The 72,089-nt window shown below is 33.2% G+C and overlaps 4 protein-coding genes, 1 long non-coding RNA gene and 1 pseudogene across 5 annotated transcripts in view; all 6 read right to left on the bottom strand.

Annotated features, from left to right (window-relative positions):
• Window positions 1-38,576: 38,576 nt before the first annotated feature.
• Window positions 38,577-40,301, bottom strand: LOC145565372 (uncharacterized). The gene is made up of 2 exons (XM_081625403.1): window positions 40,046-40,301; window positions 38,577-39,661 (listed from the first exon to the last, which is right to left on the bottom strand). The coding sequence occupies exons 1-2, from the start codon at window positions 40,299-40,301 to the stop codon at window positions 38,577-38,579; spliced, it is 1,341 nt and encodes a 446-aa protein (XP_081481529.1).
• Window positions 40,302-40,693: 392 nt separating this feature from the next.
• Window positions 40,694-42,891, bottom strand: LOC145565371 (uncharacterized). Its single transcript, XM_081625402.1, has 4 exons — window positions 42,585-42,891; window positions 41,998-42,435; window positions 41,419-41,737; window positions 40,694-41,339 (listed from the first exon to the last, which is right to left on the bottom strand). The coding sequence occupies exons 1-4, from the start codon at window positions 42,889-42,891 to the stop codon at window positions 40,694-40,696; spliced, it is 1,710 nt and encodes a 569-aa protein (XP_081481528.1).
• An 819-nt stretch (window positions 42,892-43,710) lies between these two features.
• On the bottom strand, window positions 43,711-47,981 carry LOC145565370 (replication protein A 70 kDa DNA-binding subunit D-like). Its single transcript, XM_081625401.1, has 11 exons — window positions 47,974-47,981; window positions 47,769-47,878; window positions 47,211-47,268; window positions 46,993-47,123; window positions 46,817-46,904; window positions 46,481-46,610; window positions 46,225-46,382; window positions 46,013-46,139; window positions 45,721-45,894; window positions 45,509-45,634; window positions 43,711-43,740 (listed from the first exon to the last, which is right to left on the bottom strand). The coding sequence occupies exons 1-11, from the start codon at window positions 47,979-47,981 to the stop codon at window positions 43,711-43,713; spliced, it is 1,140 nt and encodes a 379-aa protein (XP_081481527.1).
• A 3,173-nt stretch (window positions 47,982-51,154) lies between these two features.
• On the bottom strand, window positions 51,155-53,745 carry LOC145565368 (protein FAR1-RELATED SEQUENCE 11 pseudogene; annotated as a pseudogene).
• Window positions 53,746-64,830: 11,085 nt separating this feature from the next.
• On the bottom strand, window positions 64,831-67,082 carry LOC145562517 (uncharacterized). Its single transcript, XR_014094395.1, has 4 exons — window positions 65,841-67,082; window positions 65,633-65,735; window positions 65,471-65,545; window positions 64,831-65,385 (listed from the first exon to the last, which is right to left on the bottom strand). It is a non-coding gene; the product is annotated as an uncharacterized LOC145562517 (long non-coding RNA).
• A 3,840-nt stretch (window positions 67,083-70,922) lies between these two features.
• LOC145565367 (zinc finger BED domain-containing protein RICESLEEPER 2-like) overlaps window positions 70,923-72,089 on the bottom strand; it is a 1,404-nt gene continuing 237 nt past the window's right edge. The window contains exons 1-3 of the mRNA XM_081625400.1: window positions 71,436-72,089; window positions 71,120-71,354; window positions 70,923-71,002 (exon numbers count right to left, since the gene is read on the bottom strand). The exon at window positions 71,436-72,089 is cut by the window's right edge and continues 237 nt beyond it. Of these exons, the coding sequence (XP_081481526.1) occupies window positions 70,923-71,002; window positions 71,120-71,354; window positions 71,436-72,089 (969 nt within the window). The remainder of the gene's footprint in view (window positions 71,003-71,119; window positions 71,355-71,435) is intronic.

Genomic DNA, 72,089 nt, shown 5'->3' with positions numbered 1-72,089 from the left:
TAATTCTTTAGTTATAATGAACTTATCTAAAATTATTTTTTGAAAATTGTGAAAATTAGGTGAACATTACAAGGCGACAAGGCATTGGTTAAAATCATGAGAGAAAAAAAATTATGAACTTTACATTGTAACTTTAGGTTGCCATGACACTATTTTAAAACTCTATTATTTAAGCTACAACCTCCGCAATGACAAGCTACAACCTTATTTATTCAATAAGAAAAAAATAAAAATAAATATTCAATAAAAAAGAAAAAATAAAGACATAAAATTAAAAACAAATCAATACATTCAATCAAAGTGGCTTTGGGTGTAGTGAAACTATATAGCTTTGTAGAGATATGTAGTTTCATCAAAGCTACAACTCTTGTAGCTCCACATTGGCTAGCTAGTAGCTCTAACTATTTAGAAAATGTAAGGAAAGGACCTCTTATCGACCATTATGGATGCTCTAAATAATAATCTAACAATCTTACATTGATAAAACCTTACATCTTATATCTTAGTTTACTCTATCCATAAAACCTTATAACTTTATCTTGTTATATACGTACTTCGACCCTGTTCTTTTGAGTTGTTCTGCTTTGCTCTGCCCTCTCCTGCTCTTGCCAGCTTAAATATGCTCTTTAATCTATTATGCTCTACTCTGCTCTGCTAAAATCTGCTATGCTAATCCCTACTCTTCTCTGCCCAGAAGCTTAAAAGAACATGGCCGGATCCATTCCCCTAATATTGCAACAATTATCATTTTAAAAAGTTTACAAATTCTCGATTTGTAATCTTGAGTCAGTTGGAATCTAGCTTCTTTTTTAGATTGTTGTAAAAAAAAAAAAATCTCTTTATTCCTTTTCTCATCACATCAATCACATAAGTTCTTCTTATCTTTATTTCTCTCTATCTCTCTCTTCATTTTAAATTTCGTGTCTTCCCTCCTTGTTGCAATTTTACAAAAACAGAGAAAGCCCCTGTTCGATCTTTTGAGCTTCTGGCAGAGCAGGAGTTAGCAGAGTAGAGCATATTTCAGTTAAGTAGAGCAGAGCAGGGCTTCTAACACACTACAAAGCAGAGAAGCACAGATTTAAGTAGAGTAGAGCGGAATAGTGCAGAGAAGAGTAGATTTCAGCAGAGCAGAGCAAATTTCAGCAAAGCAGAACAACTCATCAAAAGAACAGGGCTGAAGTAGTATATATATTGCACAACTCAAATTAAACAACCTTCTTATTTACTGTGCATTTTCAAAATATCCACCACGCATGCATGGTACATATATGTAGTGTTAGAAGTTTGACTTACCAATATAAACATCGTTGTAAGCCACTTTTTACATGTTATTGTTCTACCAAAAGCTTTTGTATATATTTGATGTACAGTAATATTACTGTATATCGAGATAGGGGTGAGCATGGGACGGACACCCGTATAGTTAGTATTAAATGTTCGGTACCCAATTACCAATATCACTAAAAGTGATATCCATAAACCAAACCGATACTTCAATTATGCAAGTGGAAGCAATTAGCCTAAGAGAAGGCTTAGAGGGAGCTAAATTCCTAGGCATTTATGATCTGATTATAGAAGGCGATAATATGGCAATCATAAATGCCATCAAGAGGACGTGGCAAATTCCATGGGAGATATCTACATCATCATATGTGACATGGAGGTAGCTTTGAACATACTTGATTCTCACTCCATTCACCATTGTAGAAGGGAGATAAATATGGCGGCGGAATACATGGCAAAGAAGGGGCACCACCATGAAAATTTATTTTGGTCCTTTAATAATTTTGCGCCTTCCGTCCCTATCCCTTATCATCCAAAAGGATGCTTTAGGTATCCATAATCAAAGGGGCTAACTTAGATTTTCTCAATCAATCTAATAAATAAATAAAATAAAATAAACCAAACCGATAAGTTCTATTTCCGGATTTCGGGTATACGGATTGCTTATCGGGTACTCAATAAGGTATCCAATAATGATAATTAACTTAATAATGTAGTTATTATGATATCATTTAACACTAATTAACAACAAAACCACATGATCTTGATCAAATTATTAATAATATTACTAATCATTGATATTATAAAAAGAGCTTAGATTTTGGAAAAATAGATTTAAGTAGGAAAAAAACAAAAAATTGCTTATCGGATCTGATTGGGTAACCATTAATATAAAAATGATACCCAATAACCATACCCGATAACAAATTATCGGAACGGGTACCGAATTGTTATGGTTATTCGGATCGGGTGCCTAATTTCGGAATAGTTACGGATCAGATTTTTGGTTTTTCGGGTAATTTTGCTCAGCCCTATATTGAGGTAATTTTTGTTGAATTTGGGGTAACTTTTGTTAATTTTAGGGTAACCATTATCCATAAAGCTTAAATAATTTTTATTTATATCAGGATAACTTATATATACTGGGTGTAGACGCGTATTTTCATCTTGTGGACAAAACTGCTGAAAGAGTTGCCGATTTTCTCCTCTCTCACTGGATTTGGATATATGCCTCCAGTCTTGAGACATGTATTTCTATCTTGTGGACCCCGAATACTTCGTTTTGGAAAGCGAGTGTCAAAACCTCTATTCACGTGTTAAGCTCCGAATGCCGAAACACCTCTCTTTATCATCTTTTACTTTGTTAAAATCATGGACTAAAGTTTCAATGACATATCGAGGGACTTTAAATCAGTGATGCCATATTGGGAGGATATCATCCTCTTTACTCTTTTTAAACCGATATCTTCTCATAGCATGACATCACCCAGGACAGCCTTTACTTGTAAAAGAGTTCTACACTTACAAAGGGTCAATCTAGATTCTTTAGCGCACTTAATCTAGAAAGTACTTTTTCTAGTCTTAGCAGCTATTTATCTTGAACATTTAGCGAATTGAGGATAGTTTCGACATTCTCAACACTACTGAAAGATTCCTTATTTTTATGGAACTTCGCAGAATGAGTCTCGGATTTATTTCCTTGGATACTTTGATCATCGTCTATTCTAGACTCGATTAAAGTGGGGGCTAACTGTAGACATCTACTTTTGGCCTCCTGTCCCGATACGAAGTGCGATAAAAACCCGTTCTTCATGCTAGATCAAAGTTGAAATATTTATGGACTACGAAATGCATTATGAAGTAAGTTAAAACCTATATTTGAGACCAAGTAATCTTAGAGCCTTGTCCGATTACTAATAAGGCCTAAAACAAGCTCATACATATTTAAACTTGATTAAGAACAGACCCAAATGCGTTAAAAGCAATGATTGGATCCAATAGATCCTACATTGTTGAAAACCGAGACAATCAGAAAAACAACCACCAAATTTCCATGAAAGTCCTAAACAGTTGGATATCCCTTTCAAAGAGCTTTCCAACGGTATATTATAATCCCAATTCCGAGTTAAAACGAAGAAGTTATGATCAAAACACTAAACCGGGCCCTAAAACCGACACCCTTGCACTCCAACGGCCATATCTTTTGATCTATAACAGATTTTAACCTTTGTCCAACGGAATTGGAAAGTAGACATTCAGATATTTCCAATGATATTTAACACACCTTAATCCAACTTTGCAATCAAAAGTTATGGAAATTTTAAAAACACGTTTTCATACAAGGCAAACCGCACCGAGCGCAACTCATTGAAATGCGCGCGGCACCCAGCGCGACTCCTAGAGTTGCGGCGCAACTTGACGCCGCGAATTTAATTCCCTAAGCCTAGATTCCTTTTCCTATAAATAGGGGTATTCGTTCAACCCTAAACACGACATTCTAAATCAGAATTCTAAACCCTAGCATTCTAAATCCCTAATCTCTCAATTACTCTTGCTATCATACTAATTTTCCCCTTTCTTCCCAAACACTTTACAACCCTAATTGAACCCATTAAAATCCTTGGAGGTACAAAGAAGAAAAAAAGTCCATAAACGCATAAAATGAAGATTTAGCATAAAAGAACGATTAGTTTCCTGAGCACTTAGATAAATCACTTTTCTTTTATTGTTTAAATAACTTTAATTGATTAATTAGCGTTGTTTGATCACTTTAAACAAACTTTTAATTAATTTATTTCACATAGTATCTTGTGTAAATTAAAGACTAGAATTGGAATAATTAATTGTTGTTTTATCACTTAAGTCAAGGCGAACCTTGTTTATTTTTGTTCTCTACACGAATTTGAATAACAAAAGAATAACGACTTTCGCAATGTAATTCCTACATGATTAATGCTTGTAAATAAAATCAACTAACTTAGTTTTTAGGAGCCACGTTGCATATATTGTTAGGTGATAAAATTGTGAAAAAAGGAAGAGCTAGTAGAGGCCACACTAGGGCTAGAATAGCGATTTCTCTGTAAAAGGAACGTTATTTTAGTACCCTCGCTCCCGAACTCATTTCTGGTATAAGTAGACCAATTTGGGCATGGGGTAAACTTATGATTCATGCTAAATATCCATTGAACTTGTTAGGTTTTGATGAGTCTAACTCACCGCGGAACAAAACCCGACCCCAAGACCCGCTCATAATTAATATAACTAAAACGACATAAATAACAAAAAGGAGAGAAAACACGATCTTACCCTTGCCGTGTACTTCGCTCTCACTCGGAGCTCTTATGTCAAAGCTAAGTCTTGCAAGCGCAGAGACCTCCTACGGTATCCACCCGCAACTCAACCCCGACCGGTCTTTTACTTGGTGTTTAGCCAAGTCGGACCAAAACACTACTCGAGTATTATATGAACTTAAAGGTTTTCCCTCAAGTAGAGATGCCTTATTGAGTTCCTAATCTAGTGACTTTCTCTAAATCTCAAGGTGGGTATTTATAGAGAACGTCATGAGAGAATTCCACTCTCCAATCAATGTGGGAGAGTTGGTAAAATAAATTTTTCCTTTTTATTTTTAAATCAAAAATAAAAGAAAATAGCAAATAACTAATTAATCAACAAGTGGCAATTACCCAAGGAGAGGTTAGGTGAGGACCACAGGGGGGGACCAAAATCCTTGTTCCCCAAGGATCCCAAATACCGCCTCCCACAAGGCAAACTGAGCCAACCTGCCCGCGCCAGCTGGCGTTGCCAGCCTTGGGCACCAAGGCTGCCCAGCTAGCTGCCTGGCCCCTTGGCTGGGCCTTTCAGCTAGTCGCACGGCCCAGCAAGCCTCGCAATGATGCGGGCTGCTGGGCGCTGATGCCAGCATCAATGCACGCCATAGCTTCTGATGCTATGCACGCTTTGCTAGCAGTGCTAGCACGCTAGCGCGCTGCTAGTTAGTTGGCACGGCTAGCTATGTTGCTGCTGTGCGCATACTAGAATTGGTGCGCCAGCATGCCGCACCACGCACCAGCCAGCCTAGGCATGGTGTGGTGCGCATGCTAGCCACCATGCTATCCCAAGTGCCCCTAGCACTCGGTTTGCTTGGGGCATTCCGATGCTAGGGGTATTTTGGTAAGTTGTTGATTAATTATTAATTTTACCGTCTCGTCTTTTATCAATTCGACTCGACTTGCGACGCTTGGTTTCGACGCTCCTAGCTCGATTTTCGACGTCTAAATATTTAATACTCGAGCGACTCATTAATTCGTTCCGAATTAATTCGTCATGACGGATCGTTAGTTGCTTTGATGTGACCTAAAGGGTTCAGTCAAGATTAAGCTGTAATATTAATTATGTATTAATATTAATGATCGGAAGCGGCCTCCAACTAGGCATTCCGATCACTTAACCTTACTGAATAGTTAGCTTTCTAATAATTCCGAATCCTCTATCGAAATAATACACTTGCTCAAAGGACAACATTCCTATCAATCTCCCAATTTTCCTTCCGGACAAGTGCGGTTTTGTGTATAGCCTATTTCCTATGTCACTTAATATCTCTTCATGAACTATAAGGTAAGATTATTCGTCATCCTTATTACGTCCAGAATTGTTTCTCGAACTTTGAGTTTGATTATCAATAAACAGATGATTTCTAAAATCCATCCGAGCACGCCCATGCATTTTACAGTCTCAGTCTTCGAGAGGCCTTGTAAACAACAAAGACATGTTCCCTATCGATGATAGGGGGACATTTCCAGTCTTGTATTGTCAGCTTCTCTTACTAAAAAGACCTAGCCGCTGAGTGTTGCCGTTATAATCTCCATGTACGACAAACGTTTGACTAACATCAAAATGGACTAGTACTCAAACAAGAGAACTCACAATACTCATGGTCGAGGAAAGAGGTTCTGATAGCCATAATGAGAAGTATACTAATGAGGATTTTTAAATCTCTTAAAGTATTCTCATAGGCCGATCCAGTATGGTTCTAAACCAATACATGTGCAAATGATTTATGACAATTATGTCCTTGTAGCACAAGAAATGGTGCTATAAATAAAACTACACACTAATCTCAAGTGGTCATTAATCGTCCATCATTTAAATGACATCGATTAGGGATAATTTTTTATTATAATATTCAATGTTCACTCAATAGGTGTTTCTTTATCCAAGATTGGTCTTGATACCCTATTTTGAATATTCTCATAATCGAATGGACTCAATATTTAATTCTAAACCACAATTAAATAGAAACAGAGTGATAAAATTGCATGTAATTAAACTACTCCAAAACTTGAATGGTTCATCTTAGTGTCTTACATTAAAATGTTCAAAATTATTAAAATACTAAACAGGGAAATCAAAGCCAATCTCCAACGTGCCTGATTCCCATTGCCTCAACGTGCATGTTGTGCTTCACTTGAGGCAGAGGTTTAGTAAGTGGATCGGCTACATTGTCGTCTGTTCCAAATTTACAAATTCTTATTTCACCTTCTGATTTCCATTCTCTTATCATGTGAAATTGTCGCTTGACATGTTTGACCTTCTAATGTTCCCCTGGTTCTCTGGCCTGAGCAATAGCTCCATTGTTGTCTAAATAGAGGGCTATTGGACCCTTGATAGAGGGTACAACATCAAGTTCACCAACGAACTTACGAATCTAAACTGCCTCCTTAGCCGCTTCAACAGCTACCAAGTATTTGGCTTCAGTTGTAAAATCTGCAGTTGTGCTCTGCTTGGCACTCTTCCAACTAAACGCTCCTCCATTTAGATAGAACTCATATCCAGACTGTGATTTGAAATCGTCTATGTCTGTTTGGAAGCTTGCATCGGTGTAGACACCTAATTGTGTCTCCCCAAAACCAAACCCGATGATGAGTACCTTTCACGTTATTTGATTATTCGAACGAGGTGAAAGTGTGAAAAGTCTTGTGATGCGGTAGTTTTAATAAAATAACTCTTCTTTCTGTTTTTCAAAAATGAACTCTATTTATGAAAATGTCCAGTCCAATTTGTTTTTGTCCATAATAAGGGTTCAATAATATTGTAGTGGGATTGGGCTCGAAAAGAGCTTTCCAACGATATATTACAAGCTCAATTCCGATGAATAATGAGGAAGTTATGGCCAAAACACTAAATTGGGCCTGAAATGGTTTTGTGGCCCAATGATCTAGTGGAGGGCCCATTAATTAATATTCTTAAATTTATTAGAATTGATTTTAATCTTCTAGAATAATCTAGAAGGTTGTTTTGAGTTCTAATGAGGTTAGGATTAATAATTATATTTTTTATGAAAATAAGAATTCTATTTGGATTAAAACAAGTGTTTTTAAAAAAGATTAAATCTGGTTTTCAAAGATAAGTACAGACGTTGTTAATCGAATTTGATTAGATTTAGGATTCCGTACAGTTTTTAGAAAACGTGTGAATCAGCGCGGAACGACAAAACCGGCGTTGAACGACAAGCCTGTCGCACGCGCTGGACCCCGTTGTTCTGCGACAGAGGCAGTTTTACTCCTAATAAGATTCGGTCTCTTTCTGATCGTTTCCGGACTATTTTCTTATAAATAGGGTCGTATTTCCCCGTCAACAATCATCTAATTTTATTCTCTTTTCTCTCTTAAGCTAATAGCTTTTCTTTCTCCCTCTTTCTAGCCTTCCCTTTTCAAATACAAAATTCCGCATTCACAAGTTCTAGACACATCTAGCCAAGCTCGAAGTTGCCTTCGCCCTAGACGTGGAAGGTTGATAATTTCCGAGGATACGAGGTAACAAATTAAGTAATTTTATTGTTATATTTCTATAGAAAAACATGCTTAGATTATTTTAATTCCTAGTATCATGTTAGGATGTCTTTATGATTCCTAATATCATGTTTAAGGTATTAACTAATATTTCTAATATAATGTATGTTTTTAGTATCATGCTTAGGTTGCTTCCTATTTCTTCTATCATGTTAGTATCATGTTAGGGATGAAGTTTTGATCTTTATTGTTTAGTGACATGCTAGGATTTGTTATTAATCATGTTAGTATCATGCCTAGGATCTTGCTAATATTATTATGCTTTATTGAGATTATTATTATGATGATTGTTGTTATTATGTTGCTTGATATATTATTATTGTTATTGCTTGATCACGCCCTCTCTTGCAGGATTAAAGGGAATTTGTACTTGTAATCATGCTTAATAAGATAATTAATAATTTTATTTAGGCTAATATGATTATAATTCAAGTGATCACCAATAATAGTTTTGTTTGTGCATTAATATTCAACCAACATAGATTAAACAGGTTTTAGGATTAATATATTGATTGTATGTTAGTCAGAAAGCGCACATGAATATGAGAAGGATAAAGTAGAGACCTATTATTAAGGCAGGTTCAATCTCTTTTAGGTTGGATTTGTACCTTCATCCCCGAATATCTAGTCATGGTTCCAGACCACTATGGAGTTAGCGATCTCATAGATCGTGAAGGGGTGTAACCTTTACCCTGTGAACGGTGTACAAGTTCCTAAAACTTGTTGGCGACTCTTTTGCTCTAGCTTCCTTCCCTTTGGACGCCACCATACTTAAGTGCATGATCACAGCGGGGCTCAAGTGTGGGATGCTTGAAATATTCCCTATAGTCGGTATAACCTTCAAAAACTAATTCTTCTGAGCCAACATATACAAGGAATTTATACTTGTTCCTTTTCACGTACTTTAGGATATTTTTTGCCGCAGTCCAATGCGCCTCTCTTGGGTCTGATTGGTATCGACTCGTAGCTCTCAAGGCATACGATACATCTACCCTAGTACATATCATGACATACATGATCGATCCTATAAGCGAAGCATATGAAATCTGATTCATCCTTTCCCGCTCATCAGGTGTCTTCGGACACTGCTTCTTGCTTAGTATTATGCCATGTGACATGGTTAGGTGACCTCTCTTGTCCTCCTGCATGTTGAATCAAGCCGGTACCTTATAAATGTAAGTACTCTGGCTCAATCCAATCATCCTCTTAGATCTATCCCTATAGATCTTGATGCCTAATATGTACTGAGCTTCTCCCAAGTATTTCATTGAAAAACATTTTCCAAGCCAGCCCTTTACAAACTCTAGCATCGGAATATTGTTTCCAATGAGCAATATGTCATCGACATGTAAGACTAGGAAGGTGATGTCACTCCCACTGACCTTCTTATAAACACAAGATTCATCTAGATTCTTGATAAAACCAAACTTACTGATGGCTTTATCGAACCGCGGATTCCAACTTCTGCTAGCTTGCTTTAGCCCATAAATGGACTTTTTTAAGCTTACACACTTTTCCAGCATTGTTTTGGTCGACAAAACCTTCAGGCTGTGTCATATACACAGTTTCTTTCAAAATTCCATTGAGGAAGGTGGTTTTGACGTCCATCTGCCATATTTCATAGTTGTAATATGCAGCATTTGCTAGGATGATCTGAATGGATTTAAGCATTACGAGCGGAGAAAAGGTTTCGTCGTAATTAATACCATGAATTTGCCTGTAACCTTTTGCTACTAGTCTAGCTTTGTAAATGAATACATTTCCATCTTTGTCGGTTTTCCATTTGAAAATCCACTTACATCCGATAGGTGTATAACCTTCGGGTAAGTCAACCAAGTCCCATACTTGATTGTCAACCATCGAATCCATTTCAGATCTCATGGCCTCTTGCCATTTAGCAGAGTCGGTGCTCGCCATCGCTTGCTTGTAGGTTGTCGGTTCGTCTTCATCCACTACCAGGATGTCTTGATTCTCGGTTAATACAACACCAAGATACCTATCAGGTTGAGACCTTGGACTCTACGACCTACGTAGGGTAACGGACCGAGCATTTGCATTGTCGGTTTGACTTTTCACATTTTGACCAGCGTCAACAGATGCTGTTTGAGCACTTTGACTTTCAATTTGATTTTGTTTCTCGTCCTCTCGAATTTCATCGAGTTCGATTTTCCTCCCACTTGTCATTTTGGAAAGGTGTTCCTTCTCCAAAAAGACACTATCGCGAGTAACAAACACTTTGTTCTTGAATTTGTTGTAGAAGTAATACCCTTTGGTTTCTTTTGGGTAGCCCACAAAGAAAACCTTGTCAGATTTGGGGTAAAGTTTGTCAAAAACTAATTTCTTGACATATGCTTCGCATCTCCATATCTTGAGAAAAGACAACCTTGGAGGTTTCTTCGTCCATAGCTTGTATGTAGTCTTTTCCACAGCTTTTGATAGAGCACGGTTCAGTGTTAGTGCCGTAGTTAGAAGTGCGTGTCCCTAGAAAGAGATAGGAAGATCACTAAGACCCATTGTTGATTGTACCATGTCCAGTAAGGTTCTATTTCTCCTTTCGAATACTCTAATCCATTGTGGAGTTCCTGGAGGTGTCAATTATGAGAGTATACCCTTTTCTTTCAGATGGTCATTGAATTCTTGGCTCAAGTATTCACCACCTCGATCCGATCGAAGGGCTTTGATTTTCTTGCCAAGCCGATTTTCAACTTCACTCTAAAATTCTTTGAACTTTTCAATCGATTTAGATTTGTGCGACATGAGGTAGACATAACCATATCTACTATAGTCGTCTGTGAAGGTGATAAAATATCGATGTCCGTTCCTTGTGGAGGAGCTCATTGGTCCATATACATCGGTGTGTATCAGACCCAATAAGTCTCCTTCCCTTTCTCCCAGCTTGGAGAATGGCTGCTTAATCATCTTTCCTAATAAACATCTTTCGCAATTCTCAAACAATTGCAAATAGAAAGAGTCAAGAACACCTTCTTGTAGAAGTTTCTTGATGCGTTTGATGTTAATATGGCCAAGATGACAATGCCACAAGTACGTCTCATTTGACTCAATGGTCTTAGCTTTCTTGGCGGTATTATTAACATTATAAACTTGTTTGTGTAACGAAAGCACATAAAGACCATTTTCAGAATGTGCAATACCATATAAAACATTATCGAGATAAAACGAACATTCATTGTCCTTTGCTCGAAATTCAAAACCTTAGGTGTCTAACGCCGAAATTGAAATGATGTTTTTGGTAATGTTAGGGACATAATAACAGTTTTCAAGTTCCAAAACCAGCCCGGAGGGCAAAGACAAACTAAGAGTTCCTACAGATTCGGCCGCAATTCTGGCTCCATTCCGACCCGGAGTTCAACCTGTCCCTTCGCTAGCCTCCTAGTGTTCCTTAGTCCCTGAGAATTGGAACGAAGGTGTGAGCCACATCCGGTATCTAATACCCATGATGCTGAGCTAGTGAAGATTAAGTCTATAACGAATATACTTGATCCAGAAGCAACGGTTCCGTTCTTCTTATTTTCCTTAAATTTGAGGCAATCTCTCTTCCAATGTCCCTTCTTCTTGCAATAGAAGCATTCGGAATCAGATTTAGAAGATGCTACCTTCTTGTCCTTGTTATCTTTGGTAGCTTTTAGCTTAGGCGGAAAGGTCTTCTTACCTTTCCCCTTAAAGCCTTTCTTCTTCTTGCCTGAGCGCTTGAACGGCTTGCCCTTTTTTATCATGAGAATATCATGTTTCCCCTCATCCTTGATCATTTGCTCGGCTTGCTTCAACATACCATGAAGCTCGGTGAGGGTTTTCTCCATGCTGTGCATGTTGTAGTTCATCTTGAACTGATCATAGCTTTTGTGCAACGAGTGGAGAATGATGTCAATTGCCATCTTGGTTGAATACCCTGCATCAATTCTTTCCATGTTCTCAAATAATCCTATCATTTTAAGTACATGTGGGCTGACCGGATCTCCTTTCTTGAGCTTACTCTCAAGGATCTGCCTGTGGGTTTCAAACCTTTCAGTTTGGGCCTGCTCTTGGAACATGTTCAGCAGCTCAGAAATGATCCCAGAAGTTGTCTCATTCTCAAATAAAGTCTTCTGAAGGTCGGGAGACATAGTGGCCAACATGATGCATTTGACATCTCAATTGGCAGTTTGCCATCGGTTAGGACAGCCTGAGTCACTTCCTCATTGGGAGTCTCGGGCATTTCTTTTGCTCTTGCATGAGAACTATACGCAAGTTCCTTTGCCAATCGAGAAAATTTGGCCCACTCAACTTCTCTTTGTCGAGAATTGAGCGTAACGAGAATTGGTTGTTTGAGTTATTTGCAGACATGGTTCTACAATTAAAAGAATTTGAAATGAAAAACCATTCATAATACTTAAATAGGGTTGAATTCATGCATATTTATCAAACTTATTTATACGTCTTATTCACACATTAAATTTGTCCCCATTTAGTGAGAATAAGTCGATTCTAAGATCCAAAGAATCAATGAGTAGTTAAGCATGCTTTGGCTTGTCTTAACACTTAATATTTTAAGGTAAGCAACTCTTTGCTAATGGCTACAAGCCACTCTTGGTTTGATAAATCGTCGTATCTAATGCTCTCTCAACAACTTATCCACTTTGCCACGACATGTTAGGACTCCATCACTCATATCGTTGAGTATAACCAAAACCAACATGCATATCTGGTATGCCTTACGTTTCCTAGGAATAATAGTAATCCCTCGCTTTGGCGTAGCCCATCACTACTCTCAATAGGTCGATAAGTGTTGTTTTGGAATGGCAAATTTTACTCAATATTTTAGGGATCTAGGGTTTCTATGTTGGTTGATTTAAGTGAACTTAATTAATCATCACAACATTCGAAATCCTAAACATGCATCTAACATATTATTCATATATATAAGCATAAATATATACCGAAAATATAAGTAAATGATGCATTTGGAAACTAGCATGACCCCTTGAGTCTTCAAGTCTTCAAGGGTCTTCTTTTGCAACTTCATGGCTTCGTCTTCCAAGAACCTCCGTCTTCAAGACATAACCAAAATAACACAAATACTAGTATCTACGATTAGGACTAATCTAAATAATAAGGTACAAAAATACTCAACGGTTCGCAGACCGTATTTAGATTTACAAAAATACATGACGGAACGCAATCTGTATTTTTTTATCCTAATCGGGCCCCACTAGTTGCCATTTAATAAAACCCTGTGAGAGAATACACATTCCATTCATCCATTCACTATTTGTGAATCGCCCATGCATTTTACAACGATAAACAAGTAACAATGCACAAACACGCGTAAACTAGTAACTAATTTAGGTTGTTAATTCGATTAACACGCCTAATTAAAACTAGTCAAAGTTGTTTAACCAATTATGTGATTAAGCGCAATTAAAATTGAAGCTCCCACCAAATTCTGCATCCAACTTAATCAATCCAATTAATTAAGCCGGTAAACCCAAAATTTTGCCTAAATAAAATTTTTCAAGTGCCGCTCAAAACTGAGGCCTAGCCTCTAAAATTTAATTAAAATAATTTAAACATAATTGAAATAATTAGCATTGGCAAAACGCAAAATTAACATAATCCTAAAACCCCAAAGTGCCTAACATCGAGCCTTTCGGCTTGGTGTGCTAGGCACCGGGGCATGGGTGCCTAGTGAGGGGTCGCGCGCAGAGTCGTGGCCCGTACCAAGCGTCACACCCATAGCCTAAAGCATCGCATACGTGTTATGCTCCCTACGGGGCGTGCTTACGACACGTGGCCACGAAGTCCACTCGAGCTTGCTACTGTGCGCGCACCATGCCGCAAGCAAGCAGCAAACCCGTGCATACGCAGCCACCTACACGCAACAAGTAACGCAAACACATACACAGCCGTAGTAAGCAGTGCACGAACACACGCACAGCCGTGGCACGCAAGGCGCGCACAGCCACGCGTATTGCTGCACCATGCTGCGCATCAGCCACGCACTTGAGTGGCGCACGCACCAAGCCCAGCCAACCCTTGGCAGCCACATGCAGGCTGGCCGAGGGTGGTTTTGCCTTAGTTTGCGTGCTATACTCTCGGAATTAATTTTGAATTTTTTGCGTGACTTATGTAATTAATTCCAAATTGATTTTATAACTAATTTAAAGAGCAAAAATGAAAAATATAACAAGTCCAACTTAATAAATTCATTCAAGTGCACAAAACCAAAATTATTTCCATGAACTATTCTTCAATAAAATTGGTTCAACTTGATGCAACAAAATGAGTAGGGCTATTCTTAACATTAATTTAACCAACATAAATTAATTATGAGAATTGACAAAATTAAAAGAGAAAGTTAGAATTACGAACACAAATATTCAAATAAAGATTCCAACTTTAACTTGTGAATCCTTGAAAATTATATCTTCCAATATGAAGATAAATTAAAATTCTATCACAAGATTCAAACTTTATGATTCCAATCAACTTAATAAATGATTAAATCAAAAAGTTCAATTAACATACATGGAATTTAGTAACACAAAGTTTCAATCACTTAAAATAATTAAATATTGAATCTTTTGTACTTATGAGCCTCAAGAAACAAACTTTTCATACTTAAAGCAATGTATTTGCAATTATGTGAAAATTTGAGTCAACTATTAAGCACCAATTACTACCAAGTAATTATGCTCAAAAGTGGTCTAAAATTGCAAAATCATAAAGGAAAGAACCAAATGCATAATCACAATTAATACACCATTAAGATTCAGGGTTTAAAAGATTTAAAAAATTTCGTTAAAATGAAAAATCCCTCGAAACAAGCATTTCTGGGCAAAATTTGGCTTTTTCGCATCCCTAAAAGAATCAAAATGCTTCTAGAATATCGATTCCACCCAAAATTCACTAGTCTTGGGCGAAAACCTGGATTCTGGAGCCAAAGTTCTTAATAAAACGAGATTAAAATTAATAAAATCGAGCTACTAATCTAATTAGCAACAAAACCAGAAATTAAATCATATTTAAACCCTTGAAAATTTTTAGTTACAAAAATGAATGAGCAAGGCTTCGATACCGCTGTTGGGTTTCGTTGAGTCCAACTCACCGCGGAACAAAACCCGACCCCAAGACCCACTTACAATTAATATAACTAAAACGACATAAATAACAAAAAGGAGAAAAAAGACGATCTTACCCTTGCCGCGTGCTTCGCTCTCACTCAAAGCTCTTATTTCAAAACCAAGTCTTGCAAGCGCAGAAACCTCCTACGGTATCCACCCGTAACTCGACCCCGACCGGTCTCTTACTTGGAGTTTAGCCAAGTCGGACCAAAACACTACTCGAGTATTATATGAACTTAAAAGTTTTCCCTCAAGTAGAGATGCCTTATTGAGTTCATACTCAAGTGACTTTCTCCAAATCCCAAGGTGGGTATTTGTAGAGAATGTCATGAGAGAATTCCACTCTCCCATCAATGTGGGAGAGTTGGTAAAATCAATTTTTCCTTTTTATTTTTAAATAAAAAATAAAATGAAATAACAAACAACTAATTAATCAACAAGTGGCAATTACACAAGGAGAGGTTAGGTGAGGACCACAAGGGGGGGACCAAAATCCTTGCTCCCCAAGGATCCCCAAAACCGCCTCCCACAAGGCAAACCGAGCCAACCAGCCCGCGCTAGCTGGCGCTGCCAGCCTTGGGCGCCAAGGCTGCCCAGTTAGCTTCCTGACCCCTTGGCTGGGCCTTCCAACTGGTCGCACGGCCCAGCAGCGAGCCCTAGCAAGCCTCAAATTGATGCGGACTGTTGGGCGCTGCTTCCAGCATCATTGCGCGCCATAGCTGCTGATGCTATGCGTGCAGTGCTAGCACGCTAGCGCGCTGCTAGCCAGCTGGCACTGCTAGCTATGTTGCTGTTGTGCGCATGCTAACATTGGTGCATCAGTATGCCGCACCACGCACCAGCCAGTCTAGGCATGGTGTGGTGCACATGCTAGCAACCATGCTATCCCAAGTGCCCCTAGCACTCGATTTGCTCGGGCATTCCGACGCTAGGGCTATTTTGGTAACTTGTTGATTAATAATTGATTTTACCGTCTCGTCTTTTATTAATTCGACTCGACTTGCGACGCTCGGTTTTGACGCTCCTAGCTCGATTTCCGACGTCTAAATATTTAATACTCGAGCGACTCATTAATTCCTTCCGAATTAATTCGTCGTGTCGGATCGTTAGTTGCTTGGGTGTGACCCAAAGGGTTCAATCAAAGATTAAGCTGTAATATTAATTATGGATTAATATTACTAATCGGAAGCGGCCTCCAACTAGGCATTCCAATCACTTGACACTTGTTCGAAAGACACCATTTCTATCAGAATTCTACTTGGGAGAAAGGCATGAACGAGGTTTATGAGTTTTTCTGAAACTCATTGGCGACTCCTTACTAGTTTTTTACAAACAAACATAATGATATAATCAACTCTAATTCAAAGGTCTCCCAAACAGTAAGGAATTCAAATTCTAAAACACCTTAAAAAGTGTAAAGTCCTAGGCTTTTAAAAGGCCATGGGCATAAAGGAGAAGAATTCCCTACGATGGGCACACCCTCCTTACACTGGGTAACTTTTATTCATTCTAGGGTAACTTTTGTTCATTTTAAGGTAACTTTGAAGTGGATGTACAATATTTTATTGTACATCCGATTTTATTAAATGTTTGTCTTGTTTAATTACCAAATTAAAGACGTATGAAGTAACATTATTCATTTCAACTAATTTAAGCTACCTAATAAATTCATGGTCAACTGATCATACTTTCTCCATTCTATTAATATTGCAACAATAAGGATGAAATTACGCATCCCAAAGCAAATTTTACACTAAATATCTACAATTGTGTAAGAGTAAAAATTATAGAAAGTTGATATTGTGAAAGTATTTTATGAGACGAATCCAACAAGATTCCAAATGACTATATTTTGCTTAACTTATAAATCATATTATGTGGTCAAACAAAAGTGATGAATAGTGCAAAAAGTCCATTATTGCTATATTAATAGAACAAAGAAAGTATATAAGTACTATAACAATTGCAACAAAAATAATGTTAGTAAGAGTTTGCAGTAAAAAAAAAAAAAAAAAAAAAAAAAAAAAAAAAAAAAAAATTGTTAGTAAGCTCAATTTCCATTCAAAGTTTTCTCAAAATAAAGTTCTCACCTAGATAATTTACATCCATAAAAATGAAACAAAGAAAAATGACAATATATTTATTAACGAGTAATTCTATATGTAGCCCTAAGGGCTATATATAAGCATTAAATATACTTTTGGAAATTGTATAAAATTAGGAATTCATAATAAAAACATGCGTAAATCAGTGTAATTAGTGTTTTTATTTTTATAATTTCTTAACTTTTTACGATTTGCAAGTGTAAATTTAATGATTATATATATCCCTAAGGGCTATGTATAACATTTTCCTTTATTAATAATCATAATATGTAGTGGTAATATATGTACAATCTCGTGACTACTCACTACAACAAATTCTTTAACACAATAACACACGTATCTTAAAAAGAATTTTCCCAAATATGTTCACGAGATTGGTATGTAAACAACGGTGGGTTGAAGTCACAATGTTCGTTCCAACTTGTATCTTGGACGTCTATACAACAAGTGGGGTGATATTAAAATTAACATAAGAATTATGCTGATTATTCAAGCACAGAAATTTAATGCTTGAAGATAGAGAATCTCTTAAACACGAGATGGAAATATGCAAAGTGGTAAATGCCATCAAACAATAAAACATGCTTCTCTAATGGATGACGTCAAACCAGTTGCTAGGCCACTCTTTATTAGCACTGTCAATTCTTAAACTAAACCATGATATTGTTTGCTACCTGTGGAACCGAACAGCTTAGAACCTGATTATTTGAAACTGAAAATTAACCCTACTTATTTTTATTTAATTGAAATTAAATCTAACTAAGTAATACCATTTACTCTATTCAAAAAAAGAAATACCGTTAACTCGTATAAGAATCATACCCGATAATGAACTAACACAAAATCGAGCAGATCTGAATAAGTTTGAAATCGTTATTAACTTGAACCTCTTGTAACTTGAAACCATATAAACTTGAGAAGAAATCAATTAAACATGTCACAGTTGGAAAAACTATTTTCCAACTGTGACCTGTTTAGGCCGATATAATGATCCATATAAACTATGGAGTAGAGTATTGTGATTATCCGATCCACTAATTAGTACTTCCCCCGTTCTTTTTTACTTGACTCACTTTGATTTTTACACTATTCACCACCTATTCTTTGACCGTCTTTTATGAATAATATGTAAGGAAAAACATATTTATGTGAGATCTTTTTAAATTCATCTCAGTAAGTACTACAGTATTATAGTTTATAACTTTATAATTTTTACTTGTGGAGAATTATAGTAATGGATCATTAAAGTTTTGTATTCATAAGCGTGATAAAAGAATCAGATTAAGTAAAAGAGAGAAAAAAAAAAGTATAACCTACCCAACCCGAATAGGCCGAATTGTCAACCAAATGAACTCGTTTCAACCTCAATCGAAATAGAATCTTCCCCCCAATATCTAAATTCATTAGGCATATCAATAAGCTAGTCATCCTAGCATTAAATGCATTGTAGGCTTGTAGCTAGGGTTACCTCACGTAGACACATCAACATAAATAATAAAGATCCCTTTTGGATACTACGTAATACTCCGTAACTTAGAGCCTGTTCACTTCAGCTTAATTTCATTTCAGTTCAATTTCAATCAGTTCAGTTTAGTTAAGTTCAATTCAGTTAGCTCCCAATTTCTTCTCTCATAAAATAATCATTTTAACTCAGTTCAGTTTAGCTCCAATCAGTTCAGTTCAGTTCAGCTCAATTCAGTAAATGTGAACAGGCCCCTAGTAAGATTCTTAATTTCCTTCTAGTAGATAGGCGTGAAAGTTCGGTTTTCAGTTTGGTTTTTTGCCCAAACCGAAACTGAACCACCATATTTCGATTTCTTGATTTTGCAAACCACACCGCACCACTTTAGCTTTGAAACCGAACCAAATCAAACCACCTAAATTTCGGTTTTCTTAAAAAAAAACCAAACCAAACTGAATTTTCCTATCAAGCATCATAAACATCAAATTTTACAAAAAAAACCGAACCAAACAAAACCAAACCAAACCAATCCATACAATCATAATTAAACCATCAGGTTTTACCAAAAACAATGAAATTTACCAAAACAAGCACAAAAATTACCAGAAATCACATCATATAAATGGATTTATTAAAAATTCAAAAAAAAATGACAGAAAATTAAAAACAAGAAAACACACCTTTTATTCCAAAAATGGCCTTTAATTTCATCTCGAATTACGTTTAAAACGGTCAAATTTGACCATAAAAACTCTAGATCTAGAGTTTTCATGGTTGAATTTGACCATTAAAACCTTCGTTTTGGCCAAATTTTGCGAATTTTGTTACGAAAACCCCAACTTGCAACTATCAAGTACGGGTGTGTTCGCAAGGAAGGTCGCGAGGGAGGTCGTGACTGGTGACTGGTGAGGAAGGTCATGACTGGTGAGGGAGGGAGGAAGAATCTAAGGAGGTGGTGATCGGTGATTTGGTGAGGGAGGCATGGAGAATCTCAAATCTATACAACTCAGAAGAAAATAAGAAATGAAAGAGGAAAGGGAAAAGAGGCGAAAGAAAAACAGGGTTTAGGTTATATATGAAGGGAAAATGGGCTGGGGTATTTGGGCTTGTATAATTCGGTTTCAAAATTCGGTGTTCGGTTTTTTGAAGGCACAAATCGAATCCAAACCGAAATATTTCGGTTTTGGATTTTTGAAACCGATCCAAATCGAAAACCGGAAAAAAAAAATAAACAAATCGAATTGTTAATTCGGTTTGATCTGGTTCGGTTTTCGGTTTTAAACCGTATTACTTTCACCCTACTACTAGTAGATGAGTAAGGATTTGATTTTATAAAAAATTGGCCTAACCTTTGTACGGAATATATTTTATATTAGTGAAAACGAACATTGATTGAGTTAGGGTCTCCAAGTCCACTATACACAAAGTCCATCAAGCAGATGTGTGTAATAAATAAAGATTCACCAGTTTTAATTTAAGTAAAGTAATCTTTTAATACTTGTTTAACAAGAAGGATCCCAACATAATCGTTGAGAAATATCAGCATATCACCTCTTGGACTTGTCAAGATATTCTGTTTTGCTACTTATATTTTATTCTTAGAATAAAAATAAATAAAAATAAATAAAAAAAACGAAAACGTAATATACATGCATGTATGTTTTAAGTTTTTAACGCCTTAAAAGTTGAAGTATTAAGAGTAATTTGCATACCACGTACAACAGTACGAATAAAGGATTAATCATAAATTCTTATCTATCTATAAGTAATACTAAAGTAATTACCGCTGACATTACCACTGTACATGTGTCACCTTCTTATAAAAAAATTTCCCTCCTAAACTATTTGTGACATCATTCTCTCTTTTTTTTTTCCTTTTCAAAATAAAGCTAATATTTAAAAATTATTGATTAAATATACATTTTTCTAAAAACTTTTATGACTAAAATGGCTAATTACACAATTTATAAGTGATAGTAGACTTTGGATTATTTTTCCCTCTTTATTAATTCTTCAAATTTTATATAATGAATCAAAAACGAATGCTAACATTTTAAAAAATTTATTATAACTATGAAGTTAATTAGAATATTTTTTAGCTTAATTAATCTAACTAAAGGGATCGATCACGATTTATTATGTTTTGCTTAAAACATTTATATTACACACATACAAGTAAGTTTTTAATTATTTAAATCGTGCATCGCACGGGATTAACCTAGTGCATTATTATTTGAAGAAACGTTGAGGAACAACCGTTGCGCCCGTTTCAATGGGGGACTTGGCGTGGAGGTACATTATTTCATACTACCAGTAGTATTTTAATGTTGAGTTCATGATGAACAAACTTATATATGATTGAAAGTATTGTATTACATTAATCGAGTGTAAAAATAAGAGTGAATATTGCGATGTGTATCCCACATTGAAAAAAAGTGAATATTGTGTGTAATTAGACTATGTTCTTTTGAGCTTTAGGGCAGAGTAGAGAAGAGCAGATTTCAGCAGAGCAGACCAGATTAAAGTAGAGCAGAGCAGAGCAGATTAAAGTAGAGCAGAGCAGAGCCGAGTAGGGCAGAGCATTATTATAATAATAAAAAAATCAATTATTATTATTATAATTATAATAATAATTAACACTATTAATAATAAGTATTATTATTACTATTATTATTAAATATTAATTACTATTACTATTATTATTATTATTAAATATTAATTATTTATTATTATTATTATTAAATATTTATTATTATTATTATTCAATATTAATTATTATTATAATTAACAAATATTAATTATTATATATTATTAAAATTAATTTTTAATAATATTATTATTATTAAATATCAATTATTTATTACTATTATTATTAAATATTAATTTTTAATTATAATATTATTATTAAATATTAATTACTTATTATTATTATTATTATTAAATATTAATTTTTAATAATATTATTATTAAATATTAATTATTTATTATTATTAAATATTAATTTTTAATATTATTATTAAATATTAATTATTTATTATTATTATTAAATATTAATTATTAATATAATAATTCAATATTGAGTATTATTTTTAAGCTGAGCAGAGCAGAGCAGAGCAGATTTCAGTAGAGCAGAGCAGAGCAAAGCAGATTTCAGCAGAGCAGAGCAAAGCAGCTCTAAAGAACGGGGCCTTAATATGGCTAAGGGCCTACTCCGATCCCTTCATTGTCATATGATTTTGAGATGGATTTTCCTTTAACCTGTAAAGTGGATAATCGTAACATATTATATCTATAAATTAAGTGCAGTGGCGGATCCGTGATTTTCAATCAGGTGTAGTGCGTGGTAGTAAAAGAAAAATTAAAATCGGACTTTATTTAAGGGATTGTTCATATTGAAATTTTCCAAAAAATGATTAGCAAAATAATAAACCAAGTGATTTTTTTTTTAAATGCCATGTAATGTGTTAGTACATTGTTGTGCTTCTTTTTAATTGACAATGTGATTTTGAATATGCTTACATTTGACCGAGTACTTATTCAAAAAACATTTACTAAGGTATATAATATATACTAATAAAAAAAATAAAAAAATAAAATAAAAAAACTGCAAAATGGTATGGAGTATCAAATTATTTAATTTTTTAAAAATTAATACTTGTAATTTTGTACCTTTTTCTTAAGAAAAATTGACGGAAATAATCCCAATTTTGCTCGATTCGCCCAAAATAATCCCAACTTTCTTTTTTAATAATCTGAACTTTAATATGAATTTGCTTCTAATGGTCCCAAGTGACCGGTAACCTATTGAGTAGGTAATTTTTTTTAGGTTTAATTTACACGTGTCACCACGTGATTGGTAAAATATAAGATTTAATTTTAATTACTTTAAAAAAATGATTATTTGTTACTAACTAACACTTAATTAACTCTTTTTAAAAAATTAACACTTAATGAACTAATTTAAAACTAAATAATTAAAAAAAAAAAGCAATTTAATGTTGCAAAGTGCAAACCACGCCATCCACCAACAGTCCAACACCAACGAGTCAACAACCCAGCCACCTCCACCACCTACTTCCCCTAAGCCACCAACACCAACCCATCCACCTCCACCACCCTACCTCCCTGGCCCAACATCCATCCTACCTCAACCACCGTAACCAAGGCAGTGTCCAAGATTGGTGGCCAAAGCAAAATCAACGGCGCGGTTAGATGAGCCAAGGCAGAGAATAAGATGCCATGGAAGAAGCCGACGTTGGGCTGCGCGTAGGAGGAAAACGAGGGAGATGAGAAGAACAATGGCGACTGACTTTAGCTTGATGGTGGGCCGTTGGTTTTAAAGGGTTTCATGAGTGAGTAATGTTGGTGGTTCACAGGGTGGGGCAACGCGATGCCGGCACGGGGGGAGAGGGTTTGGGCGTGGCCAGAGTTGGAGGCAAGGGTTTGGTTGGCGGGGTCAGTGGCAGAGCCGGAGAGGGTGTTTGGGGGCTGCTGGGGTGGTTTTTAAATTATTTAATTAATAAGTTTTTATTTTTTTTTTCCTTAAAAAAATTTAACGTCAAATTTTTATTTTTGGACTAATCAGGTGCCAACACGTGTAATCTAACTTGTTATAACAAATTACGTGATCGGTTGAGACCATCAAAGCAAATTCATATCAAAGTTCGGATTATTTAAAAATAGGAAAATTTTGAAAATTGGTACCTTGAAAATGACCCCTATTGATTTTTGGTACCCATCTAAAATTTTATTTTATTTTGGTACTCATCAAAGTTACAAAATATAGGTTTTGGTACCTCCGTCCAACTTCCGTTAAACTTTCCGTTAGTGGGCCTTGTTCCCTTCCAGCCACCCTTTAGCAACCTTTTAGCCACCCCTTAGCCACCTTCAAGCTGGTAGCAACCAAGCACGCAGCTACCTCACCTCACCACCATGACTGCAACAACCGCTAGTCGCCAAATTAAGCACCAGCACCTCCAATTCGCACCATAACACCCACCAATTTGCACCACAACAGCCAAAATTTGAGCACCACCACTTCCAATTCGCACCACCAACACCTCCAATTTGTCGTTCCATCACACCACCACCACCACCAAAATTACCCCCTACAACACGCACTAGCAGTCGTCCCCTCGCAAAACAACCATCATCACCCCTGTTCCTCCGCAAAAACCACGTGAAACAACCCAGAAAACGACTCATTTTTTGGGTTATTTATAAACCTAAACGGGTTTGGTTTTTCGGGTGGGTTTTAGGGTCACTACAAAAATTTGGCCTTTTAGCGACAGGTGAAATCCGTTGCTAATTTCTAAAAATCCGTCGCTGGACAAAACTAGCTATGGATATATCGGCAGAATCACTCCATTGGTAAAGACCTTGTCGCTAAATGGATTTAGAGACAGAAAAAAAAAATCTGTCGCTGGATTTAGCAACGGAAAAAAAAATCCGTCACCAGATTTAGCAACGGAAAAAATAAATCCGTCGCTGGATTTAGCAACGGAAAAAAAAATCTGTCGCTAGCTTTAGCAACAGATAAAAAAATCCGTTGCTAGATTCAGCAACGGAAAATAAAATCCGTCGCTCATATCAGCAACGGGAAAAAAAATTTGACTCTAAAAGGAGAGTTTATTTGGTTCGACCTCACTCAGGTCAACCCGACTCGGCTTTGCATGTAAGGCTCCTTGAATCCCTAATCACAAGAATTGCAATTGGTCGGAGTCGAACCCGTGACCTCAAAGTCACATAGTGAAACTCTTGCCAACTATACCAAATATTATTTGTTTACTTCTACGCACATTAATTGATAAAATCCGTCTCTAACTTAGAAACGGATTTTCAAATCCGTTTCTAAGTTTAGAGACGGATTTATAATTCCGTTTCTAGTTTAGAGACAAATTTAACTTACATAATTCGTTTCTAATGAAATATTTTACATGATTCGTTTCAAAAATTATTTAGAGACGGAATTAAAAATCCGTCGCACATATTAGCAAAGGAAAAAAAAAATCCGTCTCTAATTTAGCAACGGAAAAAAAAAATCCGTTTCTAATTTAGCAACGGAAAAAAAATCTGTCTCTAAATTCAGCAACGGAAAATAAATCCGTTGCTAGATTCAGCAACAGAAAAAAAAATCCGTTTCTAATTTAGCAACGGGGAAAAAATCCGTTCCTAGTTTAGAGACGGATTTTCAATTTCTTTGCTAATTTAGAGACGGATTTTTTTAATTCCGTCTCTAATTTAGTGACGGATTTTTTAATTCCGTCACAAAATTAATTTTGAGATGGATTTTTAATTCCGTCTCTAATTTAGAAACAGATTGAATTCCGTCGCTAGAATTCCGTTTCTATATGGACATTTTTTTATAGTGGGTTTCGGGGGGAGGCGAAAAGGGGAGGGTGGTTGTTTTAGGGAGGGAGGAGGCCGGCGAACAGGGGAAGGGATTGTTTTCGGGGAACGGTGGTTGTTTTGGAGGGCAGCTGCTGCTATGGGGCGGTGTGCAGCTGTTGCAGCTGAGATCGGAGGAAGGAAAGGGAGGAGGTGGGCTCACCGGCGCCGGGGGAATGTTTGGGCACCGGCAGGTGGCACGGGGAGGGGGAAGGTTGGCTGACGGGGAGGGGGATGGGTGGCAGTGGCTGGTAGTTGTTGTTTTTTTTTTTTCTTTCTCAAAAAAAAAAATATTAGAACATTAAATAATTAGATAATGAGCCCCTATTTAACGAAACCCTAACGGATTCTGTTAAGTGGTATCAAAACCTAAATTTTGTAACTTTTATGAGTACCAAAATAAAAAAAAATTTAGATAGGTATCAAAAATCAATAAGGGTCATTTTCGAGGTACCAAAATTCAAAATTTCCTAAAAAATAATCGAAAATTGGGATTATTTTGGGCAATTCGAGCAAAGTTGGAATTATTCCCATCAATTTTTCCCTTTTCTTATAGGATAATTCGTATCTAATTTATCATTGTAGTAAATAAAATACTTCATATATACATTGTAAATAATTTGTGAAAATGAAAAAAAAAATCTTAATTGATAAGAGTATTGGAGAAATTTAAACTACTTTTAATTTTTTTTTTTTTTTTTTTTTTTTTTTTTTTTTTTTTTTTGTGTTTAGAGAGCCACAAAGACAGTTGATGAGAATCGATTCCAAGATCTCTTGAAATCGGAAGGGGAGGTTTAACCACTTGAGGTATCCCTCACTCTCAAATTACTTTTAATCTTATTAATGCTTTTCTTATACTTGTAGATAGTAAAGAAATTAAATTAAGAGGAAAATCGATTTGGAACAAATGTAAGAATAGGAGGTTAAAGTGCTTAGAAAGGAAAAAAGACAATGAAAAAAATAAAGAAGTCAAACCCCTGATTGCCTTGCCGAACTACCAAAATTTTAGCAAATTATACTCTTACCACTGCAACAAAGGTTGACATTTAGTATAAATTTGCAGTTTAAAAACCTTTATACAAATTTCTAGGTTGTTACTATGTAGATCTGCCACTCGAGGGTAGATTGAGGATTTACCAAGCTTTCATTACAACAATTGAAATGAAGGTGAAATACAATGATTAATCTCGAGCGTATTCGTTGAGTAAAGCTCTAGAGAATGTGTCTGTGTTACAATGGGAATCTCGGCCTACCTGTGCAACGGTGGGTGGTGCCGTTGGTGGATGCTTGGAGATAGGAATTAGGGTCCGGGAATCTCGGCCTCCTTCTGCATCGGTGGGTGGACTAAGTCATGGGCATAATTTGTTCTCCTCTCCAGAAATCTGCTCAAAACAACAGGGCCTTAGTGAAGTATGTATATTATATGCTCTCTAGAATGAATAATATTAATTACTGTAATCATCCAGTAGAATATGAGCATTTGGATCACATGGAATCTTGCTGACAAGTTAAAGATCCAATACTGAAGAAATCAATGTCACAATGTGATCAAACACAAATTCTAATCTTGCAACTTAATTAATCAGGTAATGTTCGTTGATAATTTATCTTAGTCGTATTCATGTTTGTTCCTAATCACAATCATCTGAAATTAAAAAATTGTTAAGAGATGTGATATTATCTATATTAGAAATTATATGTGTGATATATTTTTTGTATTGATCTTATTGGGAGAATAATATAATTAGGTTTATTTATGTTAAAGATATTAGTTATAGAATATATCTTTATGTTAATGGTTGTTACTATATCTTTTAGCATAATTGTTTCCTATCATGGTTGTTACTATATCTTTTAGCATAATTGTTTCCTATCTTATGAGAATAGGTTTTGTATAAATACTCTATTTATAGACCAATAATAAACAAGTCATTCTATTATCTTTTCACCCTAATTTGACATGGTATTAGAACCAGATTGGGTTATGTTGTGATATGACAGTATTATGGACAACTCACATGTGAGGGGGGAGTGTTGAGCCCATGAGAAAATTCACATGTGAGTGAAAGTATTGTCCCACACTGAAATAGTTTAAAAGTGAAGCGGAATTATGAGATATGTATCCCATCCTGAAGAAAAGAGATAGTTGTATCCACTTTATAAGGCTAAGGGGTTACTCCCCTTATTGTCATATAATTTTGAGGTGGAACCTCCTTAGTCGTATAAAGTGGACACTCGTGATGGGTGTGGCCCAGACCCGTTTAACTAAAAAAACTTCAGTAATGAATCAGCTTATAAGCTAGATAGATAATTATCTACCATGCATGCATGTACCAATTTAAAGTTGTAATCCTATACAATTTGGAACCCTTCAAAAGCTAAGGTTAATTAGACTTAATTATTACTTTGTTTAAAATTATCAGTAGTTAAATTGTTATAACAACTGCAGTATTTATTAAGTATCAGGAAAAATTGGACTTCAATTTATACGTGGTTGGCGACTTGGCGATTCGATATTACGATCATTAGTGGTATGGGTTTGACTTGTTAACAGCCCACCACAAACAGATACAAAAAGTACTTTTTTATAAAACGAAAAGATATTAGATTAGCTTAATTATTTTAATGAAAAAGTTAAGGGAGAATATCTTTAATGATTTCATGATACTCCGTAATACTTCGTATTACAACTACATAGAATTGAGTTGGAGCTGTACTATGTGTTCAAGTATGTCTGTATGTGTGTGTTGTTTTTTTTTTTTTTTGGGTAGGAATTCAAGTGTGTGTTTGAGTATAGTTTTATGGAAAATTTGTCACAAACTACTTTATAAAATACAAATTTTGTCATATTATCTTATTTTTTTTATATTTTATTTTTGTCAAAAATCACCTTTACCCGTTAACTAGGGGTGAGCGTAGCAAAGTACCCTGTAAAAATCTCAGAACCTGGAACTGAAACCTGTTGCAACAGGTTTCTGAAAATAGGAACCGGAACCTGTTCAACAGGTTCTTCAAAATTGGGAACCGGAACTTGCAGGTTTCGGTTCCGGAACAGGGTACCCTGTCTTTCAAAGTAAAGCTTATTTAATACAAAATTACAAATACTTATATTAATATCATTAATTAAACTTTTAAGAGTAAGATGAAAAATGAATAAGAGGAGGGAGAGAGGTAGGTAATGGCTTTTATACAATTTTGATATAGGGGTTTTATACTTGGGATTAAATGATAGGTTCCGGTTTCATGTATGCTCTAGGAAATATATACTAACAGGGTACCCTACAGGTTCCGGGTCCAAAATTTTATTACCCGAAACCTGTTGCAACAGGTTCCCACTTTTATTACCCGGAACCGGAACCTGATCTACAGGTGTCGGTTCTGGAACCTGCGGTTCCGGTTCCAGGTAGGGTACCCTGAATTTTTGCTCACCCCTACAGTTAACCACCTTAGCTCACACCATCCACACTAGCTTCGCCACCTTATCACCCATCCTATAACCACCCTCCCAACCCTAAACCACCCTCACTAGTCCAAAACCCCACCCTATCCGAAACCAGGTGATAAAAATTTTATTTTAATTGATCAGGTTTGCTTTAATAAAAGAAATTTTATGAGATAGTTTGTGATGAATTTTGTGTTTTATAAGATGGTTTGTGAAATTGTGACCAATTATCTTAGTTTTATCAAAAATTAAAATCAACAATTTAAATTTATGTTTTGCACAACAATAAATCTCGTATAAAGCAGTCTTATGTTAATTTCATTAAAAGACAGTAAATTTAAGGTTAACTTTAACAAGTTTTATGGTAACTTTAATCTCTTTAAGGGTAACTTTTAATTAATAATGGGTTTGATTGTTTTTTAATATGTAATTTTTAATAGATACATGTAGACCTGTCAATTCCTGACCCGACCTGGTAACCTAACTCGACCCGATTCCAAACCCGTTTTATTGAGAGAGAACCCGAACTCGACCCGACTCGATCCAAATGACCTGAAATAGGCCTGATTTAACTCATATATCATAATTTGCAATGATCTAAGCAATCCAAACCACTCGAACCAAATGACCCAAACAATCCGAAATTTGACCCGAATTGACAGGTCTAGATACATGCTATGAAGCTAAGGCTAATATGATTGAAGTGTTTTTTAAGGCCGGGTAAAATTTATGTTAGGAAAATGGTAAATTTTATAGTATATAAGGGCAAGTGGGCAACTTACATACTTTTGGAATAATTTTAATTCGTTTTACAATAACTAAGTTAATTAAAGTTCGCCTTTATCAAGAATTTGTGTTTGCATAATGACTTTACTTTCTAAATACTCGGTATTTTATACTTCATAATCATTAAAGTATTTTCTTTCAAAGAAAAGAAAAGTATAAAGAAAAGAATAGTATTAAAAAAAAAAAAAAAAAAAAAAAAAAAGATTCTATGAATTTGCAAACATAGTACAATACTCCATATAGTAAATTTTTTATTAGCTGAAACGTACTGGTAATCCTTATAATTAGTCAAATAGAATCTTCTCAGCTAATTAAAATTTCTACCATCTACTTTATGTAGGAGATCATGATTTTTAGTTGAAACTAATATAATTACATTATTACAGTAATACACTTTGCTAGGAGTCAAAAAGAGGTCCATTTTACGTGGGTCCTAAACTAAAGATTAACAATGAACAATGCTTGAGCATGCACTGTGTCTCAATCACTTTATTTATCAAAATTCTTTGTCGTCTAAGATTTGTATTATGCCATGGATCCAAAGTTCATCAGTGAATTTTTGAATACTTAAAAAAAAAAAAAAAAAAAAAATCTTTATTGGCTGCATGCTCAACAAACGGAAAATTCCAGAAGTTTTTTTATTTTTATTTTTTCTAATATGACAGGAGGTAATGACTCGGTAGCACATTTGCACATATGATCAAGTTTTTACTGTATTAGGGTAGTCTTCATTAAGTACTCTGAATAAATTATTGCTCGCATGAGTTAACACTACAACGACGTGTGTACGAGTGTATCATTTTACAAATGACGAATCATCACATCTTGTAGACAAAAATCTGTATAAGTTAAGCACAAGCTATTGAAGTCTTCAATTATGGCTTTTGCAACATAATAACTTGTTCGAATTAATAGATCAGAGTAAAAAAAAAAAAAAAAAAAAAAAAACGGAGTATATAAGAATAGAGAGAATTATTTTATTTGTGCTTTAGACTAGTCATGGTCATAGATGGGAGCATGGAGCATTTATATATTTACACTGTACCGTATATACTTGTATTATTCTAGTATGTTCAACGTTGTCCAAATCACAAATCAGCACGCATGACCATAATGCATGAATAATTGAGATTGATACGAGTATTAACTTCGCTCGTTTCCTTGAAATCATCTTGCATTGGGATACTTGTATACTCCGTATATAGCGTAGTAATCCAGCCTATTACTGTTTTATTTATTTAATTATGTACTCTCTATCAATAATTGTCCTAAAATTATAATTACGTCTTTAATGTAAAATGGTGCCTTAATTGTGACTTTGTGAGCTAGGAGTCGGAAACTAGAAAAGTACAACAAGACACTCCAAGGCATGGATGTGCCTCGACGACGGAGAAGCATAGAAGATTGGCCTGATACATCCGTCTCAGGGGTTTTTTGGCCGATTAAGTCGATTTTGCAGGGGGCTTTATTTTCTTAATTAAAACTCATGTTTCCTAGTCTATGGGTTATTATAAATACCCAGTGCTGTCAAATTTCAAACCGAAACCGTTTAATTGCCCGAAACCGACCGACCCAAATGAGAACCTAACCGATTAAAAACCGAGTTTTTTGAAACCGAAAACCGACCCGAACCGTATTTTAGTAAACCCGAAACCGAATCGACCCGAAAAATGTTAAACCGTATAAGAACCGAACCCGTTAACAAACCGAACCGAATATAAACCGAACTGAAAGAAAACCGAACCGAAAAAGAACCGAACCGTATCTAACCTGAAACCGGTTCCAACCCGAAACCGTTTAAACTGGCATAAAAACCGTTTACACCGAACCGTTAGCAAACTGCTACCCGTTTGCACCGAACCATTTAAAAACCGAACTGATTGTAAACCGAACTGGTTATAAACCGAACCGTTTATGAACCAAACCGCTTATAAATCGAACCCTTTACAAACTTATTTATTTTTTTTTATTTTGAATAGTACAAACTTTTTTATATAATTAAATGGATTGAATATTAGAAATCTTAGAATATATTTAGCATATATTCCAAATTTATCAATTTTTCTAAAGAGCCACACACAATATTCCAAACTTATCATTAAACCTGCAGACTACCGGTTTCTCTAGAACAGTCAAAGATGGAAATTTTGGAACTTGGACAGGACAAATTCAAGTGTCTCAAACTGTTAGACATGGATTCAATGGAAAAAAAAGCTTTTCATTAAATCAATAGGAAGATTCTAACTCCATAGGCCATTGAATATCACAGTTAATTGCACATCCTGAATAGTTTGAAAAATCATAAAGGTTAGGATCCCTTAGAGTCAATTCAAAGGCTTGCTATATTTTTCTCAATTGTTTTGAATGAACTTCAAATGTAAGAGGAGAGCTACCTCCAAAATACCAAGGTTTTATACTTCCAACTTCTAAATTCATCAACTTATAATACAATCACAAAGTGCATTGACCAACAATGCCACTCATCACCATCATCATCATCACTATCAACAGAAATAACCAAAAGCAGCCAAACTGCCAGTTTACATAATATTTTTTTAAATGCATTTAGCAAAAATGTTTCTTGAAATTACTCAACAAAAGCCACAGCATTTACCTACACCCTTAAAGGCTTAAAACCCGCGGATGTCAAGTAACTAAAACAGTCAGTAGACACAGCAGACACAGCAGCGTCAGCAGCAACAGCAGAGAAGAGCAGCAGAACAGCAGAGAAGAGCAGCAGAACAGCAGAGACACAGCAGAGAAGACACAGCAGAACATCAGCAGCAGAACAGAAGAGCAGCAGACACAGCAGAACATTCACCCCAATGTAGCATCGCCTAGGCTTGAGGAAAAAGAAAAGCTATCTTGATTCTGAACAGTGTCTTGAAAATCTATAGTGTGCTCATCATAATTTCCAAACTCTTGCTCCATTACTAAAAAAATAGAAACAAAACAACAAATTTCATCATAAGTGGATGTAGTTGAGCAAACCATATTTGAAACAAAATCAATACTAGGCCACATATTCAGCAATCTTAACAAGAATTACAAATTTACAACACATTCAGCAATCTATCTTGATGAAAATGAAGCACATGTTAGAGTTAAAATGCAGCATATATTCAGCAACAATATTATACAGCATATATTCAGCAACAATATTATACAGCATATATTCAGCAACAATAAAATGCAGGCACATAGCAAGATTAAAATGCAGGATATACTCAGCAATCTATCTTAATAAGATTAAAATGCAGGATATACTCAGCAATCTATCTTAATAAGATTAAAATGCAGGATATACTCAGCAATCTATCTTAATAAGATTGAAATGCAGATACAAAAATGCCTAATACCAATTGCATAAATCCTGAAATAAACTCAAGCGAAAAATAGAATAATCAAGCACTAAAGACTGGTCTAAACTTAGAAGAATCAACAATTTAGATGAATAACAAGACATAAAGCAAGGAAACATGCCACAATAACATAGGCACATACAAAAGATACATAGCATAATAACATATTAACATGACTTTCTGAAAAGTGAATGAATAACAGAATATCAAAGAAAACTACCTATAAATCTAAACATGTATAACAATGACAAAACCCAAAATAATCAATTAAAACACTAAAAAAGGCTAAAAACAGGATACCAATTTGATATCTCAGTATAAATTGAGACTTCCACTAAGTAAATGAAACTAAAATGAAACTAAATTGACTGAGGGTACATCAAAAAATATATGCCAAGTAGTGATTATGCCTCTTATCCATGCAAGGAAATAAGGAGAGTACAAAACCAATATATCCTTAAAATAAAAATAAAAACTAAAAGGGGCACTCAAGATTTACCAACACCCACATCTCCCTGCTTAATGAGACTCTTTCCCAAAAGTTTTAACTTGTAAACACTACTATACCATATTTTTTCACTCCAAGTTTAAAACAGCAATGATGAACCGCTTTTGTTCATCTTAATCATCACAACCCCATTCTTCAACACTTTCAGCCAATTCATCCATTCATCCCCAAATTTACATTTTCAATTGCCATGCATTACAAGAAATACATATACAAAATATAAAAAATAAAAAATAAAAAATAAAAAACCAATTCATACCATGATACCAACAAAACATATCAATTAAAATCTAGAGAGAGAGAGAGTGGTTACCTGAATTTGGAGCATTTAGGGCAGCAAACACCAATGACTCAATGAGAGAGAGGCGCCAGGACAGCTTCAGAATCAGGACAGCAAAAACCGTGATTGAATGTATGTGAGAATAAGAGGCACCGTGAGACGGAGAGGCGATGAGACGTGAGAAGGAGAGGCGCCGTGAGGATGAGTGGTAAAGTGAGAGTGTTAAAGTGAGAGTGAGAGTGAAAGGGTTTCAAAAGGGTGAGAGTGGTTTCATGTAAATCTAACCATTGATTTTTTAATCTATGGTTTCGATTGGTGATCCGTGTGTGTTGTGGGAGAAAGAATCTAACCATTGATTTTTTTAATCTATGGTTGAGAATGGTGATCCGTGTGTGTTGTGGGAGAAAGAATCTAACCATTGATTTTTTAATCTATGGTTGAGAGTGGTGATCCGTGTGTGTTTGTGTGTTGTACATTCATCTACAAAAATATTATTCCCTCAATTCTTTAGTATTTTTTTGCCCCATTTGATCGGGATCAGTGCCCAAGACACGTATTAAAACATCTACTAGTATATCTTTATTTTCATACACGTAATAATTATAATAAAAACGTTATATTAATAAAATGTATAAATAGATTAATTTAAAAAGATCACTAATGAGCTATAACTTTGTACTAATACATTATACATACGAATAACGATGATACGAATATTTATCTATGAGATATTGAGATGGTTAGATACCACGCGTTAATAATGTGTACATATGATCGATTGAACTAATCAATATGACCTTGTTAATTAGTCATTAGTGTTTTCTTTCATTATACAAATCAAAGCACTTTGTAATATCTTCATAATTTCATGAAAATATATAATGATAAACGAGTCATAATTATCAGTCTTGTTGACTAATCAAGTATCGAATTACCAAATTGCAAATTTCCATTTCACAAGAAGTCAAGAACTCATCAAGTCATAATTATGATTGTATGCGTAGTATATAAATGATTAAATAAGAAGCATATAATAACCTAATTGTATAACAATAATACATTAATACACTAACTCTTATAATCTACTTCGTAATAAACTAGTAAAATCAGTATGACTAAACTTGAAACAGAACATAATATGTATTTATAAAATAAATGAGAATTTGTTTTATAATATGTTGCCTAAATATGAAATGATTCGCGACTTGCCGACTTTATTTAAAACTTGTGAACGCAAAAGGTTAGCAAGTACTATCAAATTTCAAACCAAAGCCATTTAACTGCCGGAATCCAAACAACTCGATAAACAATTTATTTTTTGAAACCGAAATCCGACCAGAACCGTAATTTAGTAAACTTGAAATGGAATCGATATGAATAACGTTAAAGTGGTTAAACCATCGAAGAACCGAACCAATTATAAATTGAACGAAAAAGAACCGAACCAGTTAAAAACCGAACCGAAAAAGATCCGAACCAGTTATAAACTGAACCAAAAAAGAACCGAACTGTTTCTAACCCGAAACCATTTTCAACCCGAAACTGTTTGAACCGGGATAAAAACCGTTTACACCGCACCGTTAACAATCCGCAACCCGCCTGCACCGAACCGTTTACTACCCGGACTGTTTACAACCCGAACCGAATTAAAACCGCTTAAGAATAAACCGAAACCGAATCGAACCGATAACTATTTAAACCGAACCAAAACCGACCCGCGAGACAATTAAACCGATTCCAAACCGACCCGATTAACTACTGAACCGATTTTAAACCGAACCGAAACCGAACTGTCAAACCGTTTTGACAGTGCTATAAATACCCCTTAGATTATCTCCTAGCAATTATGATAGTATTATTCATAATTTGTAATTTAGAATTCCTCTACATCAATAACGCTTTTCCTCATATCTACACGTGAACATTGTAAATGCGTTGTTGGTAAACCACATAAATTTGTGTGTATGTGTTTATTTATTTTGCAATTTCTATTTGTTGTTTTTTACATCCGTTACAACATTTTTTATTATAAGAAAATATATGTATATTTCCCATTAAATAATGAAGCAAGTTGAGGAGAACACAAAAGATAAGAATGCACAACTTTTAGTGCGGACGAATTTTAAAATCTAAGTAGTTATTCAAGAATATTGTTGTTGACTTGATTCAGGGTGGGAAAAGTATTTATTTTAATTTTTTTTTTTTTTTTTGAGGAAATTTATTTTAATTACTTGATTCGGAAAGAATATTGCAATATGCATGTATATTGTTTGGTCCTTCAGTTACGTGATTATATTTTCACTATACAATAAACTGATAAACTAACCCACTGATTTTGACATTTATGAATTATGAGCTCGCCACTACCCCTACTAGGTCAAATAATCAATTAACATTTATATAGACTATATTTTTTTTGATACTATATACTATATGACTTAATCATCCCAATATATTTTTTAACAATAATACATGCAAAATAAATCAATTGGATTTATCTCTTTTGAATACATTATTTAGGCGGAGAGAAGGAAAGGATGTGGTTTTTCTGTTCTTTTATTGTTTCGATCTTCAAAATATTTGTAACCAGGTGTGAAGCCCGTGCAATGCACGGGTTAGTTTATGTAATTTTTTTTTTATTATTTTTTTAATATTATTATTATTATTATTTTAATTATGAATCTAGGAGTTAGCAATATGTTACCTTTTGAAACCATAGGTGATCGTGTTAGATCAATTATTATTAATCAAATACATAAAAATAACGAATAGATGAATTATTAATGTAATCGATATACTATTGCAATTGTTTTCAAAGAAAAAATATAATTATTACAACTTATTAAATATTATTTTTATTAATAACATAATTAGAAATAAAATTGCTAGTTTCAAACTGATTTTATCTTCATCGCCTCTACGTAGAGTATATTTTGCTTCTGTAGTAGTGGTATATGAATCTTGGTCCTCCCGTGAATGATGCCGGCAAAATTATTCTATTCTCCTTTTCCGTCCCAATAGTGTAATATGTTGTGTCTATTATTTTTCTATAGTTGTGGTACATGTATCTTGTGTCTCCGAAGAATGTTGGTGGCAAGATTTTTCTTTTCCCGTCTTCGGTCCTCGCAGTATCTTTGTTTACCGTAAAGCCATGTACGTTTGATATTAAATTATGAAAAGAAACCAACTATTATTTTTTTTTACGTATTGTGTGGTTAATTGTTAATGCATTATGAAATAAATTAATGTCTATTTATAAGGAAATACAATAAATCTTATCTTGTTTACATAAATTTTATCATTTTTTTAATGTTAATCTTATTTAATATTTTGAATAGTTATCTTTTTTTTTTTTTTGTATTCATAATCATCATTATTAAGCAGACTAATCATTAGCACTTGTATTTTTATTTAAAAATCTATTTAATGGTTATGATATACGTTGGTTTGTATTAATTTGTATGGATTTTTTTTTTGAAGGAAACGCTTGTATTGAGTATTTTAATTACTTTAGATAAAAACATGCTATTACATCCGACGAATTATATATATCATAACGTATTTTAGTTTGATATATTTTACTTCAATTATATGAGCTTTTTTTTCCTGTTAATAAAATATGGGTTTTTTCAGACAAAAAACTTAAATAAAAATTATATGGGTTTATTTTACTCAACTATTTCTTTAGTACCACAAGCATATGTTCCAAGTACTTGCCCCACAAATTAAAGTATAGCTAACCCTACTCCATTCCATATTTCCATGTACATCAATTAAGAATAAGAGGCAAACCTTATGACTTTTTTTTGTGACAACTTACGGTTCAATTATATGGGTTTCAAAATAAATACTTGTAAATGAAAAGGCTACCCTTTTATGTCTTCTTCAATCTTCAACTATTTCAATTTTCACTGTAATAAACCCTAACCAAATTAAATCAAACCCAAAATTCAATCTCTCCATTCTTTATTTCCATAACTTTCAATTAGTAATCCGCGTTCAATAATCACCAGAATCCCATCAAAGTATCTTGTTCCATCCATTTCTTTCTCATTATACTCTCTTTACATCAACTGAATCTAAACCCCAAAAATTAGATCGAATCAATTAAGTTGCTATCACTTCACGATTTTTCTATTTTATTTTGGATGTAGATGAGCCTAATGCCTAGTTTGCTGTAACGTTAGCTGGGGCAAGCTCTTCTGGCCAGCCCTGTCCATTGTAGTGGCCGAGATCAAGGAGAAGACGATGTTCGATGTGAAATTGGAGAAGTTTGATACAGGAGGAAGTTTAAGGTGATTAAAGAAGTGAGAATTTTACTTAATTGGTTGAGAAAAAACATGCATTTGTGAAGAAAGGAGTTACTGAATAAGAAGGTGAAGATATTATATATAAATTTCAACTTGAATGAACTTTTTCCAGTTTATTAGTCCGAATAAATCAGTGTTTTTCTTGTTGTCATCATTAATTGAGTTAAAAAATGTTACATGTTACAGTGCATTACTTAGAAATTAAAGTTGCTTATTTGCTTATCATATTAGAAGAAAAAGTGGGTGGAGGTGGTTTCAAGGCTTTAATCGTTGTGTCAATCATGAGGTTTATTGGCTAGATTTGGAACACTTTAATATTTTTATTTTGTTTTTGAAGAAAATAATTTTTTAATTTGTTATTATTTGTTAGTTTTTATTTTCACAAATAGTATTTTAAAAGAAAAGGTAGGGGAGATAATAGAAACTAATCACCATAGTAGTGGTTGCTTGTTATTCGTAATTGTAACTAACTAACGTATTATAAATTATCTCATTCTTACTGCTCATGTATTCATTGAGCATGTTTTAATTGAGTTGTAAATCTGTAAGTGTAATGAATAATATGGATTATTTAAAAATTAAAATCTTTATATGATTAATGAGGTATGCTTTTAAAAAAATATTGTGTTTTGCTTAAAATAAAAAATATTTGTAAAATTTGGGTCTAAATAAAAGATATGACTATTACACAGAGGGTAAGTTTGAGAAAACTTCTTTGTATACGATGTTCTTTGTGCTCCTTTTGTACTTTTGCAAGGAATCATCAATAAAAAACTTTAGGCCTTCTGGTGAAGTTGTTCTTGAAGCTGCCACATAGAGTTGTCCGTGACTGAAAACAGGATTCGGTAGGTATACTCCCACATATGAAAGTGACTGTCCTTGACTCTTATTTATTGTCATTGCATAGCAAGGCTTTAAAGGGTATTGTCTTCTTTTCAATATAAATGGCAGTTTGTGGTCTGTTGATGTCATTACAATTCTGGGTATTAAAAATTTGTTTCCCTGTTTAGACCCTGTTATGATCTTTCCTTTAATCACAAACTTCCCAAGATACGTAATAATAAGGCGAGTTCCATTGCATAGCCCTTGTGGTGGGTTTATGTTTCTGAGGAGCATGACCGGCATTCCTTCTTTCAACTTTAGCTCATGGTGGGGTAAGCCCGGTAACTTTAGACTGTTCAAATACTCTGTAGGGTATGCATCAAATTGCTGGTCACATTCTGTTGAGTATAAGCATATTTCATCACAACTTTTGTAGGTCTTTTCTTCTATGGGTAAGAGACCCATCATGTAGTCTTTTATGCTATCCGTAGTATCATTTAGGGGTGTGAGTATAGCCCTCTCCCTCAAGTAGTTGGCATCACTTCTTCTTTGTTCAAAATCTTGGTAAATCGTCTCCATGACCATTTTCAGATCAAAGATATCCACATTTGCTATATGCTCACTTGGTATTTCAATCCATGTTCCTTCGGCTTCATGATCTTCATTTTGTGTTTGAAGCCTTCCATCTCCCATAGCTAGCAGCCATTCATTGAACCTCTTATTTTTAAAGTAGTTCTCTGTCTCGGTGTCCCCTTCTCGTACCCTCATGCTTTGTTTCAGTATAAACACATTGCAATCTTTCCATATGTGGGATCTATTAATTGAAGCCTGGACAATTTCTTGTCTGCCTCCCTTTGGCACGATGGGGAGTACTTGCCGGAAGTCTCCTCCCAGTAATACCATCTTGGCACCAAATAACTTAGATGCTGCGTTTGGGTTCTTGTACCCTACAATGTCCCTCAAGTGCGATCAAGTGCTTCAAGTGCAAACCTGTGGTCCATTGGTGCTTCGTCCCATATAATCAACGATGTTTGTTGTAGTAGTGCTATTTGTGTTTTGCGACTGATATTACATGCTGAATTCTCTATTAGGTCAATCGGTATCTCAAACCTGCTGTGTGTTGTTCTTCCTCCAGGTAATAGCAGGGCCGTAATACCTAATTTGTAGTTTGAAGATAAGTGACTGGTAAATATATTTTTTTCTTCTGTTTTTTGTTATCTTACCTAGATTACATATCGTGAAGATGTGACTAATTTTACTGTTTGATTTTTAATTTAATATCACGTAGCATTTGAATTTAGTAATAGCATTTTTAAAGATTAGTGCCTTACCTGATGACGCCACATTTAGAACAATTTTCTTTTCAGCACGAAGCCTTGCTGATATGGTGCAATATAGGAAAGTCTTTCCAATCCCTCCGTGGCCATATACAAAAAATATCTCCCTTGTTTTGTTCTGTACAGCCTGCACAACTCTGTCATAAACAACCAATTGCTCTTTGTTCAGTTTTGTTACTCTGCTTAACCACTCTTCTTGTTGTTGCTTGGTGTCATATAGTCTTTCTTCTGCTATAAGCTTGTTTTCCATGCATTCTGCTTCAGTGAATTCGGGTTTTGGCAAATCTTTGAATCGGCTAATGACTTTCCGAATTTCACAAGGATTCTATCTATCTCCAATAGGGTGAATGTCTTTATTTGATCTTCTGTAAGTATTAGTTCTGGATGTTTGAATAATCGCCTTTTCTTTTGTAGTATGTCATCTGAGAGGGCCTTAAAGATACTTTTCCATAGGCTAAATATGTCATTCACTTCGCAGAATAAAAGTAGTGTGACAAATAGTTCTCGTAGTTGCGATGGCATCGCCCACTGGTTGGCCTCTTGTATAGCGTCGTGTCATTCTTTGTCATTGTTAAGTAGTCCCAAAACATAGCACGCTTCTTTGTAGGTAGGATGCAAGTAGCCATCGATTGTCCTTATTTCCTAAAAAGATTTAGGACCCTTGACAATGTTGAGTAGTAGATGAAGGTAGTATCTCTCTCCTGCTGTTGGGTGTACATATGTTATTCTTCCGATGCTTTTTCCATGATGTCGTTTCTCCCATGATTTTTTCTTTTTTGTATTTCCAAGCTCATCAACCACATCAACGGTAGTCCATACATAGTTTGTAGGGAAATCTGCATATGTTAAGGACCTTGCATCCTTATCAATTGCATTGGTATGCATCCATTCCGTGAGCATAGTCTCATTGGCTTCTTCATTGTTAATGAGCATGCTTAAATTCTCATTGTCTTGAATAACAACCGCCTGTTCTCCTTCCAAGTGTACAGGTAGACTTATGACTGACGGACTTCTTTCGTGGATATCAAATTCAAAAATTCTCCATGCGGCCTCACATACTGAGATATACCTACAATCAAGGTATGATTTTATCTCATCTGTTTGGTCGCCACTAATTATCATGGTTGTTCCGTCTGGTCCTTTGCATATATATTTAAACAGGTACTTGATAGCACGTGTGGTATTGCACCATTCCACATTAATATGAGCATCAAACATTAGTAGTAGGCCTTCATTGTATGGAACTATTGATATGTTATCCATTAGATGATCACCCTTTTTAATGAACCTGCGAGTTTTATATTGGGATTAGAGTATGAAGAAATTTATGGCATTAGTTAAGTATTAGTTGTTAAAAATTTTACTACCTTTCGTCGTCCCTTCTTCTGTATACGGGTTGACCATTATTATCAAAAACAGTTTCTTGATTGAATTGATTTGGATAGTTTTTGATGCACTTCTTATCCACCATGCATGGGCAATTTGGATTGGAATTTCCGCATGGACCATGGACCATGTAACGCATAACGGCCTCATATAATTCTGGTTTCGATTCTTTGTCTGGGATCTCTGCTTGTATGATTGTGTCTATGAATTGTGGAGTGCGTTGTAACTCTTCTTCCTTTATCCATAAAAGTATATGAGCATGAGGTAGCCCCCTCTTTTGAAATTCCACAGTGCATACATCTGTATTTCAGCCATACATTACTAAAATTTAGTTGTAGTACTTTTGGCTATTTGTTTTTTTTTTTATCACTTTTAATTAACTTGCTCATTATTAGTTCATCATAAATTATTATAGTTTGCTTATAACTAAAAAGTAAACCTTGGAAAACTATAAACGTAGATTAAGGAAACAAAATGAATTATATGTGTTTGAAGTGTGTGTTTATCCTGCTACTGGTACGCATTCAAAAATTTGCAAATTCTTTTTTAAATTACTTTACCTGCCACATCAGTCCCAAAGTAATGGTCTTCTTTTAGACACTTCATGAGCTGTTTTAGTTTGAGCTTGAATACTCTTGCCATGATATCCAGTTGATCTTCTGGCTTTTGTCCTCCAATATGACTCAACATTGCTTGTACTTCTGGCCACTTTGTGTTTGCTGTAAATGTGATGAATAGATGTGGGCTTCCATACTGTCTATAGATTGCCATAGCGTCTTGGTAGTTTTGGTACATGTATCTTGGTCCTCCCGTGAATGATGCTGGTAGGACAATTCTTTTTCCCACTGCTGCCCCATTCATGTCTCCTTGTACCACAGCATCTCGTATGTTGTTGTAAATTTCACACCTAAATTGTTGTTGGTTGTTTCGGATAAATGACAACCTTTCTTCTTCAATCGCGCAATAGCAGTCTCCAATAAATTGTAAAAGTAACCAACCTGCATAGCAAGATATAAGGAATAATGTTTCGAAAATATGAATTTATTGTCATATAAGTAAACAAATTCTCGTATCTTTTTTGGAGGTTTATATATGTGTTATATTAGTAAAAACGTGCATATTAATTTGAATAAGATAAGTAGTTTACCTGCTCGTAGTAGAGTTTGAGCTTCTATTTTTCTTGTTTTCAACCTGTATACGTAAAACTCTCTCATGGTCACACATTCCCTTTTGCCTTTTCCTGATCCTTTTTTCTTAGCATATACTATCCCAAGATGGTAACTATCTTCTCCATATGGGAATAGTAGAGGATATTGTAAAGCCATGAAGCTTAGGTGTAATTCACTTATTCTTTGTAATCCTTCTGATTTGTGCTCAATTATTATATCCCTTCCATATGTGTTATGTCCAATATCTCCTACTATAAGTGCAGCTATCTCAGATGACGTTGGCATGTTGTATGTTTTTGTTGTCCCTTGTACCAAGTAGCCTTATGGTCCACTTTTCTCCCACATTTTGTCTTATTCTTTGTTGTACCATTCTAAAGGTTTGTGCTAAGGGATTTACTTTGTCAAGCATTGCTTTCAATTTGGATAGTAATTCAAAATTCAATGTTGGGCTGTTTTTAATTCTTTTGAACAACTTCTACTCTTAAATTGATATGTATATATATATATATATATATATATATATATATATATATATATATATATATATATATATATATATATATAGTTGTGCAAATGATGGTTGTTTATCATCTACCGGCAGAAGAGACCCTATGCGATGATGATTCTGTCCACTTACTCTAAAAACATATGGGCCTGCTGTTGTGTTTATTGAATTATCAATCTTAGCGCCCATTGACGTAAATGCAAAACATGAATTGTATATACGAATAAGTTGTCTGAATACTGATGTGCATTTGTCTCCCATGTAATTTAACAATTCTGCTAGCAACTTGGGTGGTTCTTTGAATTTGGGTAATTTTACTTTCCCCTCTTGACAACATAGGTTGAAGATTGTCCTGTTTTTTGTGCTTCTCTTCTTAACTCTCTCTTCGTACCACATTAATGCACCACACTCTGGACATTTGTATTCAGGTAGGCCTAAGCTTATATACTTGTAGCTTTCATTATTTGTTCCTGTACATTAAATTAATTCATGCTTAGATATGGATAGTGATTTAAAGAAAGTGCAAGGTAAGTTGGCAAGTTTTATGATACCTGCTGATGTTATTTCGAATTGAATTTGTCCATTCTCTTCGTTATTTATTAATCGCCTTCTTTTGTCTTTATGCAAATCTGCACATACAATTCAAAGATGAGCAAAGTGTTAGCAATTGATAAAATATTGTAAATTTATATATTACAAGTTTTGGGTGTTCTAATGTTGCCTTTCCATTTGTGGTTTTGGTTTTTTTTTTTTTTTTTTTTTTTTTTTTTTTTTTTTTTTTTTTTTTTTAACTTTTACTATTGAATTTTAATACTCTATGCAGATCCATAGTTGATGTTGCTGTAGCATGTGTTTTGTAGTTGTAAATTTCATTATATCCTAATAATCTTGGGTTTTGTGTACAACGCTATTTATAAAAAGCTATTAACTAAAATTGGATTGGGAACATGATAAGTTGTTCGACTTAGACGTGAGCATTTTTTTGCTATAATTTACATAGAGCGTAGAGCATATATTGTTTCATAGAGAGTGTATAATTCTTGTTTACATACGGTTTCATGTAGCAACTTTTTCTCAATGGTAATCAAATTACATCACTTTCAAGTCACAATAGATTGATATGTTGATTAATTAAATTAGAAAGGGCAAGTTATGTTTTATATTAATTACCTGGTGCTATATGCAGTTGTCTTCGTGCTTTTTTCTCATTGAGTATTAATGGTCTCCTTTTTCTTCTTTCTCTTTGCAAAGCTTTTTTAATGAAATCTTGGTTCATGCTATCTCTTAGAATAAATTTACTGTACGATGATTGTGTTCTTTCTTGAGTTGCATATATATTATTTTATAAAAATTATGGTTTAAATAGGTATGATAATTTTATTAAAGTTAGGTTATTAGAATATAGAGTTATGAGTAATATCATTACAATAAAAGTAAATTTTATCTTTTTAATTTTAGAATTTTTTGTTTTTAAAATTTCATCACACATGAAAAGATTATCTTGTTCCTTATAACTTTATATGGGTCCACTTTTTTCACCTATTACTTTTTTGTCATTTGTATTAACTTCTTTTTCCCACTTCCTCTTTTTTTTTCACCCCCACCTTCAATAGCATCATACACACGTTTTTGGTTATTAGATAATTTTAATATCTATAGATAATTTTTTTGCTCTTAAAAAAAAGATGACTTTTAGTCTTATAAATAATTCAAATAGGTATGATAATTATTTTAAAACAATTATAATTCAAATAAGTATGATAATTATTTTATTAAAGTTGGGTTAGGATTAGATTATAGAGTTTCGGCCTTGAAACTTAGAGTAATATCTTTACAAAAGTTAATTTTTTAATTTTTTTCCTGAAGATTGTCTTTTTAATTTTAGATATATACTTGTTTTTTTTTTCATCGTACTTGGAGTGAACATCAATCATAATTTTACACCTAATTTTGTGAAAGCCTATTCTTATGTGCATATATGTGATATCATTTTAATTTAGTGGGGTCTTCAGCCATAACCATGCATGTATAAGTGATAGAAAAACACGAAAATATTAACACGATATATGATAGTAATAATAAAACGTATGAGATCTCTTTAAAAAGTTAAAATCTAAAATATTGGAGTACATAATAATTTAAAATCATAAGAAGTATTTGCTAAATAGTCTAATGACTAAATAATGAAAATCTAAAATCATCAATGATTATTTAATATAGTATATAAAAACTACATAATGGATGATAATTTCGAAGCTTGAATATCCCTCCGCACTATGAAACTTGTTATCTTGATCATGAAATTAAGCCTACAATATAAATAGATTTGTAAACAGCTAATTAGTATATTATTTTAAAAATAAAATAGCTAATTTTTGAGAAAAATTAGATAGATACCTTTGATTTTTTAAATGTGTTGTTGATTGAATCTTCATCATCTTTATTATCAGATTCATCATGAGGCCGTTTTCCATTATCCTTAGTTGTATCTTCTTCTTTATTAGTTGTAACTTCTTTGTCGTCCTTCATATCAAATATAGTTAGTATAACAATTACTTTTTTGGATAAGTTTAATAAAAATTTTAAAATTTTTAAGAGTTAAAACATACCTCAAGGATAATTGTTTCAAAAGTTTTCATCACAGTGAAGGATTGTCGTGATGTTTTACAATTATAAGCAGTGATTTTAACTTTGAAAATCAATTCTTTCCCAATGATATTTTTAATTATCATTGGTATTTCTGATTTTGCGTCATTATCGCTAGCATCGTCTTTGTTATTAGCCTGCAAAAGATTAATTTACAATAAATATATTATTATATAATCAATATTTTGAATGATCATTATAATATATAATTGTTTTTTATTTAATTTATTGTAAGTAATTTAAAAAAAGGACAACCTTTTCATAAATATGAGCTTCAAAAATAGTACTTGCTTCTTGACCAATTAACTTCTTAGCTTCTTCATCAAAAATAACAAATATGGTCGAACCACTATGATCTTCAACACCAAGCTCCAAACGATACCTAAAGGTCATTATAAAAAAATAAAATCAATAGCTAATTAAATATGATTAACATTTAAACCATAAACTATTCGTAGATCTCTAACCTTGGTATTGGTCTTTCAACTGATTTTTTGCAATTGATGCATAAAAAATCAGTCAATCTTGAAGTGACACGTCTTATACAAACCGGATATGAGATATTATACCAACCATTCTCACCCGTGATATCAGTCACTTTAGCCTTACAGTAGAAGATTAAATCCTATATTTACGAAATTGTTAGAAATTTTTTTATATGATGTAAATCTAATTATTAAATAATGCTTCAAAATTATAAAAATAGCATTTTTAATATAATACTTTTTCAACACTTTTTTGGATGTGATTCATAAGAGTTGAGATATCAATCTTCTTGGAGATAATTTCTTCCGAGTCCGCAGAAATACGTTGTATCTCAAGTTTTCCAATAGTACTATTTTCCGATTTTTCACTACAATAAAAAATACAAATAGTTAGTAAAAAAATTTATAAATTATAAGAGTCGATGGACTTTGAAACTCGCATAATGGACCCACCAAAAGCAACAAACAATAGTGTTAGTAGAGTTTATTATATGTAGCAATTCAATAACATCAATTTGTTGTTAAAAGCATACGCTATGTACCAAAAAAGAATTTTGAAAGATAGAAATCATACTTCCAAATATCTTTTAAGAACTGAACTTCTGGAACTTCTACATTTGTATAGATTTTGGTTGATGACGAAGAGGTTAGATATAAAGTGCCTATATATTAAGTAATAATAATAGATAAATAGATAGAAAAATAATTTAAAAAAAAGTAAAATAATAAACAACAATAAACTTAAATTACCATTAAACTCTTTCACCATCGTTGACGTTACTATAATAGGAAAAGGTTTAGTGAAATCATTGAGTTGGTTTTTCTGTTTCGTATACTCAGCAAAAACTTTATTCCAAAGCTTAATTTGAACTATTTTCCCCCTAAAAACAAAAAAATAAATATTAGATACATATGAAATAAATATATATAAGAAGCATTATTTAAAAGTAATAAAAAAACATGCATACCATTTATCTTCTATTTCGATAGAATCACCAATTTCGTTCACAACCATACCTACTACGTCTAATATAAAAGTAGAAAAATAGAACATTGAAATATTAGCAAAAATAAAATTGATATAAAACAATCTATACATTTAGATAAAATAAACCAATATATTTACCGGGAAGTGAATAATTGTTGTGAAATTGATCTAAAGAATGTAATTGTATAAAATCAAATCTATGCATTGGAATTTTTTCATCATCCCCAATCGCTCGAACAACAGTATTATGAAAAAATTGAATCATTATTTTGTTGTCACTGACAATGCGATATTGATTTTTTATTTGGAACGACTGAAAAGTATCTAATGGTGTAAACTTTTCCTTCAATCAATTTCGAATGAAAGGATTGAACAAAATTGGATTTGATTGAGGCGTGAATGTAATCACCCTATAATTAAAAATAAGTAATTAAGTTAATTAATTACAATAAAAACCAAAGAGATTTCAATTAAAAAATTAATAGAGGTAAATATTTTATAAGAAATTCCTCCTCGTCCAATAGGACCATATACAAACTTATTAAGCTATCTTGTTTGCGAAAATTCAGTACGTCAAACAGGCGAGAAACACGTACTTTGACCTTCCAATCATTTTTGCTTGAATTTAATTCACTGATTAAATTTGATCTGCATGTAAAAACAAAACATAACATAAATCCCAAAATAAACACAATGTACATAATAATTACAAATATTAATTTTAAAAATAAGCTGAGAATTACCCAGCCATTCATGATCTAAAACTGATACAAAATTACTAACACAATATTTATTTGATTTGGTTTTGTATTGATACGAAAGTTTGTTGGTGTCGTATGATGCGCCAATATATAATGGTAGGTATCACAAAGTTTAATTTAATTATAATTAACGAAATTTTTTTAATTCTTATCGTAAACACCATCAAAATTTATCTTATAATGGTAGGTATGTTTTGTCATATGATTATAAGTATTTTCAATTTATTTTATTGGGTTATTATTAAAATAAATTTTATCTTACTATTATTGTTACGATTATCTTACGCTAAACCAATAAAAGCCAATCCAAACAAAATAGTCCAAAGAGTATGTCATATTACTCATATAGTTTATGTCGCAAATATATAGTAGACATGGAAAATTATAATCGATTTAAAAAACTAAATTGATTGTGATAAGTATTTAACTACATGATATCGTTTTTACCATTAAATAATATAATTCGTAGTTAATTTTTTGAAAGATAATTTATAGTTTTTTTAACTAATTAAATCCTAATAAATCACTATTCGTTGTGTTTACCTACATGGAAAAATTCTTAAATCTCATTCATCACTTTTATTTAGGTGGCAAGTGAATTTTTTAATTCTAAAATAAAATAGAAATCTAATTTTTAATTGGTCTAAAAAATACCTTTGCTTACGTGGCACTCTGAATGCTCTCCAAAAATGTCTACTTTATTTATATATACTAGATGAAAGCCCGTGCGATACACGGTTTTTCATATATTAATCTCAAGAAAAGATATTTTCGTATTTGATTTTTTTTTTTCTATTTAATAATTTCAGACCAAAAAAAAACATAATAATTTAATTAAAGTGTTATTGCCTATTACAAAAGTATTTTTTTTAATGTAATTTATAATGAGACTTTATTTATTGTTGTTATGTATTTTATTTGTGGTTGTTAGTTATATGACAATTGAATTTTAAAAATATAAATAAATTGTAAATATGATATCTTTTAAAAAAATTGTAAATATGAAAATTTATTGGTTACATAAGGATAAAATCTTTAATGTGAAATTTTTTTTTTATTTTTTACATATTTAAATCCTAAATCATTATTTGTTGATTTTTTAAAAATAGAATTATTAAAAAATAATAAAAACATGTATACTATTTATCTTCTATTTCTTTATCTAATAAAACTGGATAAATAAAGCATGTTAGCAAAAATAAAATTTATATAAAATTAATCTTTATAGTCTTACAAAATAAATCAATAAAATTTTTGTAAAATTGATCTAAAAATTGTAATTGCACAAAATCAAATCTATGCATTGGAATTTTTTAATCGTCCCCAGTCGCCGCTTCTTATTTGTAACGATTGAAAAGTAACTAATGAGTAAAATTTTCTTTCAATTAATTTTGGACGAAACTATACAAAGTTGGATTTAATTGAGGCATGAACATTAATTTGTTCAATTAAGTTAATTTGATGACTTGATTAAGCTACCTAAATCACAAAAGAATTGTTTTAATTATAAAATTAATTAATAAAAACTAAAAAGGTTTATAAAAAAATTTAATAAATGTAAACGATTTATATAGATATAATACCTTATCATACTTTGTTTTTCCAATCATTTTTGCTCGAATTTAATTCGTTGATTAATTAAATTAGATCTGCATATTAAAGCAAAATTCAGTAAACAAAACATAAACACATAATCATTAAGCATTCCAAATAAACAAAATTATGACACAAAATTCGCTTGATTTGGTTTTGTATTGATATGAAATTTTATTCATGTGGTAGAATGTGTCAATTTATAGTGGTAGGCATCAAAAATTTTAATTTAATTATTATTAAGGAATAATTTTTATTTCTTATCATAAACATTATCAAGATTATCTTAGATATATAAATCCTATATCTAAAGATAATTGTTTTCTTAAAAGATAATTTTCAATTTTTTAAATAAGTTAAATCCTTATAAATCACTATTTGTTATTTTTAACTATGTGGCAAAATTCTTAAATCTCATTCGTCACTTTTGTTTAGGTGGCAAGTGAATTTATAAATTCTAAAATAAAATAGAAATCTAATTTTTAATTGGTCAAAAATATACCTTTGCTTATGTGGCGCGTCGAATGCTCCCGAAAAATGCCTACTTTATTTATATATATTAGATTAGATTTGTTTTCCAATGCTACTTTTCTATGAAACATTTCCATCTTTTCTATGAAACATTTCCATATTTTATTAATCATAGAGACTCTGATGCCATGTCAGGAATTAATTTTCCGTAGTTGTATTAGACTATGAACAAGTATATATATATACAACCTGACAAGAGATTAGGGCTCAATACATTCGCCCAATAGCTATATACTAAATAACGCTTAACAGTTTTTTTTTAATTAGTTTTTATTTGTTAGTTTGACAAGATATAAGATGTGATTGAAAATATTTCATGTTCATTGAATATGTCAAAATTGTTAGTTCGTGGTAGTTCTAACTTAACATCATAGCTCATGATTTTGAATAGTTCCAAAGAAAAGTAAATTAAAACAAAGCACAATATCATGGAAAAAAAAGGAAATAAATTTGAGGCTTGGGAACTTGGGAGTGAGAATGAGCGGAGATGACTATAAATATACGTATATATTTGTGTGTGAATTTAATTGTTTGACAATAGATTTTGAAGTCTGATTACTTGATTAGTTAGTTCAAAGATATATACAAAATATTACTTATTCTGATTTAATTAACGATCCCGCTAACGGGCGCCCCGGGGCGTTAGTTAAGGTATAAATATTTATATATAATTTATCAATTTATTAATTATTACTCATTTAATGTGATTATATGTCCATAAAACAATGTAGCAGAATCAATTTTCAATAGATTAACATTTAATGCTACTTTTCATTTAAGATATTCAATTCTCCATGATCTTATATATTTCCCATGAGTAAGACAACTATACAAGAGTAGTATTATAGTTAAGAGTTTACATTTTTTTTTTTTTTTTGGTGAAGAAACGCTTCATATCTACTGTAAAATGTAGTTATTTTTTCTATTATATTGATTCTTACTCCAAAAAAAAAAATGATTAGAAGTAATAATAGAAATTAGAATACCTTAAAAGTGCATAAAAAGAAAATCAACAACAAAACCTTAATATAGTTCTCATCTAATATTTGACTAAAAAAACAGGATTCAAATCTTCACTACACGCAACAACTTTGTTCTTTTTTCTTGGTGCATCATCTGTAATATTTGCATTCTCTTTATCCATCCAACAATTGTTTGCATAATGTCCTGGTTTCCTACACTTAGAACAGTGTCTTGTTTGTTTTGCCAACTCTTTTCCACCCACTTGTCGTTTATTTTTTGGTCGTCCTTTGGGCTTCGACTTTGGAGGACATGAAATATCATCATCAATTACTAACTCATTTGATTGTATAATTTGCTCATCTGGAACATGATCAATTGAAGTGGTACTTCCATCAAGGCGCCAACGGTTAGGAAAGTAAGTAGATGGAACTTCATGACAGTCCTTTTGAAGAAATACTCGCAGTATGTGCCTAAAAATTATCCCTAAGAACTCATACTGCTTGCAAGAGCACATTGCAATGTTCCCATCCCAAAACACTTTATGACATCGACTTTTTTCATTTGCATAATATCTAACCGAGAAATCATACCCACTACTACAAATGATAGAATATTGGCTTGACCTGCCACATTCCTCCTTAAACTTCTCATAAGCAAATGGAGTGAGCACTTCAGAAGCTTGTTTTTCCAAAGGTGACTTGATTTTTAAAACATTTATCTTGCTAAATGCCAACATATTATCATGTGATTGTCGTTGGATAATCTCACGAACCGCAACATCAACCTTAAATTTAAAAAAGTTAATTATTTATACTACATCAAATAATATACTTAAAGAACATATTTTTTTTTTCCAAAAAAAAAAAAAAAAAAAGTTTACTAACCTGTTTAGCAAGATCTTTTAAAGTTGAAGTAGACGAAACAAATCTCTTGAAGAAACCATTAATATACTCAGATCTTCCTGTAGTTCTCATTCCTCCAAAATAATAGCTTCGAAGGTATGCTGGAGCCCAAAATTCTTTGATTTGGTATAAACCCTTAACATGTTTATTGTCAAGCAATTTGTATTTGTTAACAACAATGGGCCATTGATTCTCAAAATCTTCAACGGACTCTAGCTTATAAAGCGTATAAAAATCCTTACACCAGTCTTGATACTTATCACGCAAAATAAATGTGAACCAACTACTAAATTTTGAAGTGATATGCCATATACAAAAACAATGTTTAGTGTGTGGCAATTCTTGAGCAATTGCTTGGGTCATCCATGGATCTTGGTCTGTTATGATGGTTTTTGGTGGTTTCTTCATTGTAGCCACAAAAGTCTATAAGGAATAAAATCAGTTATTAAAATTAATCCTATATAAATTGTCATGAGTATATATGATAAGAACATATTTTAAATGATGATATCTACTACTCCACTAAACTGACGCCAATGCTATTAGAATATCACATTATCACAAAAATATCACATTATCACAATAATATCTCATAAATGGTCTAGTAATAAATGATAAAATTTTATCTTAATAAATATGATAATTGCTAACATGTAATGCAAGCTGTATACCTATATGATAATTGCTAACATGTAATACAATATGATAATTTTATCGAAGGTATGCTACGTTTGTTGTTATATTGTTAATGACTAGCCAAATGTAAATATTGTTTGCCAATATTCGATTGATAAGGTAGCACATCAGCACATGTCTATCAACAAACTAAAAATAAGATAGCACATGATTAAATAATATTTACCTTCATTAACCATTTAAAAGTATCTGTAGTCTCATTCCGTAGCAGTGCACATCCAAATAATATTGTCTTCCCATGATTATTAACACCGACAAATATTCCCAACGGCATGTCATATACATTTACTTTATAAGTAGTGTCGAAGACCACAACATCCCCATATTTATCATACCACTCATTTGATTGAGCCGGACACCAAAATAAGTGCTCCAATTTCCTCTCATGATCAACCTTAACAACATATTGGAAGTTGGAATTTTCTTCTTTACAAGATTTGAAATATTGCAGTAGATTGGCTACATCATCTCCACAAATTGATCTTCTCACTTTAGTAAAAAGATTACGGATATCTTTTGCAAGAAAAGGTAACTCTCCGTGTTCTAGATTTTTTTTCAAGCTCGAGAACACGAATAATTTGTCTCACTGTAAGACCGGCCTCCTTTAAGATAAGAATATGCTTCTCATCTTCTTGACTTATCATTCTATTTGCCGGAAGGAACCGCACTTGTGATTGAGATAAAAGAGGATGATTATGCTCTTTTGTAAATGTAGTTACATGCCATTTTTCATCAAATATTTCATTGCATCTCCTCAATTTAATACGCAAATGAGCATTGCAATTACATCTAGTGGATACTCTCTTTCTTTGCTCTTTGTTTGGGTCAATTTCCTTTAGTGGTTGACTTTGACTACGATGACAATAGAAATCACGCCGGATGATTTACCATCTTGTTTTTTCGTTCGATCTTTTCCAATGCTAAAACCATGGAGGCGTGCATAATTTTGGTAGAATACCCATGCTTCTTCTTCACTAAGAAAAGTTTGACCCACAAATGGCTCAAGCCATAAGTTCGATTGATCATGATTTTCTTCTTCATATGATGGAGGTTCATTCAAATCAAACATTTTTTATTTTCTGTTTTTGTTTTTGACGATTTGTATTTGATGGAGGTTCATATGATACCCATGAAATATCAATTTTTCATGTTTCTGTTTTTGACGATTGGAAGAACAATGATATACATGTAAAATAATTGTTTTTTTTATCTTCCATGAATTAAGGAGAGTTATGGCAGTAATTAATTTTGGTTTGTATTCACATTTCACATAGTACTCTTGTGTTTTTTTTTTGGGACAATAAGAAATATTTAATACAATAGTAATAAATGTGAGAAAGCTAATGCATCAAATATTGCTCTTATCTAGCGCCCCCGGGGCGCCAATTAGCTTTTGCGTAATACTTGTATTAGTGCTTGATAAAAATAGTGGCTAGAGAATATTTTTTAACTTAGGAGGCTACGTTTTGGCTTTTGCATAGAGTTTATGGCAGCATAGGAGTTGATAGTGTCATGTTCAAATAGTGAATTGGTATGCCTTTAGGAATAATAAATTACATACAATTTTGTTTATTAAGGAAAAACTAGGTGCATCATATATCCCATTTATTTTCTTTTGTAAAAGCTACAATTACTAGATTATCTTTTGTCAAAAAAAAAAAAAAAAAAAAAAAATTCTAGATTATAGAGTAACACTTTGCAAAATTATCAAAATTAGCAATTTATGAAAGATATGATTTTCACTTAAGTGTATCATTAGTTAGTCATGTTGAACATACACATGCAATATTGCCATTTGTCTATGCTATTTTCAACTATTTTATACTTATATATAACAATTGAATTGAAATATAAAGCAGGGTTAATAGAGGACTTGACAACCATTACAATAGCCAACTCATTTTATTGAGCACCTCATAACTTGATATATACGAAGGGCCTGTTCACATCTACTAAAATGAGCTGAACTGAACTGATTGGAGTTGAATTGAATTGAACTGAGCTGAAATTAATATTTTATGAGAGAAGAAAATTAGGAGCTGAACTAAAGTGAACTGAACTGAAATGAAATTAAGCTGAACTAAACATGCCCAAAGTATGTAGTAGTGTGATCATATTTACGTACAACTTTGAAATTTTCTTAGGTCTCTCTTTCAATAAAAGCAAAAGTAACAACTTAAACGTGCTAATGATCTCTAGTATTACCAAAAGATTTGGTAAATCTCTCTTTTAGAACTTTCCCATCTCCTTGTCTTGGAAAAAAAAGGGGCTTAAAATGTTTACTATTTGCAAATTAAGATCACCAAAGTACTTGCAAATCTCTCTTTTTCAGACAATCAACCATTCTTTATTTTTTTTAACTAATAGTTAATAGTTTTCCCCCATGTTTAGAGGATTCATTTCATGTGCTAAAGATCGTCAACAAAGTTGAATTACGTGTACGCTTTCATCATTCTTAAATATAAAGTTAGCAATATTTACCCAACATTATTGTTTTATACCATATGACAATGTTAATATAATTTGACTCGTGAGAGTAGGTGATTATTCGATTTTGGTCGTATGATTTGATATAACTACTTTGGATAATGTTTGATTATTTTTCTAAAAGAATAAAGAAGATAAATAATTTGGATGCGTGCGTGCTTAATCTATAACTTTATACTAAAAGCGAAACTAGAAATGACACATGTCATCTCTTGGTTAAAATTTTTCCCTCCAAAAGTTTTTTTTTTTAAAATTTTTTTTATTTTTATTTTTTTGTCAAAGCTTCTTAGAGAAGTTTTTAATACAAAATACAATAATATTACATTTCCGATTTGATACGTATATTCCATTTGTACACATTCAAACAAAGATATTTTTTTTTTATACAACATTATGCAATAATAGTTTGCTATCTATAACTTTGTAATGAAATTCATAGTTATTTTTATTAGTCGTGCATATATTATTCTCTCTATTTTCTTTAGTGTGATAAATTTTTTAAAAAATTTTTTGTAACTAAAGAACTTTCATCCTATTTTGCAATCAGTTATAATTTTTTATAATTTAATAATAGTGTTAAACTAATGATAAGTATTAAGTATTAAAAATTACTGTGCATGACACGGGGTTTAAACTAGTAAAAGTACAAAAATCAAGAAAAATAAAATGAAATTATATGTTCCATCTTTTATAGATCGTGTGGCACAAAAGAAAGACAAGGGATTGAATCAAATGACCCAAAATTTTGGGGTAAAAAGTGCTATTAAAGGGATTTATTGCCATTTTATTAAAGTAACATGTTTAATGAGTAGCTGTTCAAAGCTGTGTGATGAGAATGGATCTTAAAATCCCTTAAAATCAGAAGAAAAGCTCTAACTACTTTAGCTATTCCTCAGTCTTAAGAGTCTTTTTTTTTTTTATTTATTTATTAATTTTTTATTTTTATTATTCAGAGTATATTTTCAAATTTTCAAATTAACCCTATAAACGATTTTTTTTCTTTATATTTTCCAATAAATTAAACTGATGTATGTGCTGAAGGTTATGTTTTTCTTAGGGTAACTTTTATGATTTCTTAATTTTTACTACTAATGCAGATTAAGCATCAAAGATCAAGGATGTCGGTCTAGATTTATTTTCTATAAGATTTAATTATTTTTTCTTATTCATTTTGTTGGTTGAATTTTATTTATCAATTTGTTAGGATTAATTTTATCTTCTAGGTTTGCTTATCCTATCAAGCATGGGATTGTATGCCTATAAATATTTGTTTTCGTTAATGAGATCATAGAATGTCTTTGAGTTTATGAAAACATGAAAATTGTAAGTTAGTTCAATTGAATTGAATTGATTTCAAAACGTTGTTTTCTTTAGAAAAGATCAAAATAAATTTACGTTGTTTTTCTTCTTGTTTAAGTCGAAAAGATCAAAACTTTATTGAATTAGGTTTAGCCTAATTGCTAGTTATACTTATTGTAGTTTAATCCACATCAAATTGGTATTAGAGCCAAAGGTTTTTGAAAAATTTCTCGGTTCATCGGATCTTAGAAGTCCTTTTTTCGTCAGTTTTGAACCGTTTTGAGGGTCAACTTCTAGTGGCTATATCTCCTTTATTACAAAAGATTTTTCAACGATTCTTTTTTTGATTCTGGGTGTTTTTTTTGTCTAGTTTTCACGTACAATAATTCAGAAATTTTTGAAAAAGGTTGCTATTAAACTGGGTCAGTTTCTTCCAATGGGCCAATTTTAAGTCTATTATGTGATAGATAGGTATTGGACGTGTTCTTTGCTGTTGTAATTTGTTATTTAATATGGGCGACCAAATTGAGCTTATAACACATATGGAGAGAATGTTGGAAATGAATCAATAATTGCAATAAGTAACACAAACATTATTAGAAATTTTGGTTGAGATGCAAGAGTTTGAAAGAACAAAAGCTCATGAGATGGAGGTGGTTGACTCTAATTCTATGAACAAGGCTGATAATGTTTCAAATCTGGTTGTGCAAGATGAAGAAGAAATGGAGGTGCTAGAATATGAATTAGATTTATTTATTTTTATTTTTTTTTTTGAAACAAAGATGAATTAGATTTAGCTTTGTCTTATCCATTAATTGATGCAACCCAAACAATTAATCAAGATGAACAGAAGATTCAAGCTATACAACATATTTCTATGCAAAAATTAGACTTGGTTGTTCATGATATATCTTTTCCTAATTGTTTGAATATGGAAGTAACCACACTTAAAATTGGGATAACTTTTGGTGGAAAGAATGATCTTCAAGAGAATATATTTTCATGTTTCGTTCGTTTGATTTGGATGATTTCTTAATTTGAGAAAACTTAGTTGGGACAAGTTTTTTTCAAGAGGAGGAGAATGATGCACATCAAGCATCGAAGATAAGGATGTTGGTCTTTTTTTTTTCTTTTTTCTTTAGGATTTATTTTTCCTTATTTATTTTGTTGGTTTAATGTTATTAATTTGTTAGGATTTAATTTTATCTTCTAGGTTTGCCTTTTCTATCAGGCATGGGATTGTATGTCTATAAATATTTGTTTTCATTAATGAGAACATAGAATGGCTTTGAGTTTATGAAAACATGAAAATTGTGAGTTAGTTAGATTGAATCGAATTGATTTCAACACGTTGCTTTTCTTTCGAATATATCAAAATAAATTTACGTTGCTTTTCTTCTTGCTTAAGTCGAAAAGATCAAAACTTTATTGAATTAGGCTTACCCTAATTGCTAGTATCCCTTAATGTGGTTTAATCTACTTTATCAACTACGTATTATTATATGATTGAAAACAGTACTACGTATTACAAAATAAAATCAAAAGCTACTAGGATTTGGCATCTTAAACCATGCATCAAGAAATTTTCACAATGACTATGTATTTAAATGAGAGTTTTTACATTATCTCCAAAGAAAAATAAAAAATAGGGTTTTTACAAGAAGTGTGTGGGTGTGCGTCTCTATTAAAATCTTAAGGCACTAATCTCTTATTGCTTAATGAGAGAAATTTGGTGAGCAGAAGGATCAACACAAACCAAACTTTAACCATTATGGTTTAGGTCCAGTATTTACAGGTTAGACACTTAAAAAGGTAAGAAAATCCCTATCCCCAAGTACCCTCATTTGGTAGATTTGATTTGGAGTAAGCATCTTATTAATTGTGCTAACACTTTATTGGTAACAAACTTTGGGGTAAAGAATGACTTATCTTAGATACTTAGCTTTTCCAACCACAATACGTATTACGTACAATATTGTTCCTAAGATCTGCAATTGACCTAACGGATCAACACGTGACCAATAAGCGCACATTTGTATCTAGGATGGATGGCGATTTTCTAAATTTTAAAAGTTAACAAGATCTTGTGAGTTTCTAATTTTTATGTTGAATTGTACATATGTGTACTTTCATAAAAATATTCCGTATTAATCACATATAGGAAGTTGCAAATATGGAGTAAAGCATTAACTTCATTGAAAGTGTTACTATAGGTACAACAGTACAAGTATGAACATTCAGTCCAACTAGTTCAACATGTTTATTAACTTTATCTAAGTGCTATGTAACTTATCTATTAACACCTAACCCTAACCTTGTAAATTTGGGTTGATGGTTTGGTTCGATTGGTCTAAAGTTAAAATGACCTTATTTGGCTGACATCTTGGATTAGGTTAGTTCTGATAATTAGCGGGTTGGTACGATTTATGGTTTTGTATGGTTTTGAATATGGAGTGGTTGTAAACTTGTAATTGGTTTGTTTGATGGGCAAAGAAACCCATAGGACTATAGAAGTTAAGTCAACCCGTCCAAAAAGAGTCCAAATTTCCAATTAGTGTTTAAGCCATAGAAGGAAGAGAAGGGGAGCTTTGGGAGGGACACTTCGACTGCAGCAAAAATGGAGTGCGCGGCAAAAGGGTGAGGCACTCGATGCGTTGGCCCAGCGATAAGACGCTGTGCTCGTTGCGGTGCTGTAGCCTATTGTTCACTCTCTCACCAGGTTTTACATTTTTCTCTCTTCTTAATCATCTTTATCATTAATTTCATCTTCCTGTAATTAGGATTTTGGTAGTGGGTTGATTCCATAATCTATAACATACCCTTATTTTTTCTGGGTATATTAGGATATTTACAGGGTATTTCAGGAATTTAGCATTTCGTTACTTTTTATTGTTATAATTTGGGTGTTAGAACTTTTGATAATTTGAAAAGTTAAATTGCGTTGATTACTTTGGTTTTGTATGGTATTAGAACTGCTAATGAGGATTATACACTGTTGTTGTGCAATATTTGGGTGCAAATATAAGAATTCTGAAAAGCCTTTGTTTCAGGAGTAGGGTTTTATTGTTCGAAATTCTATTTCAAGGGGTCAATAAGCGGGTGAGAGAGTAAATTTATATTAAGTACTTTTGAATGAGGATTGAGGGTAGTTAATGGAATCTTGAATACGTATCAAATTGTTTTGGGTGCTCGAATTCGTGATTGAATTATGAAAGTTAAAAGTATTGGTTTTGGCCATTCGGTGACTTAATCAATCAATCAAGGACTCGTAATGTGGTGCATATTAGGCCGGAAGAAGTATCACATATGATCACAAAGTCTCCAAGTTGGAACTGAAATGAGCAAGAAACATTGTTAACTCTGGTCTGCAGTATTGCTGATCTGTGGTCCTTTGTGTTTTTTTGGGTGAATTCTTGTGCACAAAAGGAATTGATGGTCAATAAAGGATGTTTGGTTATTTATAATACTAGGAAGTTATATACATACACATATATTCCTTATGTGGATGATCTGTGGAAATGGGTCACTCCTCTTAATACACAGCGGTATGTAGGCTTATATACAAACTTGAGTATTGGATATGGTATGATTAGAATGTTTTGCTTTGCTCTCAAAATCTTCCCGTCTCCTATAATGCTTCTTGTATTAAGTAGAATGTTATTACTGATGTGGGAAGATGCTTGAAAACCGTTGGGAGATATCATGATCTACAAATTCTTATGCGTAACCATTCTTAATTAAAAAATTGATTTTTTTTTTTCTTTATTTTTTTTGAATTACTTCATGACATTCATATTTCTATGTTGTAGAAACAGCTGATCTATTATTTGTTGTGTTAAATGTGCACAAGGCACATTATTAGGATCCAACCTTAAATCAGGACACACACCATGTCCTCGATTTTGACATTCTGCCACTTGTGTTCAGATTTCTCATTGGAGTGATCACGAGCAAGAATGTGAGAGGTTAGAGGAACAAATGAGAGATGCTGATATACTGAACACATTTCCGTTCACATTTTCTGAGGAAGCTACACTTCAGGTACTATGTATGTGTTTAATAACTGTTATTCTTACATTACATTACAGTGGCTTTATGAAACTGTACTTGCCTAGTTGCCTTCTTATCAGTTGTGTTCATTATTGCATGTAGATTTTGAAAGAAAAGGAGAGTAGATGTACATTTTTGTCAAAAAGGAGCATACATCAGAGAGGAATTTGGTCATGTGAATGCTCTTGTGGCGTTTCCAACACCAATCATAACTGCCCAGCGTAAGTTTTAACCCCTATGATTTTATGATTCCTTGAATAGTGTAATTTTCCCTGTTTGTGATTGGAACTGTTAAATTTTCATCACTAAAGTAGTTCAGTTGGATCCCTTTTCATAGGTCAATCAATTGTTGGAACCTTCCAAGCACATTGGTCCCTTGTTCTGGTATTACTTTCTGCTTTTCTCTAGTTCGGAGTACCAGAGAGGGTGTTTGTCAGTCCAAAACTTGACTGGTACTGAGTTAACTGAAAATCAAAACCCTCACGCTGGCAATGCTTGTCTTAACAAAAATATTAATACTAAATAATTATTGTTCTTTTCTTTGTGGTGGTAGGGGTAGGTAGAGGGGGGTGATTGACTAAGAGGATGGTTGAGGTGTACACTTGTTTAGGTTTGACTCACGAGTCATCATCAGTCTCAATTAGTAATAACTCTCTGGGTGATGTCCACAAGTCTTCCTTTTTCTTCATATGCTCCTAATTTGGAAAGCAACCACACTCTTTACATGTTCAATTCCAAAAATTAGAATACAATGTTTGCAGTGCAGGTTCACAAGTCTTTTTTTTATTTTTTATTTTAAAATTTATTTATTTATTTTTATTTTTATTTATTTTACCATTCCAGACTTCCGGTAATCCTTTGCTTTCTATTCGCTCCTCAACAATCCAAAAAGATATCTTTTCTTTTCTTTTTTTTTTTTTTTTTTAATTTTTATTTTTTATTCCTAGATTCTGAGCTTCTGGTGCAGACCAAAGCTTGAGGTGTAGTCCTGCCACAGTTGACACTTGTTTCTCTTTGGGCTGACTTTCCAGTCTACACCTTCCCTAAGGCCAAGCTAATGGCAGGCATACATAAGATTTTCAAGTCTCTTTCTTGCTGGGTTTTGACCACTGAACTTGCTCCTAGGATTTGGACAATTCTTAACAGGAACTCACTAGACAAAAATTCTGTATTTTGTTTCTCAGATTTTAGAGAGTTGACCATTTAATTGGGTATGCTGGTTGACTGGTCCTTGGATTCTCTATGTTGAATCTCTTGTGTTTTACTATGTTTAACTCTAATTTTGATAACCCTAGATCCTGAGGATGGTTAAGTCTTTTGCATGCAAGTGAATAAGCGGACTACTTTGGTAAATTTGCTGCAGCATTTACGAATTTTGAGGAAGTACTCTTACAATTTTAGCTGGGGGGGGGGGGGGGGGGTGGTGTTGTATGAAGTGGGTTTCTCTATCCTATTGGTTATTTGTTGAGTAAGTTCTTTAATCATTTAAAAATGGGAAAAGATGAAAGTATAAAAGATTATTCTTCTAGAGTAATAGAGCTCGTTAATCAATTAACAGCCATGGGTGAAAGTATAACGGATCAACGAGTGGTGCAGAAAATGTTATAACCTTGTAAAAAAGGTACAATACAGTCTTTCAAATAATTGAAGAAGCAAAAGATCTCATAACATTATCCCTTGTGGACTTTCTTGGTTTCCTAATTCATGAACAAAGAATGACTATTAAAGATAATGAAACTTCTTTAGAGGGTCCAGAAGGAGCTTTTCAATCAAGACATAGACTCTCTTTTTCCTTTTCAAAACATCAAAATTCAAGAGGAAATTTCAAACAAAATAATTCATGGAACAATAAGGAAAGATATTGAAAAGGTAAATTTCCTCGCAAAATTTGCAAAAATACAAACTACAAATTATGAAGAAAAGAATGCAGGTTTAAAATGCAACAAGCAAGTGTTTCAGAAACAATTGATGAAGAAGGATACCTATTTTATGCTAATCAAAATAACAATAATAAAAGAGATGATTGACTTTTGTTTTTTTTGGTGCTAAGAGATGATTGGCTTATAGACAGTGGATGCACAAATCATATGAGTGATATGACCAAGCGTTTTGATACACCAACATTAACACACGTGTTAAAATCCCTATCAAAATGGCAAAATGGTTGATGGAGCAATGGTGAAATCTGAAGGCAAAGGTACTATTGCCGTTGAAACAAAACTAGACACAAAGTTGATTAATCATGTTCTTTATGACCCTGGTTTAAATCAGAATTTACTTAGTGTTTCCTCAGATGATTCGGAATGGATATTCAGTTCACTTTAAGGATGAATCATGTGTAATACTGGATTTACAAAGAAATCAAGTTGCAAATGTTAAGGTGCAACAAAAATGTTTTCCTTTAAATTGGCAATATGCAGAAAAAGAAAAGGTGATGCAAGCTGAAGGAGAAGAAGTTACATGGCTATGGCACAAGCGTTTGGTCATAGTAAGGTATAGCGATTATCTCGAATATAATTGGTGTATGCAATGGTTGTCAATTAAGGAAAAATGACAAGGCACCTATCTCCAAATGGACTTGCGAGAAGAGCGATTAAGAAATTGGAACTCGTACATACAGGTGTATACGGTCATACGAGAACCCTTTCACTTGATGATAGCAAATATTTCATGTTATTCATTGATGATTTTTCGAATGACATGGGTATACTTCATGAAAGATCATTTTGAAGATTTAAAATATTTAATAAATTGGAGAAATTAGAAATAATAATCCCAATTTTCATCAATTTTACTACAATAATCCCAACTTTGGATTATTCTGGAATAATCCGAACTTGGGGGGTTCTTTTTCTTTAATCCTTAACCGGTCAAAAAAAGTCAATGACCTACTATATCAGGTCACTTTGACATGTGCCAAGTCATGATTGATCCGAAAATTAAAAAAGTAAAAAAAAAACAAAAACAAAAAAACGAAAAAAAAAAAATAAAAATCAGAAAAACCCAGCCAACCTCCCCTCCCTACCGTCCCACCCTAACCTCCATCACCATTACCCAATCCGCCGCACCTCCCCTCCTCGGAATGCCGCGTCTCCCCCACCCCATGCGTCGCCGTTTTCCCCTCGCCACGAAATCCCCTCCCATTTCCCATGCAGCCATCGAAACCCCAAAATCGCAGCCACGAAACCCACAATTACAGCCACGAATCTCCAAAATTGCAGCCACCAGCCATGAAAACGAAGGTTTCAGGGGAGGTTTAGGTGTTTTCGAAAGTAGGGGAGGGGTTTCAAGGGAGGTTCACGACCGGCCGGCGTACAATTTGTGGCTGGGCCTTGAGAGGAGAGAGAAAATGAAAAGGGGTTTTGCAGCCGTGGCCAATTAGGCGGCGAAAGAAGGAAAAATGGTTGGCGACGATGGCGAGAGGTTTTTCTAGGGGAAAACCGGCGCATTTGGGCGGTCGGACGGCATCATGGGGTGGCTGGCGTCAAGATTTTCTGATTTTTTAAAATTTTGGTTTTTCTTTAATATTTTTTAACTAATTAATTTGTGACATGTGTCACTTTAACAAAAAAAAAAAACCCATTCTATCGGTAACCGGTATTTGGGATTGTAGAAAAAGAAGACCCCCCAAGGGTAATTCAAATTTGAGATTATTATTTTTAATTTTTTCCAAAAAATTCAAGAATTATGTCGAGAAAGAATGTTCATCACAAATAATGAATCTTAGAAGCGATAATGGCAAGGAGTTTACCTCATTAGAGTTCAACAAATTTTGTGATGAGGAAGATATACATTATCAAATTATTGTTCCATATGCACTGCAACAAAATGGTGTAACCGAAAGAAAGAATATAATTGTAATGAAGATGGCAAGATTAATGCTCAAGGTTAAAGGAATGCCTAACAATTCCTGGGCACAAGTAGTTTATACTAACGTATATCTTCAAAATCAACTCTCCACAAAAGCAATAGAAGGTCGAATACCAATTGAATCATGGACGGGATATAAAACCATTTGTAAGTCATTTAAAAGTGTATGGATTTGTACCTTAGCAAAAACGTCATAAACTTGATGATAAAGTAGACAAAAGGAATTTCCTTGGCTATTGCTTCCAAGAGGATATAGGGTATATGATCCATATACTCATAAATTCAAGTTAGGAGAGATGTAGGTTTTAAGGAAAATGCATTATGGAATTGGGAGCAAAATAACATAGATGGAATGTATGTTACGACACCAACATTTCATCAAGATCATCCTACACAACCAATATCAACTTCAGTTGATCGGAGTAGGCAAGAGGAGACCGATAATAATACAAATGAATTTGACTTTCATAGATATGACTAGGGCTGGGCACCGGTCCAAAACCGGATCGGACCGGAACCCGGAATCAGTCTTTTTTAAGGATCGGGGACCGGACCGTAATCAACCGGTTCGAGTTTCAGTCTGGACCTGTTTGTTACGGTCCGGTCCGGTTTTGGGCCGGAATGGACCGAATTGATTTTTTTTTTTTCTTCCCGCTTTTTTCCCTGCGTTGACCTGCAATGTTTATGTAGGTAGTACGCCATTTTTTTAACGTTTTTGTTCTATTTTCGCGTTGTCCATTTTTGTACCTAAAATTTATAAATCACAATATAAAATAATAATAATAAAAATAAAAAACACAGTATACATCATAATACAAACCGAAAAAAGTCCAAATTTATATAAAACAAGTCCCAAGTTAAATACAACACCAAAATAATAATTCAAGTTTAATGAAAATGAGCTATGTTCTTCAATCTTGATAATCTCTCATCTCCATTTTTCTATCAAATCACCAACATATTTAATTTCCATCGACCATATGTCCATATGCACCACTAGGCTCTAGCAAAAAGGGGGAAAAAATCATCAACGTTAAAAATTAAAATTTTAAAGATACTTTACAAGAAAATAAGTGTTGAAACATTACCTCCGATCCAAATATTAAATCATGCAAAATAGTCCACAAAAATGACCTCATGATCTCCATCATCAACTTCTACCTCTAATAAAATGTAAAAATAAACATTAAAATTTTCAAAATAATTAATGATGAAAGTAATAGTGTAAGAAATTTGAATAGAAATTATACCTTTCTCAATCTCCCCTAAATCTTTTACTTTTTCTTCAACATTAACTTCCATGATTCCCTTTGGTTTAAGCCAATCTTGAGAGCAAATCAAAGCTTGAACCATCTTTCATATACAAACCAAAAAAATTAAAAAAAAAAGCAACATAAAATATAAGATTATAAATATGTTAAAATAAAATAACTTATAACATGAAGCGAAAAACATTACCTTAGGCGTCAAAGAACTTCAAAAAGGATCAAGATGGCGACCTCCCGTAGTAAAGGCGGATTCCGATGCAACAGTAGACAATGGAATGGCTAGTATGTCATGTGCCATTAGGGCTGGCAAAAACTGACCCGACCCGAAAACCCGACCCGAACCCGACCCGAAAAAAGCGGGTTAGGGTTGAGATTTTCGACCCGAAAACTTAAATGGGTTGACACGAACCCGAACCCGAAGTTAAATGGGTTAGGTTAAGGTTGAAAATCTCAACCCGAAAACGACCCACTTAACCCGAAATAAATTTCAGGTCAAAATCAGGTCGGGTCAACCCGAACCCGACCTGAGAACCCGAACAATTTTAAGTAAAAAAAAAAAAAATCGTAAACATTGTAAATTAGGCAGCCCAGCCCAATTTCTTAAGAGGGTTCTACTTCTACATATAAAATGAAAACCCTAATTTTTCATTTTCTACCACATTTTAGATCAGCCGTCCTTACTCCTTACCCACTTCTCTGTTCTCTCTCTTTAATTTTCTCTCTCCTCAAAAACGGCACACTCAAAATTTCAAAAACCCTAAAATCACTTCACCATTGTTGAATTCGACTACAATTCTTATTTTCTCACTCTTATAAGGTACGTGAACCCGAACAATTTTAAGTAAAAAAAAAAAAATCGTAAACATTGTAAATTAGGCAGCCCAGCCCAATTTCTTAAGAGGGTTCTACTTCTACATATAAAATGAAAACCCTAATTTTTCATTTTCTACCACATTTTAGATCAGCCGTCCTTACTCCTTACCCACTTCTCTGTTCTCTCTCTTTAATTTTCTCTCTCCTCAAAAACGGCACACTCAAAATTTCAAAAACCCTAAAATCACTTCACCATTGTTGAATTCGACTACAATTCTTATCTTCTCACTCTTATAAGGTACGTTTCTTGCTTATTGTTCTTAATTTGTGAGTTTATACGAATCGATTTTGTTATTTTACAAGTATATACAAATTAATTTATGCGAATTTATGCTGGGTTATGTAATTATACGAATTAATTTACGGATTTATGCGAATTCATGCTAGTTTATGTAACTATATGAATTGATTTATGCGAATTTATGCTAGATTATGTAATTACACATTTACACGACTGATTTATACGAATTTATGCAAATTTATGCTTGTTTATGTAATTATATGAATTGATTTATGGATTTATGCGAATGCATGCGAGTTTATATAATTACACGAACTGATTTATGCAAATTTATGCGAATTTATGCTTGTTTATGTACTTATATGAATTGATTTCTGGATTTATGCGTATTTATTCTAGTTTATGTAATTATACGAAGTTATTTATTGATTATTCGAATTAACTTTGTTATTTTCATGCTATCTATTGATTTTATGTAATTATACAAAATGATATAAGCATTATGCTAATTATACAAATTGATTTATTGATTTTGTTATGGATTATATGAATTTTTTGGACGATAAAGGAAGTAAATCTAGTTAATGTAATTTGGCAGGAAATAATTATGTCCAACAATGTTCAAGAACTTTCTTCCGGAGAGGAGGAAGAAATTAATTCAACAATGGATGTTAAGAGGAAGAGCAAAAGCCAGAAAGCTTCCCCTGGTAAACCTCGTGTGCTTGTTACTGGTAAGAAACGCCAACGTCGCCTTACTTCTGATGTTTGGGTGCACTTTGAGTTTCTGGATGAGCCTGATGCAAATGGTAATTTGATTTGCAAATGTAAAAAGTGTGGTGTAAGTTTTAATGGTAATAGTACGAATGGAACAGGAAATCTTCATCGTCATCTTAAAAATTGTAAACAAAGGTCATTTAGGGATGTTCGTCAAATGATTTTAGAGAAAACATCTTCTGGTTTAGGGAATAGATTGCCTGAATTTGATGCTTCCTATTTTCGTGAATTGTTGTGTCTTGCTATTGTTGAGCATGATCTGCCTTTTCAATTTGTGGAATATAAGGGTGTTAGGAGGTTATTTTCTTATCTGAATCCTAGTTTCAAACCTGTCACAAGAAACACCATAAAATCTGATGTGCTTAAGATGCAAAAAAAAGAAAAGGAGCAATTGAAAAATGTGTTGGCCTCTTCTTCTGGTAGAATTTCATTGACCTCTGATTGTTGGACTTCCATAACCACTGATGGATACATTTCATTAACTGCTCATTATGTTGATAAATATTGGTGTTTGCAAAAAAAGATTCTGAACTTCTCTTACATTGCTCCCCCTCATACCGGTATTCATTTATGTGATCATGTGTATGGGTTGTTAAAGGAATGGGGTATTCAAAAAAACATTTTTTCAATTACATTAGATAATGCTTCTTCAAATGATGTTTTTGCTGAAAATCTTAAAGGGGAACTTGATTTGATTTGTGGTGGGGAATTTTTTCATGTAAGGTGTTGTGCTCACATTCTTAATCTAGTTGTTCAAGATGGTTTAAAAGAGATTGATGGGGCTGTGTGTAAGATTAGGGAGAGTGTTAAATATTGTAAGAGTTCTCAATCTAGAAAACAAAGATTTATAAGTTGTGTAGCACATGTTGAACTTCAATCAACTCGATCTTTACAACAAGATGTTCCCACTAGATGGAACTCTACTTACATGATGCTTGATAGTGCTTTGTATTTCAAAAAAGCGTTAATTCACTTTCAAAAAGTTGATGCCAACTATGCTCATTGTCCTTCCACGGAAGAATGGGGTAGAGTAGAGAAAATATGCAAGTTTTTGAAAGTGTTTCATGATGTCACACTAGCCTTTTCCGGAACCAAATATCCTACTTCCAATCTTTACTTTTCTAATGTTTTAAAGGTTAGATTGTTATTAAAAAATGAAAAGATAAGTTCGGATCTTTTTATGCAAAAAATGGCTAACAAGATGCTTGACAAATTTGGAAAGTATTGGGCTGATTTTAGAACATTTATGGCTGTTGCTGTGGTGTTGGATCCACGATATAAGATTCAATGTGTCCAATGGGGTTACAAGAGGATCTATGGGGATGGTGTTGAATATGAGCTTGAGTTCTCTAAAGTTAGCAATTCTATAAAGGAACTATACGATTCGTATGCCGCATCTCATTCTTCATCAAGCAATGTAAATGTCAAATCTACTGATTCTGAGGTTTTGAAGGAACCTTGTGATGATTTTATGAAGGTAAACACTTCTTCCCTTATCTGTTTTGTTGTATTATCATATTATGAAATCTGATTTTATGTTTTGTTGTATTATGAAATATGATTTAATGTTTTGTTGCATTATGAAATCTGATTTATATAATCTTATTATAAGTTTATAACCTGATTTCAGATTTGTATAATCTGATTATAACCTGATTTTATATATTCAGATTATAATCTGATTATTATCTGATTTATATAATCAGATTATAATATGATTTTAAATAATCTAATTATAATCTGATTATATAATCTGATTATAATCTGATTATAATCTGATTATATAATCTGATTTATATAATCAGATTATAATTTGATTTTAAATAATCTAATTATAATCTGATTATATAATCTGATTATAATCTGATTATATAATCTGATATTAATCTGATTATATAATAATATAATCTGATATTTATGATTTGGTTTTTATAGGATTTTGATGATTTTTCTGTTGAGCAAACATCTGTGGCTATGAAATCAGAGATGGAAATGTATTATGAAGAGCCACTTATGCCTAGATCCAGCAACATTGATATTTTAGCTTATTGGAGAACTTGTTCAGTTCGTTACCCTGTTTTATCTCAATTGGCTAAAGATGTTCTTGCTGTCCCCGTATCAACTGTGGCTTCTGAATCAGCCTTTAGTACCGGGAGTCGGGTACTTGATTGTTATAGAAGTTCATTGAAGCCAGATACAGTGGAGGCTATAATTTGCTTAAGGGATTGGGCCTTTGGGCAAGGTAACTTATATATAATGTAATCTGATTTTATTTCTTATGTTGGCATGTATTATTGATGGTAACTTACTTGTTTTTTTTTTTTTTTTGTGTGTGTTTTGTAGACTCTATGGATCCTCAATTGGAAATGCTTTGTGGATCAATTATGAAGCTTGACATAGAGAACAAGAATGATACGCAACCTACATCACCCGACTTTGAAAAACTTGAAAGCCCTTTTGAATCCTCTAATGTTATTTGAGAACGTAGATATTTGAACTTGTTTGGATTGTAATTTCTGGTTTGTAATTGATAATTAGGTGCCTTACTTAGACTACTTTTGGTTTTATTTGGACTTTTTGTTAGATTTGATTGTTTGAAGCATTGAATGTTTGTGCCTTTGTGGTTTGAAACTTAGTTGTTTAGGTCAGTTTCAGGTTAATTTAAGGTCATATTCAGGTTAATTTCAGGTCATATTCAGGTTAATTTTAGGTTAAAATAACCTTACTTAAATCTTAACAAAAAATCAGGTCAAATAAGGTCATTTTCAGGTTGACCCGAACCCGAAAAAATCAGGTTCAGGTTGAGGTTTTCAACCCGAAATGTTAAATGGATCAGGTTCAGGTCAGGGGGTATCTGACCCGAAATTACCTGACCCGAACACGAACCCGACCCGACCTGATCCGATTGCCAGCCCTATGTGCCATACGTGAAACAATCGGATAACGATGTCCATTTTGTGCCCACCAAGATAAAGCATCCATTTGTTCTTCCTCCGACTCTAATTGTTCATTAATGTATCTATCAAACTCACTATTTGCAAATGCACTATCTCCTCTCATCCTTTTATTAACTCTACCCTTAACTTTTGCAAAATAGTCCTTATTCTTACTCTTATCTGCCTCATTAACATCTACATCAATTGGCACATGATCTTCACTTTGGCCACTTTGAGGAATGAAGGAAGAATACAAATTTTTATACTCTTCAAATAAAGAGTAAGTAAATTGCTTTACTTTAGCACCAAGTCTTGTGCCTTCTTCCTCTCCGAACATATCCCATTTGGATTGATGATCAAGAATTGCAGCAACATATATAAACATATTCATGTTCGCTACTTTTCCCCAATATTTATCAATTTTTTTTTTCATTGAAATGACCATAGCTTAAAAATCCAAATCATCACTTTTTTCCCATTCATTTAACAAATCATAAACATATGCAATGTTAAACAAACCTTTATTACCTGTCACATAAAGAGAACCATGACAAGTCAAATGATAAAACTCCTTCAAAAACAAAACTAACCTTCCCACCTTCACCCAATCGTCATGTTAAGGAGGTTTTTCATTATCCTTCACACCTTCTCTATCGGGAAGTGTCACCCCACCAAAAACTTTTTGAAATTTCAAAGCTGTTTCCAACATCATGTAAGTTGAATTCCATCGAGTAGGGACATCAAAGCATAAAGAAGATTTGCATTGTATATTAGCCTTTTGAGCAAGATCTTTGAACGTAGCAATTCTAGCAGAATTCTTGATATATTTTATAGCATGTCTAACCCTATCAATGCACACACCATGCTCCCTAATACCATCCTACACAATAAGATTAATAATATGAGCTATGCATGAAACATGAAGAGAATTTCCATTATTAACACATCCAGTTCGTTGAACCATTCTTTTCAAATGTGCACAAGCAAGATCATTGGAACTAGCATTATCAACTGTAACAGTGTACAACTTATCCTCGATTCCCCAATACTCTAAACATGCCTCAACTGCTTTACCAATGGCCTCACCCTTATGACTAGAAATAGGATAAAAATTTATAATTTTTTTATTCAATTTCCAATCACTATCTATGTAATGAGCTGTGAGACACATATAGTCGATTCTTTGAATTGAGGTCCAATCAGTTATGACACAAATTTTTTGACATCTCTCAAATGATTGTTTAAGTATTGCTTTTTCACGATAATAAAGGCGTAAACAATCACGAGCAATAGTTGTACGACTTGGAATGGTAAACCCAGGACAAGCAACTTCCACAAAATACTTAAAACCAGGTTTTCCAACATGTTTGAATGGTAATTCATCAGTAATGACCATACGAATCAATACTTCTCTATCCTCTTTAAAATTTACAACCCCACACTTCATTTTTCCAGCCTCATTTTCATTATCCCCATGTTGAAAATTCAATTGACTTTGCTTACCCTTACCCTTGTCTTTATTTTCAGGATTACCAAAGCAACTTTCAAAATGGTTTTTAGCATTTTTAGTACCATTAACATTGCCATCAGAAGCAAAAGTTTTTGGACAAAACTT

This window comes from Chenopodium album, chromosome 10 (genome assembly GCF_948465745.1).
Source record: "Chenopodium album chromosome 10, dcCheAlbu1.1, whole genome shotgun sequence".
In the NCBI taxonomy this organism is placed as follows: Eukaryota; Viridiplantae; Streptophyta; class Magnoliopsida; order Caryophyllales; family Amaranthaceae; genus Chenopodium; species Chenopodium album.
Note: the sequence above shows the minus strand (reverse complement) of the source record. Positions and strands in the feature narration are given on the sequence as shown.

Bases quoted from the DNA above. Each gene is read 5' to 3' on its own strand.
- LOC145565371 (XM_081625402.1), bottom strand. From the start codon at position 42,891: ATGCCAACGTCATCTGAGATAGCTGCACTTATAGTAGGAGATATTGGA. The intron at 42,436-42,584 runs GTAAACTACTTA...CTTGCTATGCAG, and splicing joins TCAAACTCTACTACGAGCAG to GTTGGTTACTTTTACAATTT. The intron at 41,340-41,418 runs GTAGTAAAATTT...TAAAACTCGCAG, and splicing joins AGAAGAAGGGACGACGAAAG to GTTCATTAAAAAGGGTGATC.
- LOC145565372 (XM_081625403.1), bottom strand. From the start codon at position 40,301: ATGGAAAACAAGCTTATAGCAGAAGAAAGACTATATGACACCAAGCAA. The intron at 39,662-40,045 runs GTAAGGCACTAA...GGGACATTGTAG, and splicing joins TCTAAATGTGGCGTCATCAG to GGTACAAGAACCCAAACGCA.
- LOC145565370 (XM_081625401.1), bottom strand. The intron at 47,269-47,768 runs GTTTGTATATGG...CTTTTATATTAG, and splicing joins CAAACAAGATAGCTTAATAA to ACGTAGTAGGTATGGTTGTG. The intron at 46,383-46,480 runs GTATTATATTAA...TCGTAAATATAG, and splicing joins TCCAAAAAAGTGTTGAAAAA to GATTTAATCTTCTACTGTAA.